The 60,948-nt window shown below is 36.7% G+C and overlaps 6 protein-coding genes, 1 long non-coding RNA gene and 1 pseudogene across 7 annotated transcripts; 4 read left to right on the top strand and 4 right to left on the bottom strand.

Annotated features, from left to right (window-relative positions):
• The first annotated feature begins 4,545 nt into the window (after nucleotides 1-4,545).
• Nucleotides 4,546-5,951, top strand: LOC114535948 (ATP-dependent DNA helicase RecQ-like). The gene is made up of 2 exons (XM_028557289.1): nucleotides 4,546-5,000; nucleotides 5,093-5,951. The coding sequence occupies exons 1-2, from the start codon at nucleotides 4,546-4,548 to the stop codon at nucleotides 5,949-5,951; spliced, it is 1,314 nt and encodes a 437-aa protein (XP_028413090.1).
• A 2,092-nt stretch (nucleotides 5,952-8,043) lies between these two features.
• Nucleotides 8,044-9,303, top strand: LOC114535949 (annotated as a pseudogene).
• Nucleotides 9,304-13,756: 4,453 nt separating this feature from the next.
• On the bottom strand, nucleotides 13,757-14,631 carry LOC114535950 (ATP-dependent RNA helicase glh-1-like). Its single transcript, XM_028557290.1, has 4 exons — nucleotides 14,431-14,631; nucleotides 14,298-14,318; nucleotides 14,148-14,201; nucleotides 13,757-13,890 (listed from the first exon to the last, which is right to left on the bottom strand). Exons 1-4 carry the CDS (start codon nucleotides 14,594-14,596, stop codon nucleotides 13,757-13,759), a joined length of 375 nt encoding a protein of 124 aa, XP_028413091.1. The 5' UTR covers nucleotides 14,597-14,631.
• A 773-nt stretch (nucleotides 14,632-15,404) lies between these two features.
• Nucleotides 15,405-15,695, bottom strand: LOC114535936. The gene is made up of 3 exons (XR_003688377.1): nucleotides 15,672-15,695; nucleotides 15,507-15,557; nucleotides 15,405-15,431 (listed from the first exon to the last, which is right to left on the bottom strand). It is a non-coding gene; the product is annotated as an uncharacterized LOC114535936 (long non-coding RNA).
• A 1,735-nt stretch (nucleotides 15,696-17,430) lies between these two features.
• On the bottom strand, nucleotides 17,431-18,345 carry LOC114535951 (ATP-dependent DNA helicase pfh1-like). The gene has a single exon (XM_028557291.1). It carries the CDS (start codon nucleotides 18,343-18,345, stop codon nucleotides 17,431-17,433), a length of 915 nt encoding a protein of 304 aa, XP_028413092.1.
• Nucleotides 18,346-36,507: 18,162 nt separating this feature from the next.
• Nucleotides 36,508-38,925, top strand: LOC114535952. Its single transcript, XM_028557292.1, has one exon. It carries the CDS (start codon nucleotides 36,508-36,510, stop codon nucleotides 38,923-38,925), a length of 2,418 nt encoding a protein of 805 aa, XP_028413093.1.
• An 11,804-nt stretch (nucleotides 38,926-50,729) lies between these two features.
• On the top strand, nucleotides 50,730-52,423 carry LOC114535940. Its single transcript, XM_028557282.1, has 4 exons — nucleotides 50,730-51,482; nucleotides 51,705-51,814; nucleotides 51,889-52,058; nucleotides 52,182-52,423. Exons 1-4 carry the CDS (start codon nucleotides 50,730-50,732, stop codon nucleotides 52,373-52,375), a joined length of 1,227 nt encoding a protein of 408 aa, XP_028413083.1. The 3' UTR covers nucleotides 52,376-52,423.
• Nucleotides 52,424-52,936: 513 nt separating this feature from the next.
• LOC114535953 (alpha-protein kinase vwkA-like) lies at nucleotides 52,937-54,208 on the bottom strand. Its single transcript, XM_028557293.1, has one exon. The coding sequence runs from the start codon at nucleotides 54,206-54,208 to the stop codon at nucleotides 52,937-52,939; it is 1,272 nt and encodes a 423-aa protein (XP_028413094.1).
• Between the last annotated feature and the right edge of the window lie 6,740 nt (nucleotides 54,209-60,948).

A 60,948-nucleotide genomic window follows, 5' to 3' on the forward strand; every position in this document is an offset into this window, starting at 1 on the left:
TGTAAAACTGACAAGGATGTTGCTCATAGTGACAATCATCCAGACCTTTCGGAAGGAGGATCTCCACGCACTAAAGCTTCAACTTTAGCTCTTTGCGAAGCGGGCCGAAAAAGAAGGTCAACCAATAGAAACACGGAGGCGACAGCCAGTCGTGAAAGAGGGAATCAGAAAAAACGGCGTCTCAGTAATCTTGAAGTGGGTGATTTAATTGTCGCCAACAACATCACCACCGTGCAACAGCTATTTGCTAAAGCTGATGCCAGAAAGCAGGAGGGCGAATGTGATCTCGCTAATTTCTTGTTCTCCCAAACGGAAAAATCCATTGCCGAGCTAATGAGCAAGTCGTGGTTGCTCAAGCAAGCATCTTCAGAAATACAGCGAGACAGAATCACAAGAATCGAAAAAGTTAGGAATGCAGCGGGAAATGCATGCGTTGATGGGTGCAACGGTAGTTGGCTTGAGTGTGCTAAAGAAGTGCTTGCGCTGAATGGAATAGAATTACCTGTTTTTGCCTCGTGCATATTTGAGCTTTTAGCTCGAGGTCGGGGGAAATTCAGAAATCTGATGATCTACGGCCCAACCAACTGCGCCAAAACGTTTATTTTGAAGCCTTTGAAGCGCATCTTTGACGACCGGCTGTTTGACAACCCTGCGAATGACAAGTACGCTTGGGTTGGTGCGGACAAGGCAGAGGTGATTCTCTTACAAGACTTTTGCTTCAGCAAAGAAGTCATCACATGGAAAGATCTCCTTCTCTTACTTGAAGGAGAGACAGTTAAGCTACCTGCTCCAAAGAATCATTTTGCCAGTGATGTTGTCATATATGTCCCTATTTTTGCAACGTCAAAAGCTCCTTTAGTGTATAAGGGCCTTAACGTGGGAAGACGAGCGTGAGACAGAGATGATGAACAGTCGTTGGAGAATGATCCGCTTCAAACATGCATTCGAGGAGAAAGATCAAAAGAAGGTGGAGCCTTGTGGAAGTTGTTTTGCTCAGCTTGTACTATTTGGAGAGAAGTGAGATCAACATTCGAAATAACTTGGTGCAATAATTTTGGCTCACTGAGGAAAAATTTAAACGGAAATATTAAAACAGTTGTGTTTGACTATATGATTATGTTATATACCGCGTGATAATGTGCTTTGCACGATCTGATCGAGTTACCAACGAGTTACCCACGAGTTACCCTAAAAATCAATATACATTTCACTATAATATAACGAGTTACCACGAGTTACCGCAAAAAAATTAGAAAACAATATTAATTTTTTTTTAATTTTTTAGCGGTAACTCGTGGTAACTCGTTCTATTATAGTGAAAAGTACATTGATTTTTAAGGTAACTCGTAGGTAACTCGTTGGTAACTCGTTCGTTATATAACACTTTATTACTAATAAAGTTTATATAGCAATATAGATTACATCGATATCGACATCAGTTTAAATTCCGTAGGAGATTAGACATTACAATTGTCAGAAAATTTAATATTTAATACGTTGTCCTTTTGACTTTATCACCATGTCAATTCGTTTGTCCATGGACTCAATTGTCCTGTCAATAATGTCTGGCGAATAGTTCAATAAGGTTGCTTTAACCCTTGCACAAAACTCTGAATATGTCTCTTTCGTGATTCGTTTGCTCAAAGCATCATCTTGCAATTGCCTTTTAACATTATGAAAAACGTTTTCAATGGGATTCAAGTCTGGACTTCGAGCAGGAATAGTGAACTTTCTCGCGCCAACAGCAGACATTGCTAGTTTAGCTTTTCGGCTGTTTTGGCTGGGATCCCCATCTTGCAAAAAGAGCTTGCCTTTCTTGTTGCAGCTGTTTTCAAACAGAGTCGAAAATTGTTCTCTGACAAAATCTGCAAACTTTTTACCGTTCAAGTGTCCTTCGTATTGTTCAGCTAGAATAACTCCTTTACTATGCGCTATCGCAACAAAAAAATTTGCCGTTCTCCCCCCACTGCCTTCGTGGGATCCTTTTGACGTTTGGTTATGGCTAAGGCCATCTGAGGGTTTTCGCCAGGCCATCGTCCTTGGTGCCAACGATTGATCGTGAGGGTTATATTTGTGAGTGAAACCAACTCCGTCCAAATAAAACGACACGTCTTTAGTCCACACATTTGGATTCAATCTTTTGCGAACTTGCTTTGCAAACTTGAGCCTAATTGTCAAATCCTTTCTGCTAAGCACACCCTTCTTACGCGAATGAGTGTATTTAAATCCATTGGCTCTAAGGACGCGTCTAACTGTCTCATCTGACACATCTGTTGGTATGCCAGCAAAGACTTTGAGTCGTTTTGTTGTGAAATACCCATAATCTCTTCGTAGTATCTCGACTTGTCGCAATATGTTGCGTTTGTCTCGTTTTGTTAGTTTCTGAGGGCGGCCTTTGTTTTGTTTTCTTTTGTCGATAACAGAGTCCCCGATTTTTCGCTTCATGTGCCTGCAAATAGTAGCCTTGGAATACTTGTTATAATCTTTCGTATTTGCTATCTCTTTCCACGTTTTCTTTCCATCTTGGTGAAGATAGCGCCAGTGAAGTGAAACGATAAGTGGAACTCGTTGACGCTTGCTTACGGGCTTCATTTTCGTACTTTCCCTTTCCCCCAAATTATCACTTTTGCTACACAGGTAGTGGAAACCAACATTGGGTCAATGGATCCTTTCACGATTTGCTTTGACACCTTTGCAAAGTCATGTGGCCATGCCACCATAACTTCTTTTTGTTTGTTCCAGCCAACATTTTTTAATGTACTAGCATCTTCATGACGAAACCAGAATGTTTCGCCAATCTCACAAGACTTTTCATCAATAAATTCTAACAATGCATACTTTATTTTGAAGAAAAATCACTCCAAATGCTGCCGATAAAGGTGAGATATGATATTTGAACTTTGAAACCAAATTAGCATGAGCAACGCTCACTGCATCCTAGCTCTGTTGCTCTCCACAAAGGCCCTGGGATTTGCTGTTGATCTTCATCAGAATTCCTACAAAGAGATTTGGTTGCATAGAATAGAATCAGGCTAAAATATTAAGAAAACATTGTGAGCACAAAGAATGCAAATGCATGTATTGATGAGACAGAAATTTTTGAAATTTTTGAATGAAAAATTAGAAATTTTTCACTAACCAAGACTAATAATTCTAACATAACATTAAAAGGAACAAAAAGATGCTATTCGTCATATTAATAATGGAAGAGATGTAATTGCCATTCTACCCACGGGGTTTGGGAAATCTCTAATATACCATAATACCAACTTTTGCCATGTTAATTCGACTTCATTAAAGGGAAAGAAGCAATGTTTCTGCCGTATGGCCAGAAACAATTGTTATCGTAATTTCCCCATTAAACACTCTATGGTCGATCAAATCAAGAAGGTAACAACTGTTACAGATGTAAAGGCAGGTGTTTTAAGCCATGATGACGATGTGATTTGATTACATAATCTGTGGCAGCCAGAAGACACCTGAAAAGATAAATAATGTGATTGATTTATCATCATCATCCAGGGTTGATAATTCAAATTGCTTTGAGAAATTAAATTGCACTTACAATGTTGTTTGTACACAATTAAGATCAGGCAGAGGTTTTATTCAGGGTTGCCAGGTCTTTTGGGACAGAAAAGGCCAAACCGAATATGAAAATAAGCCAAAAAGAGCCAAACTCTAAATTATGATGAGGGGATTGGGGAGAAGTCTATCATACCGTTCCGTTTTGACTTCCAATTTACACCCAAAATGCTGTTATATTATTTATGAAACTTTATGAAACTACAAATTTACCAGTTTTTGACTTTGTCTTTAACTTAATTTTATTATAATGGCCCAGTACATATAGTTTCGTCTACTTGTTATTCAAGTGACTCAACAGTCTCAACTTTGACATCTTTGTCATTCAAAGAATTGGTTGCTTTCTTATATATATCCTTTGTAAAAAGTTCCAGCATTCGTTTAGATGGCTTCAGGTCTTTGCAGCACATTTCTCTAAAATACAGATGAGTACGGATTCTGACGATCGCTTCAAGCATGGAAGGGCTCATCTTGTTGGGGCATTTTGTCTTGATTCCCGTAACATAAGAGAACATGCGCTCTACCACAGCATTGCTTGTTGGTGCATTGGTAGGTTAGTCAAAGAAGCACGCCCAACTTGGTTTAGAATATTGGAAGGATGCAGATGAGATAAGCCTTTTAAAACGCAACCTCGTTCCCAGGCTCTTTACTCGTGGGGGGGAGTAAAGACCCTGGCTGGAGCTGGTCATGTGGCACCCCGATCAAAATTCATCCGGTGGGGGGTATTGTGAATGATGCATTTCCTGTAGAGCCTGTTCGCGGGTTTGTGTAAAAATTTCCAGCTTTTGAGTGGCATGAGTGCGTTGTTGAAATGTATCGGATTACTGATCTCCAACTCTTCAACAAAGACAAGTTGTCATGTTGGACCACATAGCTTTTCTTTCGTGTTTGCAGTTTGCGATTTCTAATAGTATTTACGGCAATAACAACTTGAAACCAAAGCAAGTAATATGTTTAGAATATATGTATTTAAAGCGCGATGTTATTTGCGTTCTTCCTACTGGCTATGGAAAATCTTTAGTGTTTCAACTGCTACCTGGTTTGATGTTCGCCAAAGAAAAACTGCGAGATGTTTGTCTTCGAGATATTGATATTTCTGTGGCAGCGACTATAATCATCGTTGTGTCACCGCTTAATGCGTTTATAAGCAACCAGATCTCCCGCCTTGGCTCAACTGGTATAAGAGCATCAGTACTTGGCATTAAAGTTAACCAGGAAGAAAGCGAACATGACCCCCTCGAATGTGATCTACAACATGGCGAGGATAATAAACTACGAGCGGGTTTTTATCACATTGTATTTGCACATCCTGAATCTTTTGTTTCATGTAAATATGGGCGTGAATTGCTCAAGAGCCAGACATACCAAGACAAAATTTGTGCTATTGTAATTGATGAGGCTCACTGCATACTGGAATGGTAGGTTTGTGCATATTTATAGTTTATCAAAAAAGAAAATAATTAAGTATGTATCATGGCATTAATTGCTTCTATTCGATAATATGTTATAGGGGGAGAGAGTTCAGAACTGACTACAGCAAACTGGGAGTTCTGTGTGCAATTTTTCCAGATGTTCCTGTACTTGCAATGACTGCAACTGCAAACAATGAAGATAGGAACTGTATAAAAGAGTCACTGGGATTGAAGGACTGCAAAAATGTCATTGGTAATCCAGACAGAAAGAATGTTTTCTACAAGAAAATTTTCAGGCATGGAAATGATATGGAGTCTTGTGAAGGTATCTTGCAGCCAATTGCCAAAAAGCTATTAAAGGAGAAGACTAATCATCCCATTACAGTAATTTACCTTCCATTAAAGTTGTGTGGATTTGCCTACAAACTTTTCGAACATGTTTTGGGGAGTAGGCAATATTACCCAGAGGGTTCCTTGAAAATACCTGAAAATAGGCTATTTGCCCAGTTTCATGCCTCCCAAACAAAGATTATGAAAGAACAAATCCTTAATCAGGTCTGCTCTGCTGAAAGCACTGTACGTGTAATTTTTGCAACAATTGCTATGGGTATGGGGGTGGATATACCATCTATACGGCATGTCATCCACATCAGTCCACCATGCAGCATTAAGGCATATTTCCAGGAGACCGGAAGAGCTGGAAGGGATGGAAAGCATGCACAAGCTCTGTTGTATTACAACAACCATGATAGTGCGAGGAACAGAGTGGGAATGACAGATGAAATAAGGCAATTTTGCAAAAGTGAGAGTTGTTTAAGAATTCAGATGCTACATGCACTTGACTTTGACAATTCATATCCTATTGAGCCAGTTCATCTTTGCTGCAACATGTGTGCCAAGAAATGTTCATGTGAAGAATTTCACTTTAGTGCTAGCCTAGTTGGCCAAAAACTTTAAAAATGGACAAACACATACAATTTGATAGAAGTAACTGTGCTTATTCATGTAACATTAGAGAATGAGTGACACAAGTCTGATATTTTACATTACGATTATTTACATTCTAAGTACTTGTGTAATATAAGAGAAAACATACTCCGAAAATAAACATCTTGTGAACTCAAGATATGAGCTGTTAAAAAACAGGATACTATATTCAAGGTGATATTTTGACTCTATTTCAAAGTCATTGTCAGGTTTGACAATTACTTTGAAATAGAGTTGAAAATTGTGTCTTGTTTTTTTAACAGCTCATATCTTGAGTTTACAAGATGTTTTTTTTCGGAGTATGTTTTCTCTTATATTTTGCAAAATTGTCTGCTGGAAAAGGTTTTTGTGCTTGTGTAAATAGAGTATATTAATTACTACATATGTACAATTAGTGCATGTCTAGTATTTAAGATGTAGAGTGTATTAAATGAAATTCTGTGGCAAGAGAGCCTGATCTATATAAGGGTTGAAAGAATTTCAGAAAATTCAAACAAAAGCAAGTCTAGACAAGTGCTTTCTAGTTTTGCAAATTTTGAGCATAATCAAAGTGCAAGAATCAAGCTGCCTTACATTGAACTCCACTTAGAATATTCTTTGTAGATATATCTCTCTAGCACATTTGATTATTGTCTCTCAAAACTTGTAACAATTTAATATTATTTTTATTAATATTATCTATATTGTAACAATTTAATTAAATAATGACAGGTCACACTATGCTCCACAAGCTGTCTGTCCTAAACAGGCCAAAATGTTTGCAACTTTTCAAATAATTTCTGAATCAGTGATATCAGAATCGGAGTCTGCATCAATTTCCTGAGGAAATTGCTTCAAAATGTTATTTTTATGTCTATTTACCCACTCCTCAAATTTTTCTTCATCAAATGAAGCGGTTGGGTCATGTGAAATGTCCTTAAAGGATTCAAATTGTCTTCCATTGACTTGTTTGAATGGTCTCAAGCTTCTTAGGTCAGCAATGATTGTACTTTCATCTTGCATTGATGATTTGTGGGTGTGTGAGGAGGCCTTGCGTGGTTTTCTGATCTGCTTGTTGAATGCTTCCACAATTTTCCTAGTTCCTCCTGAAGCCTTACTGGAACGGTGTATTGCCTTGTCCGTTTTGTTAGCCCCCATTGACTTTACCATAGACTTCATGTCCTTATTTCTGTTCTCCTGGAACAAATCAATTTCTACATTCTTTCCCTCTCCACCACTCCAATTCACAGTTGCTGCCCATGTGCATTGGTGTGCTTCAGCTGGTGACAATAGGATTTCCCTTTGCATAATTGATACCAACATCTCAATAGCATATTCATTGAAACCAGTTGCTGAGAAGAAATGATGCAACAACTGCTTATGCAAGGATGACAAATGTTGCCCATTTCCTGTTGCAACAGCATCTTTGATATCTGCCAATATCATATATGATTTGATCATATTGACTGAATAGTGGCAAACACCATCACTTCCAAATGGACTATCTTCATTGTGATCATCACCATCCTCACCATCATCATCATCATAATCATTGACAAAAATGTACTGGTCAAGAAACTTGTCTAGCACATTTACCATATACTCTTTCTTCTGCAAAGGAGTTACTGTGAATGCCATGTTTGGAGCATTCTTGGTTGGTCTTTGGCTTGGATCATCTACCTGAAAAAACTCAGATAAAGCTTCCACAACATAACATCGCCCAACACTTAGAAAAAGCTGTTCGCAGTCTTCAAAATGTTTGACATCCAGTGTTACATTCCGACGGTTCAATTTCTCTCTAAAGTACCTTAATGTACCCTTCTCTCTTCCAGAATTTTTGTAGAGTCGATGGAAAATAGTCTATACCAAGAAAAATGTATGTAAAGATTAATGTTAAACACAATAAATTGGAATCATCTGTAGGGCCCCAGTCATTTCCTTAATAAGGGAGATTGTTATACATGCAGTAACAATCCACTTAATAAGAACAGCTTGGGGACTAGTTTATCACTGACAATGCTAAACATTTAAAAATCCTTTAGATACACTCGGCCTTTTCACCAAGCGAAGTGTTATTTCAAACATGGCCAAACAAACTTTTGAAAATGAAGAAAATGACAACCCATCATGGATTGATGTTTTTAACAGAGTTAATCAGTTACTGCAGATGATTAACGAAAAAGTCGACGATGGAAGGATATCCTTTCATGAGGCTTCTTTAATTTTCAACAAGCTTGAGACAGCTTTATCAATGGTTGTGAATCTTACCACATTGGATATCGATTTAACAGAGAACACTAGACTTGTACTACTGCAGCTTTCCCAGTGTTTGACAGAACTACACAACTACTGGGCAACTAGAATAGCCAATATAAGATGAGCGACAGACACTCTGCCCAATTTAAGAATTGAAAATGTCAGCATGTCAAGTGATCCAGGTAGATCATCTCTTTCTATACCAAAGGAAATTCTTGAAGACCTAAGGAATTCTGGGTACTAATGGACTGAAATTTCGAAAATTTTACTAGTATCGAGATGGACTGTACACCGTAAGGTATGGGAATATAATTTGCAACACCTTGACAGATTTTCTGACATATCTGATGATGAACTAGACCAGCTAATCATGGGCTATATATCGAGACATGGCAATACCACAGGTGAATCCTACCTTATTGGCTACATTAGATCTCAAGGTATTCGTGTTCAGAGAGACAGGGTACATTCTTCCCAAACGCGTGGTGATCCTGAAAATACTGCCCTTCGTTTGGCATGCGTAATTACTAGGAGAGTTTATACTGTCCTAGGACCAAATGCTCTCTGGCATATAGATGGTAATCATGCTTTGATTCGATGGAAGTTTGTGGTGCATGGGTGCATAGATGGTTTTTCCAGGCGGATAATTTACCTTCTATGTGCAGACAACAACCAGTCCGACACTGTTGTGCATGCTTTTGCCGCAGCAACTGACGAATTTGGTTATCCATCCCAAGTTAGAGAGGATCACGGAGGGGAAAATGTTCAAGTAGCGAGGTTAATGGAAAGAGAGACAGGTGAAGGGAGAGGAAGTTTTATTGCTGGGCCATCGACCAGAAATCAAAGAATAGAAAAATTATGGAGGGAGGTATTCTGTTGCTGTTTATATTTATTTTATTGCATATTCTATGCCATGGAGGAAACTGGTGTCCTTGATTTGGACAATAATGTCGATCTATTTCTACTGCATTATGTATATTTACCGCGAATTAATCATTCTCTTCAAGAGTTCGCAGCAGCCTTTAACAATTGCCCCATGAGAACTGAGAACAATTGGAGTCCAGAAGAAATTTGGGCAAATAGTTAACCTGCACCGTAGAACGAGAACGAACGAGTAGCCTCATTAACTGAACGAGAGTACGGTTCACAATCGTTCAAATAGATGGTTTCTATTGGCTAAAACAAGTTTATTATCATATTTGTTTGTAAACTTTAAGCCATAGCATGCATATTTTGGTCAGGTAATTTTGTGTTGTGATATCGTCTATATTATACGGTTACAACAAGGGGCATGCAACAAGATGACGATGATTGATGAACTGTAATGGTAACATCCCAAACTGAGGAATAACTAAGTTGAATAATATTATATATAGAACCCTGAGTATTTTACCGAAGTCGTCGATTCGTAAACTCAATTGAATTTTATAGTTACAGGTCGTGTTAAGTAGCCTCAATGCAATTATTACAACAATTCTTAAGCATTTCTTCATGTGTTTTAAGACATTTGCATATACGTGTATTTATATCAAATTCCAGGTGGATTTGCAATTGTGCGAACTACGAATGAGCTGTTTGAAAAAGCATGGCAGACGACGTAGAGGTTTTAAACATAGTGCTATTAAATTTGCACAACGCCGTTCAGGCAATATATTCAATGGAAGGAAGAGCAGACAAGCGAGATCGAAGCGACTGACGACAATTATTTGACTACGTTAGTCGCCTGTATAATGCAACTATATGATTTGTCTGCTATAATAGCAACGTGCACTCAAGCTATTTTACCAACAGCTCGTATTGAACAGATTCTTTCTCCAGATTTTTTCGGTTCAAACTTCCCTGGAAGGGATTTCTATAGTGAATTGAAAGGTGTGAACACTTGTTCTGAACTACGGGCAATAGCGTAGAATAATTTAGACGCATCGTTCAAAAAATGATCAAATTCGTCGTTATTTGTAGTAGCCTATAGAATGTACCTATAGAAATCAAATGCCTTTACTAAATAGTTCTTTGCTCTCTTACAATGAAATCAAGAAGCCTTCGTCTCACTGCACGCCGATTTCCAACATTTGCATATAGGTTCTGAACGTTATCAGGAAGTTCGGCAAATCTATCATGCCTTGCAATATCGTTTGCAATGACGTCCCAAATGGGACCATTCTCCATATACCGCTCATGAATTAATCGTCTTTCAACCTCACCTATGCGTCTTACTTGTCTTGCATTCATTTTTAAAAAAGTTAAAGAAATCCGGCCGCGAGCGATTTCAAAAAGATTGTCTCTTGCACAATGCAGCAAATAATTTAACTATCGTAATATAGCAGTTACTGCTGATTTGCATTTAAGTTTACTGTGGCTATGGAACTTATTATGATCCTGGGATTTGAATATACGTTTTAACTGGCATGTTATGGAAATTACAATAATATCACAAAGTCGAGTTAAACTTAACGCTAAATAGTTTCTATCACATGAAATTCATTTCTGTTATGATCACCTATTAGGTTCAAATAAAAAATGTGATGAAATTACAATTCTTTAGGCGTTTTCATGCAGTTACAAGATGTGAGATTTTTACGTGCGCATGCATGTGTATTGCATATCCCCAAATATATATCTAATGGTAATACATGTATGTGTGTATCTTCTTTACGGCCTTAAGTTAAGACTATCTTCCTTGATTGAATTAGCCGAAATGTAGTTTTTCTATCAGCACAACGACAGAAAAAAATATACAAGCATTACAATACGGTTGAAAACATGTTTAGTACAAGCAAGCGACTTTTTGTCGTTCATTCGTTCGTCGCTTTCGTCCATTCGTACATGTTTAAATATGCAAACCAATCAGCTTTTCGTAATTTCAATGAAAACATTAGCATACTTGCATATTCGTTCGTTCTCGTTTTACGGTGCAGGTTAACTAATGGAATGATAAATCACTCTGTTAGACAGCTTTTAGAAAGGCATGAAATTGAAAACATTGAACTATATGGCGTTGACTGGAATGGTCCTATTCCGGCCGAAAATCAAAACACTGTGGAGGTAAAACCACTGAACTGCCCATTTCCAATTGAGTACCTTATCAACTTCAAGATCATGTTAATCCGCAACAAGAATCAAATAACTATGGTATAGAACTGTTTACACAAGCGAAAGACTTTCTGAATGAACTGTTCGAATAGCAAAATTGTTAATGTTAGTGTAATTTTTGCAGTTTAAGCTTCGCATTTTCCGGAAACAGCAAACGGCAGAGTCAAAAGTTTTCCTTTATCATTTTTGTTTCATATTTTCCTTCCTGATTGTGCCTAGGGTTTTCGGAAAACGGGTCCATTTGCTCTTTATTGCATGCCTTTGAGGTGAATTTTTTTTCTTTGTCTGGCGTTTGTCGTTACATATATATCGTAAACTTAAACACTCTAATATAATGTGAACATTTAGTCATCAACAACAGCTCATCAACAGCTAACAAAATTAGGCAAGCAGAATACAAAAATGTTTTCTAGATGCCACAGATGTAGGATTGCCTTATCGGATTATCTATGTTGAAATTTACAAAATTTCTATATTCACTATATCTCGTACTACAAACTAAGAAAAAAGGCATCTATAAAAAAAGGTAACAGAATGTAAACGACTTAAAATGGGATACACTACACTGTAAGCTATTGTGCAACATCCAGTATAGTATCATACTCGTAGGCAGCCGAGCAAACAATGTTGATTGGGTGTTACAAATCAACATTGTTTGCTGGGCTGCTATGGCAGAGTTCAATGCACTTATTTCTTTGGCAACAAGTATCTAAGTGAATTACATACACCCACTTATACAGTTTGTTTGAGTCAAACTGTCTACGACTTTCTATCCATTCAACTTCAAGACTGCATCATGGATGTTGCCAAAAACAGCAATTTAACATAACATTAAAGAAACTACTTTATACTGACAGTAATTAGAACTGGATACTTTAAAGGATAAGTTCAACAATATTCATGGAAGAGAAAACAATTTATCTTTCCTGGTGGTGGAAATTACACCTAACACTGCTGCTTTAAATAGCTCATAACTTTCTTTGCTGAACCTTGATGGAAAAACCAGCTTGAATAGGCAAGTGGATGCAAAAATACTTGCCGCATCTGGTGATACTTCTACGACAATATTTTCCGTTGGTGGGGGAAGAGCGTAAGAACAGCCCGTTGAAAATTTTATGAACTTATCAATATCTAAAAAAGATACCATTATAGTGATTATTGATATAAATATGTATTGTGAGTTGCTAATCTCTACTTGCGCTCTAGGGGGCTGTGTTCACATGAGCCCGGTCACAGAGATTGAAATGAGTAAATAACACGATTCTGGTAGTCCTGTAATCATCCTCACAATAGCCTGTGATTGTTCTGTTTCAAGAAGACTTTTCAATTCTTCAAAACCATTCCACACTTCGTTAAATCTTGTTAACCGGGCTCATGTGAACAACTCCTAATTGTTCCATGCAATCTTCTGTTGTCTATAGGTAATTGAAAATTTTTCATGTAATTATTTACCTTCTTCAGAGCATTCTTTCACAAATCTCTGTAACATGTTAAACACTGCCAAACAACTAGCTTCAATCCCAGTTTCTTTCAACTTTAATAATCCCTTTAAATTTTCTCGTGTTTTAGTCTTGGCACAGTGAACAGGATGCTGTAAAAACTTGTCTAGATAACGTGTGATAACATCAATTGCACCAAGAGTTTTTAGACCACTAACGAACTGCTTCAACATAGGGACATTTTTCACTACAGCGCAATGTGCAATTATTGCTTGGACAACAGAAAGTCTATTTTTATTCTACAAAAGAAAAATATAAAATATAGAATCTATTCATCCTGTTTAATCAGCACAGCATTCATTTATGTTTTGGCATGTAGAATTAGTAGAAAAATAATTAACACTACTAGAAATACATGCATGCAGTAACCCCTCGCCGGTTCTTAATGCGATAACATAATTTCCAAAAATCGGTGAAAAATAAATTTAATTCAAGAAATATATAAATACAAACTATGTTACAAATTTACAATAATACAAAATTTACAGAATAATAAAAATAACAATTTACATATAATTTAAAACAATTTAAAAATTTAATCAATAACAATAGCCCCGTTTACATTACAGTCAATTTATCGGCACGGCACGGCTAAAATTGGTACCCGTACCCAATTTTATTAGTGTTTAGGCTACGAAAGCAAAGGCCGATCACAGATGAAATGGGCACCCATTTTAGCCTCTCCCTGCCGTGCCATTAATAAATCGAGTGTAGTGTAAACGGGACTAATATAACGTAAACGTGAGAACAACACGAGGCTACGTTGACATACAGTGATTTCTGAGCAGCTAGTTGAAAACAATATTGTCTCGTCTTTAATGTACTGATAGCTCATTGTTTTTTTAAATCTTATTCAACATTTGTATACCGGGCAAGATGTTCAACGGGGAGATTTCAATTACACTGTATATCAACGTAGCCTAATCTGCACGTTTGAGAAGTTCAAGCAAATCAAGCATTGAACTTCTCAAACGTGCAGTTTGTAAACTGCATTGTGGGTTTTGCCCCAGTTTTTTGTGCCCCCTGTCGCTGGGGACACACGACTTTCGTGTGGCCTCTTCGGCCACATAACCAACAAACAGCCCCTATAAATAAAAAATGTTATTACATAGCTTTGAGTTAACTGTGAATTGGTGATAGAACTGCAGAATAATTACTCGGGTCACCAGTTGGAGAAAGAAATAGCCTAAAACATTATTGTCATGTATTGCGATGGGCAGCGTCTATACTACCATCTACTATCTAAGAATAGCCCTGAAGCCATGATTATATTGTTTGTGAACCAGTGACGTAACAACTGACTATACATTACGTGACAAATCATAAGGTACTGTATACATACGTGCGTCGCATGTCGCCGCTCGGTGGCCACGAAGGCCACATTTGTAACACCGCCCTATTATCAAGAAATGATATCAAGAAATAATTGGTTTGCAGGCTACCAAAAATCTTGAGTTAACTGCATGACCATTATCAATTAAACTTTACTAACCTCTCATTTGTCCATGCAACACTAAAAAGACAAAATGTCATATTGAGCATCCTGACAATGCAATATTTGTTGAGTAGCATCAAATGGGAAAAACCGGAAACAATTGTTGTGGATATAATGAATCATACAGTACCTCTGCCTCTTCCCCCGAACCGCCCAGGGCGTGGGTCATTATCTAAAATAAATAAATAAAACAAACTTGGTTGACATATTGCATAAATCCATGTAATGATAGGAGGCAACCTTTTTAATTTTAGAGTTTTAAATTGATGACAAAAAACTTGAACATGCATCATCATCACTTAATACATAAAATTAGTAATATAGAACAAAGTAGCTGATACATATATACTGTCAAGGTTTGCATTAACTTGCAAGGCTTGAGAGTTGAAAATATAAGTTAGTTCATTTCAATATATATTAAGATGCAATTGCTCTACTATACCTTTCTAATCATAAAATGTTAAACAATATAGGCAGTATATACAAAATTTCAAAGAACATATCATTTTTGTGCATATTCAATCAGGGCCTTTCTTGAGGTGCATGACCATTGTCAATTGAACTTTACTAACCTCTAACTTGTCCATGTAACACTAAAAAAACAAAATGTCATATTGAGCATCCTCATAATGCGATATTTTTTGAGTAGCATCCAATGACAAAAACTGGAAACAATTGTTGTGGATATAATGAATCATACAGTACCTCTGCCTCTTCCCCCGAACCGCCCAGGGCGTGGGTCATTATCTAAAATAAATAAATAAATAAAACAAACTTGGTTGACATATTGCATAAATCCATGTAATGATAGGAGGCAACCTTTTTAATTTTAGAGTTTTAAATTGTTGACAAAAAACTTGAGCATGCATCATCATCACTAATTAATACATAAACTAAATAATACTGAACAAAGTAGATGATATATACCATTAAAATTTGCATTAACTTGCAAGGCTTGAGAATTGAAAATATAAGTTAGTTCATTTCAATATATATCATCATGCAATTGCTTCACTATACATTTATAAATGTTAAACAATATAGGCAGTATGTACAAAATTTCAAAGAACATATCATTTTTGTGCATATTCAATAAGCACATACCAGGCCTTTCTTGAGGTGGAGGATTCACTAGATTAAATGAAAGTATTTCAGTTGTGCAGGGGAAAGTATGCATCAATAAGTCACATCAATCACAAAACTTACTGGGTTGCTCATCTGGCCCCTGGGCCAGGTCAGGGACTGCCTCAAGTATTTCTATAGTGAAAGAAAATTTGCATGTGTTATCCTTTTAGTGCTATGTGAAAAGACATACAAATTAACTAACTGTGACAAAAATAATATTTCAAATAGTTTTTTAATCATATTTACCATCATCATTATCAATATCAATGTCTAAAATCCAAAAAATAATTGTTAAATTAGATTTTTGAACATTGGAAATGATCAACGACATTTTAATCAGTTGCTAATTTGTACATTCAGAGTGAAAGATATATAAATATGTGCCTATATACATACCAAGTACGAGTTCATCCTCATTTATATTCTCCACTAAAGTAGTTGGTAAAGTAGATGTACATATTAATACAATAATTGCACTACCAACATCATGAAAAAAAGTGCTTTGTTGAAATAATTTTGCATCTTACTTCTTCGTCTCCTTTAGATCTTTAGAGTATATATAAATATGCCATCAACATAAAAAATATATTGAGCAAAAAAAGTATGTAAAAACAACAGCACCATATAGCGTACTCGAGGCAAGCTCAAAAATCATAATATTCAAATATTAGTTTTGAAAAAAATATATCTATTGTAATATAAACAAACTTACATGTTTTAGATTTTTTTCAAAACTTCTTTTAATCTAAAATATAAGAAAAAATATAATATTTTCATTATTTCCTAAAGGTAAAGCGCATCAGCTATCAGGTTGCAAAAATCGACAAATTTATAAATGCTTTAAAAAACGTTTTGGCAGTTTCTTCCAAAAATGTTTCTCCTCAAATTTGTAAATTAAAATGTCAACAAGCGAGAAGTGTAGTATAATTTATTGGGCGAACTTCGAAATGTTCAATATTTTATAAAGTTTTTTATTATGAATATGACTTACCGCAGTCCAAACAGTGACACAGAACAGGACGATATTTTCGCGCGCTTTTTGAAATTTATGCTATACGTGGATTTTGCGTGAACTCTTTTTCAGTCACCAGGTAAATCGCGTAAACGCCTACACGCACGAATTATAAAGTAAAGAGTTTTGAACAGTGAAACGGTTGATTGTTTATATTGTATCTTACCTGATTGATGTTCTAATGTTTTTTAGTAAAACGAACAAACTTTAATAATGTAAATATCTGTACATGTCAACAGCCACCCTCAAAAACATAATACGTGAGATTGTCTAGTAACAGGCAATGACACATGTTTACATGATAAATTGCCCTCCTCAAAAACACAATAGAGGAAATGTCTGTAACAATTTTTTAACAAATTCATTTCCAAAATTGTGTCTAGTAACAGGCAAGTCTTTCCTCGAAAGCACATTGGTGCCCAGTATCATTGAACAATATATATGTAACAACACAAACTTACAGCACAATCCATCCACAAGATTTTCAATGTTTATGCCTCTGCTCAGTCTTTTCTGCAAGCACACGAAGTCGTCGTTCTGCTTCTTGTCGCTTCTTCAAATTTTTATTCCTACCAATGACTTTCAGACGATCAAATGTCATAGGTTCAAACACAATATCATGAATTGATCTTACCCTGGATGTTGCCACAAATGTGCAGCCAGCAACTCTCTCCCCTTTACCTAAATCAACAACAGCCTTGGTTAGTGTCTGTCCTTGGGACTTGTGTATCGTCATTGCATACCTCAGCCGCAAGGGCAATTGTTGTCTTGACAAATACTTTCCATCCGCCATCCACTCAAACAGTCTTGGAGGCACAGGTATACACTTTGAACATTCTTGTAGAAATGCAGGGCCAGAATATGCCGGAAAATGAACCAGTACTGCAATCGGTAGATTTGGTGGACCCACATTCTCCGCAAACCAAAATTGCTCAATAGTTCCAAAAGAGCCATTGCAAAGACCAACTTCTGCCCAAAGGTTACATGTCAGCATCATTCTGCTTTGGTTGACAAAAAGAGAACAGCTTCCAAACCACCTACTTCATCAGAGGTTGCCGCACTTGCACCCCGACCAGAATGCCTTGCTTGAATTTTGACCAATGGTTGTCCAATCTCTAGCAACTTTTCATAATTATATTTTTTTTTATCAAAGTACAGCCGAATAGCATCACTAAATCGATCCATTGAAACGTTAGGCCTGGAGTGCTGTATTAATAGTCTCCAGTCCATCTCGGTAACTTGTCCATCTCTCAGTCTCATCAATAGCGATCTGAATGCAACTACTTCTGGGTCTTCACCAATCTGTCGCATGACCTGCTCTAAAATGACTACATGATCAAATGTCAAATACATACTGTGACCATGGTCACTGATTACGGATCCATTACCTGCAATGTACATTGGCCTATCGCCTACAGGAGGTAATTGGCCAAAATCCCCCATTAGGATAACTGACATGCCACCAAATGGGACATCCTCTTTCCCTGTACCTGCACGTAGTCTGTTGTCAAGCCATGAAAGCATCTTATGTCCAATCATTGACATTTCATCAATAATGAGAAACCTCTTACCTTCCAATCTGAGTTGCAATCTCTGTAAGGAATCACCCTGTAATTCTCTGTATTCCCGAATCGGAAGTTGAGCTGCGGAATGCAAAGTTTGACCACCAATACTGAATGCAGCAATTCCAGTGGTTGCTGTCACAATACATTGGTCTTGCAATACTTGCTTTAGGGCACTAATTAAATATGTCTTACCTGTGCCAGCAGTACCACTTACAATCATATGTAGCGGTTCACATTCATCATTAGCCATGGATGCAGTGATAATGTCAAATGCCAGTCGCTGTTTGTCATTCAAGGTCCCTGGGTCAACCACCACTTGTTGGTCACCTGTGTGATACTGCATACCTTGCTCCTCTGCATCCCTTCTCTGTTTAGAAATCCATCCAGGAGATTCTCTCAACAAATCCCTGGCACGCCTCTTGCTGCTTCGAACCAATCCACTGCTTCGTTATTTGCCATTTGATTTCCTGCATCCTCATAATGTTGGTTGAGTCTACATAACAACATCCAATCCTCAATTTGCTCTTCCTCATTAGGTTGATCCTGTTCGTCATCGCTTTCATCACTACTTTCATCAGTTCCATATGTTTCATCTGTCTGTGCAGCATGGACCATCTCTGTTTCAATAGAATACCCAAATACATTGTCTCTAGCAAAATCTGTCTCAAGAAATGAAGCATATGTGTTAATAAACATATCATCAGTTTCCTCCATATTGTCCCATGCATTTGATGACTTATCTTCCCATGGTTTAAACTTAATGAGTTGATACTTGCAGTATTTCCAAAGGTAGGCTGCCAGGATTGGCTGTAACCTTTGGAATGTCCTGACATATAAGGATTCACTCGTTTTGTCAACTCACCTCTGACTTTGTGAACTGAGATGCATACTGCATCAAATTCAACTGAGATCCCCTATACCTACTCTCCACTTTTGTCCGCTCTCCATTCTTGAAGAACGATTCTGAAGTACTTCCTCTTGTGGATTTTCTGCATCAGGATCACTTTTCTACTGTTTTCTAAGAACAGTAACAAAACTATACGTACAGCCTACCAAAGGCAAACTGAGTAATATGGCAGTCTCCTGAGCAGCCATGTCTCGATCACCAGCAACTTGGATCATTGCTTTTGATTGCAGAAGCACTTGGTCATCATTCTGTATGAGATACAGACAACTTCAGTATGTCAGAAGCAGATTTTGATCGTGGTTTCCCCTTTTGCTGCATACTTGGCCATATATCTTGCACATGCCTTTTCATCCACATTACCTGTAATCACATTGGCCCGCCTTCTCAAGCATGACCCTGTTGTGAATTCGCCTCTCATCATTTCTCTTGGTTTGCAACTCTGAGTGTACAGATTTATTTTTCTTACCTCGTACCTCATAATCAGCGCAGTTTCCTCTTGTAATGGTTTTGGGAACCAATCTGCACTCTGCAGGCAGGTCAACCCTCTTCTTTTTCAGGCAATACGCTGGACTGCATCTGGTGTGCCTCTCTACTGAATTTACTAACCTGTGATAATCAACATCATTATCAACTGATGTGGCTTTCACCGCAGGGTGTGGATTGGTACTGTCCAGTTCTCATCAGGCAGATCATCATTAACTGTGGTCACAAGCCAGTCAACATAACTTTAAAAGGGATAAAAAGTAACAAATTGGTTAATACCTAATTGTATATTTTTTCTTTGCTGTTTACACTCCCAATTCCTTAACAATAGGAATTACCAATTCCTGAAAATATACGGAATTTGTTTTGTTTTGTGAATGTATGTGGAAGTTGTTTTTTAGATTTGCAACATTGCAGCATTTGTATGTATGCTAACCACTGATGCTAACTGTTACAGTGGGTAAAGTCTGGAAAAAAGTCTTATAAATGTTCCACAGCACATTGGACACAATCTTTGCAATCTATATGCATGGTGAGTGTAATTTAAACTACCTTTACTTGATGATTTACTTACCTAATTAGCTTTCTCTCGCATCTTGACCCTCTCTGACATCTCTGGCAAGAGAATTCAAATCATCAGGGGACATTTCATTTTCTTTCTCTTTCTCAAGCACTGCTTTACATGCACGTTTACGTAATACCGAATATCTGGATCTTCTTTAATTTAGCACATCCATGAGCATGTTACTTCCTCTGGCCTGATTTCAAACCTATACCAACCATTCAGCATCCAGACACCTTGAGCCAATGTTTGATAAACTCCTGTAGCCTTTGCATGAAGAACCAATCTGTCAGGTGCGATTGTCTATCACTGCTTGTGCTCTCTCTGTTCTTGATGCACCCTCATTACTTTGCAACGTCTTTGCAAGTCTGGCCAATGGCTGTCAGCTGCACTAAAGGTAAAGAAAAGGTAGGGCAACCTTTTTGTTCAATCAGGGCCAAGAGTTCTTGCAGTCTCTGATACCAATACTGATTTGTTCCTTGAATTTTTGAAACATAACGTTGCAACGATTTACCATTTGATTTGCACCCATAGAGTTTACCATTGTTTTCAGCTCCTCCATAGTCATGTTTGCATCGCTGGATGTTGCCGCAAGTAAATGTTAGCTTGTGACAACAGCTGATGCCTCTGCTTCATATTCAACGCCCAGTATGGGAACCGGGGATGTGAGGCAAACCTCCATTCAAACTTACCATTGGCGCCTCTCTGCAAACTTCATCAGGTGTTTGAATGCCTCTGCCAAACTTACCTCATGCTGCCTGACTCTGTTTGTCGGGTCACCTCTCCATGGGAATAGTGTTGGAATGCCATGCTTGCCAACATCTGTTTTAAATTCATTAACAGCATTACCTTCTGTAGATGGCCAGTCCAAGGGTCAACCTCATTCACTGCATCTTGGATAGCTGCACCATCCTTTCTTTGTCTTTGACGCATAGGAATAAATGATGTACTGCATTTCCTAAACTAATTCTTCAACTGTTGCATTAGCACTCATTTCAGGTTCTTGTGGGGCCCCTCATTTTCTGCATGAACTAAAGTTCCTGGTCATCAATAACATACCTTAGCTCCTCAGGGATACCATTCTCTGGTAGACTTTGGATAACATCCCTGTCAATTTCAATGTCTTTGAAAAATGGATTGTTTGTTTTCAACCACAATATAGCTTCAAACACCTTGTGTCGACGAACTGTGAAATCTTTATGTGTCTGATCAGCACCACGTCTCCGCACAATCATAACAGGCAAGTCAGCCACTTGTGCAGGACCTATTCAAGAAACTTTGAATATCCTGTGTGGTAAGTTTAGTACGTGGCCTTTATAACCCCTTTGCCCACCATATTTCTGTAGACTTTGATAGGGCAAACCCTTGAAATCAGCATTTCCTCTACTTGTGTCAACTCTCAACTGCTCAGGAACAATACCTGGGTCCATGTCATTGCCAGCACTGAATTTTTCGGGACTTCTTGTCTCTTTGACAGCGGTAACAACAAGGGATCTGCTGCCAGTTTTGCCTTGTTGGCCAAGCCTCTTTACAAATTGTACACTGGCGATGCTCTAAATGCTCTTGATCTAAATGAAACTGTGCATCTCTTCTGAACAATACCTGCTCATGCATGGGTTGTCAACATTTGCCAGCCACCTTCATGTAATATTGGTCTGAACTTACTGGTGAGGACCTCATCTCTAGCTACTGTTATTGCATTTTCATGCCTTACCTCAGATTTTGTGGCGGTACCTGTTGCATTTCATTACTAACCTGTCTCCAAAGACTTACCGCTCGTTGTCTCATTCTTTCAAGTCTTTTTTGTCTTTTTCCCTTACTTTCATGTTGCCTTCTTTCTCTGGCATTAGCTCTATTATGTTCTCTTTGCATCTCCCGTTTCTCCTCAGTACTTTCGTCAGTTCTTCGTCTGTAAGCAGCTCTTCGCATCCTAAGACGACGTTCTTTTTGTGTTGGCGTTTCTTGCAGCATCTTTTGTCGCCTTTCAGCTCTTAGCTCATTACCTTTTTTTCCTGTACTTGTTTCAGCTCTTCTTTTATAGGCATCCTCTTCTTTGCCAGCCGATACTGTCTTTCCTCCGGTGTTTCACCAACTAACACAGCTCGTCTTTTTTCCCTCTGTCTTGCACGCCTATCCTCATACGTTTCTCCCTTCTTTTTCGTCTCCTGCTTTCTAATGCTGTTATTGTCCGACATTTCCATGGAAATTGTCTTTCAGTGTTGTTTTTTTTTCAAATATAAAGCAATTGTTCACAATACTGTAAAGGTTTTTGTAATTTGCTTTTGTGAAAGAAATTAAATTCAAATTATAATGACAGTTAATTTACTCACGTAATTTTGTTTAAAAAAATTTAGGCCTTAGCCAATCATAAGCTAGTTAGTTACCAGCTCAAACTCGTCTTAAACTCACGCATGCGCATAACTTACAAAAACGCCCAACGTCCATGACATAATGGCGGACAACTTTCATTTCGCATTTGCATTCCCGGGCGTAATTCCTAATCTCCGGGCGGAATTAGTACCCTCGCCCGGTGCTTCGCACCGGCTCGGGGATTAACTTTTAAAACTAAACATAATTGATTCACTAGCCTTTAAAATAACCAAAGTAAATTTTGTTGCAGTTGAACTAAATCGATCAAAACTTACTGTGACTTGACATTGCAATCCAGAGTTTGCAAGCAGACTTTGAAACTCAAGTGACTGGTTCATTATGTCTAAATCAGACTTTTTTGACATCATGATCTGTTGGTAGAAATACCAAATACTCTCTTTATTTCATTCAAATTTATGATTCAAGAGAAAAACCTAACACAACTGCCAGGCACAACCAGAGGGATGCCTTCAAACAGGGTATTTTGCCCCAGGCAAAAAATCAATGTTAGAAATATGTAGTCCTCTTTTCTAAGTTACACTGATAATAAGTTCTGCCCAGGTTGGTAGGTCAGGTAAAGCAATATATTAGGTTTAATATTGTAAAGAATGTAACCCCAAAATGAAGAAAATTACATTTTGCAGCTATTTTGCCCTTGGAATTGCAGTCTTAATGGGAATTTTCCCCCTGGCCCCAAATTTCTTCCTAGTACCCCTGATCACAGCCAAAGAAAGCATGTTAGAATAAGTAACTCCAAAATGTTCTGAAAAAATATAGCTCTGCAAAGTTCATAAAAGTAAATATTTGTGCACAAAAGTATATTTAAAGGGCTGGCTTAAAGCAAACTAAATTAGAGCATGTTTTTTCATGAACTATTATGCTATATGTTTTATTCACATTATATTAACTTTATTACAATATTTACCTGTTCAACATAAGACTTTATCTCATAATCATGAATGTCATGGATAGATGCATATGCAATGGCTTTATTGATATCTCCAGTAGCAACATAATATTGGGAAGGTGCGAGATAGGGAAATCCTGGCCCATTTTGACAAAGACTGTGTGCAATCATGGTGCCTGCTTTTTGGCATACCACACGTCAATGCAGTGTGGTTGTAGAGTGGACCTGTAGCTTATCAGAGGGGCCTTCAAAGATACGAATGAGGTTGTTGACAAATTCCTTAAAAACATCAGAATAAAACTCACGAAGGACACCACCAGTGTCTACAGCTGGTTGTTGTTTGTACTAGACAATGAATGGATGTGTAGGATCTAAACTTGGATGCTTATATACTTGAAGTGCATCAGATAGCAAGTCCTCTGGATCAATCTTTATTTTCCTTGTATCTTTGGTGATCTTGATGCTTAACAACTGAAATACACTCTTGTCTGGAACCTTTTCATCATCTATTCCATCACCTTGGACACTTTCACTTGTGGTGACTGTTTCTTACAAAGCAGTCACAAATTTTCACAAATTTCCTTCTTGCCTATTCCTGTTCCTTACTCCAACCAACAAATTTACAAAGATCACTGTATTTGAAAGAGGATCCAGCTACTGAAAATCATGTAACTTTTTTTAAACAAATTTGTTACACTTACATTTGTCCTAAACTAAACAATTTAATAAATTACAAATAATTAAAAAAAGAAAAGACCAATCTTTATTGGCCAAATTTATTATAAACAAACTTGTTGGATACACACACTTCAAAAACAAGTTTGTTGGGTTGTGTAAAAAACTGGTCAATAAGATGACTATGATACTTTCCATAATCTCAATGGATCAATAAAGGAAATTATTAGGTTATACCTCCAAATTCGGTTGTAGTATCTAGCCCTTTAATAAGCTGAACATCATCATCTAAACGATCAGCTATGGAAAGGTCTATATCTTCATGATTTTTTGGTAATACTTCTCTGATTTCTGACTCTGTTTTTTGTGGAAACATCATGCAAAGTTGAACTGTACTGCTACAATTTGATCTGGAAGAACCTGGAGAGCCAAGATCAGATCCATCTTTTTGAATATTGGACGAACCAAATCAGTTGACTGATTCAAACATACATAAAGTTTTCCTTGACCAGCAATCACTTTTACTCGTGAAAAATCCCAGAACTGGCCAGGGCTACACACTGGTGTTGAAACAGTTTTTCTCTAACTTTCAGAAGAAGTCAACTTCTGTAACATTTGGAAGTCTAACACTGATAACTTTGCATATTTTTTCTCTCATTAGTTGTTCATTGTCATGACATCCACAGTCCCGCTAAACAGAACATCATCTTTGCATATAGAGTAGTCTGGGACAATACCACCAGATTCCTGTGATTCTTCCTCAGCTAACTGAGAAACATGATTTAAACATATAAGTTTAAATGTCTTCTTCTCAGGTGTTTTTTTCTTTTGCTCTTTTGCATATGAATGGCTTACTCTACGGCACTTTGGAATCTGAGATGATATATTGGAGGATACAGAAATAGTGTTTGCTTGAAGCAAGTCACGAGCCCTGCGCACCACCCCAGTCACATTTTGTGTGTCTAAAGTAAAGTATTTAATTAAGGAAAAAGGTAATTCCTGCACAAGGTCTAGCCATTTAGCCTTCAAGGTAGGCAAGAATAATATTTAGAGGAATAATAACACCTCAAAATATATTCATGCATATATACCTAAGTGATAGGGGTTAAGCTGAATATACTGTGACATATCTTGGTTGGTATATTTAATATTTATACTCGTTTATAAACTATGAAACAATGGTCGTTGCTGTATTTATGTAGCAGTTTATAACAAAATGTTGTAGGTTTGATTTCTGTCAACTCATTCATACAAGCATTAATAAAATAGGCTGTTTGACTTTAAACGTTACTATAGTTTGTGTTGTTTAATACTCTTAAAACATAGCGATATTATATTATAAACAATACTGATATGGTACATACCTAGACGACTTTGACTCGTTACTCAACTATCTTATGTATTTGCCACAGGAAGATTGCTAGTCGATTGCAGTCCACCACTCACAGCCATAGGATTCCTTTTGGTGATAACCTCCTCTACAATTCTGCGTATTTCAGACTTTCTGTCCGTAGATTATAAATGTAAATTTATACTGCTCGTAAAAGAAACGTGAAAAAAACGGCAGAGCACATGCAGCCTCGCTCGCCTCGTTTCCAGGCGACAATGACTGTATATGGACTATGACTATGCTATGGTCAGTGAACTGCTATGGTAAATTGGGAACTATGGTCCATTAATTCTTTCGCTGTAGACCGCTGTTCCAAAGCTATTGAATATTTTCCGAGATTTTAATGAATATATTTTTTGCTGAGTTAAATATTTTGCAGCGTAATTTAGTGAAGATTTCGCCTGTCGCATTGAATATTTAATGCAGTTACACAATGTTACACAAAGGGGTATATTGAACATTTTTGCGATTATTGAATATTATATGAGTTTATTGAATATTGTAACAGTGTATTGCATATAAATTGCCTGTATTGAATTTTGCTACATTTCGGCAACCATATAGTACTATATTTTGTGATTGTCGGAAGTCAGCGAAGACAGCAGCAACAAAGTGAGAACAGTCAGAGCTTTGCTGTCATTGGTCAAAAATGACCTTTTTTAAATTGACTAATTGAGTCAAATTTAATCATAAAACAAAAAAGCTATATTTGATCTAAAAATACGAATATATATGATTTTTAACTCCATTTTTTAAAAAGAAGCCAAAATAAGCCAGAAAATAAATATAAGCCAAACAAAGTTTAAGCCATGCGCAAGAAAAATAAGCCAAAATCGAAAAGTTGGCAACCCTGGTTTTATTAATTAATCTTGTTTCAAACACATCCCGACTGAGGATTATAAGGAAGGATTGGGTGTTCAAAAGATCATCACTGAGGCATGTGCAAGTTGACAATTCATTGCAACTGCCTCCCTCAATTACGCTAGCCAGCTCATTAATCAACATACCTACCCATTGATTTGGATTACATAATCCCTGGCAGCCAGAAGACGCCTGAAAAGATAATGTGATTGGTTCATCATCATCATCCAGGGTTGATAATTCAAATTGCTTTGAGAAACTAAATGCACGTACAGCGTTGTTTGTACACAATTAAGATCAGACAGGGGTTTTATTATTTAATTTTGTTTCAAACACTTCACTGACTGAGGATAATAAGGGGGGGTTAGGCATTGAAAAGATCATCACTGAGGCATGTGCAAGTTGACAATTCATTGCAACTAATTTTTAAAATTAAACAAGACCTATCTGAAAGTTGAAGTTTGATTGTAATTCTAACAAATTACGTTAACATGAGAAGGGTTAACATGAGATGCGCACGCACTGCCGCGGATCACCTTTAATGACATTTTGTGTTCACTTGGAACAACATATGGGAGGGGCTGATAAAATATAAGGCTACTCTGGGCATGTTAACCCTTCTGTACTAATGTAATTTCTTAGAATTACAATCAAACTTAACTTACAGGTAAGTCTTGTTTAATTTTTAAATTCTACCAAATCACTAAGTACATCCAGGTATTACAAAGCAGTGTGAACACAAAACTAGAGCACACACAGAAAATAGGCATTAAATTCCAATGTAATCACAATTACGTTAACAATTGATCACACATTATTCAAACACAAACGATACTATTTCTCCAAAACAGCAAGACTCAACAACAACCGCTGTGGCAAGGATTACATCAACCGAAACTAAACTGGCAGCCTTGCTAGTGGCAGCAGACCTTGTGCTATGAGTAGAAAACTGTTTCGTATCAATACCAGCTTTCTCTAGTTGTAATTTTATCCACCGTCCAACAGTCGGTGTAGAAACAGCACGATAAGGCTTAATATACAACACAAGTAGTTTTGTAGAAGACCTTAGCTTCTCAGTCACACCAATATAATAATCTAATGTTTCATACACACACAGTTCCTGTTTAGTATACTTGTACAGACATAAATTGCCAAAAACTTTGCCAGGCCTGTCCTGCTTGATGTGCTCTGTAAGAGCAAACCGATAAGAGTCTGCCATCTTGTACATATACTGAGTCGAAATATCCAAAAATGTTAACGTTTGACACCTTTGTCCAGACGTTAAGGCCATCAGCAACACCAATTTCAGGGTTAGATCTTCAGTGACAATGTGTCCAGTGGCCAAAGGGAAGATAGACTGTCAAGAACAGGATCAACTGGCCAAACACAATGATACTTTGGAACAGGTTTAATCGTATTAAACACCTCTTTGAGATACCTGCACACTAACAAATGTCTGCCAACTGGAACATGACTTAGACTCTGCCCGGGACAGATTTGAAACTGCGGAACGAGCCATATGAGAGAAGAGTAACTCATACCTCCTTTGTACAGGGATTGTAGAAACAGCAAGAGACTCTTTACAGTTGGACGCAGGGGATCACACGACCCTTGAATACAAAACTGCACCCATCTGTTGATGTAACAGTTGTATTGCTTGTGAGTACTGCTCCTCCAGGAGTGCATGATGGTATCGACAATGTCCGGCGGAGTGTCTGAGTCTTGCAAGGATCTCCAGATAATTTGCATACCAGCAGCCGCAGCCGATCTTGGAGTGGATGAAGACTCTTCCAAGTTGGATGAACCAAAGTCTGGTGAGTCACATTCAGAACGCGTGGTATCTCCATCAGCAGACTGAGCAAAACAGTGAAGAAGGGTTGGGTGGTCCAAAACGGAACAATTAGAATTCCTGTCGCCTTGTCCTGTAAAATCTTCTCCAGACATCTGTAAACAAAGCAAAAAGGTGGAAAAGTGTAAAAGAAAATACTTGACCACCCAATAGAAAAGGCATCTTAGCCTTAGGGTCTGGCTTCCAAGAAGCATAGTCCTTAAGTTGGGCAATGAGCCTACTTGCAAAGAGATCTATAGTCGGTTTTTCAAACAAATTGACAATTATCCGAAAAATATGCATAGACAACATCCATTCTAAACTTAGGTTAAAAGACCTGGATAAATTATCAGCATCCATGTTGGCTGAACCAGCAATATGAGCTTCAGATAACCAAATCTCTTTGGCAATGGCCCAAATCCAAATCTTTTAGCAAGAGAATTACATTGCTCTGATCTACATCCACCCATTTGGTTGATATAAGCGGCCACAGTGGTGTTATCACACATAATACGAACATGGATATTAATTTGGTCATTTAACAAAGATAACAGAGCCAAGTGAATAGCTTGTAATTCTTAAAAATTAATATGTTTACCAGCTTCATTATGTGACCAAATACCTGAAGTGCCAACGCCATCTGACAACTTGGCACACCATCCTATACCTGAAGCATCAGTATACAGGATGACATCCGGGGGGGCATGATAAATACTTCTAGAGGCTAGTGGAATGTCATTTACCCATTAATTAACTTATTCTAGACTGTCGCCAGACAGTGACATTTACGCATCAAAATTACCTTGATGCAATCTAAAATTATAATCCTAGTCGGCCTGGATATAATGATAATGCAGTGGACACAACTCCACTTCAGAAAAGGATGAAACTAATGAGCCTATAAGTGATGCTACTTGGTGAGTTGTTGAAAATAACTCCACTAGACCCATCTTTTTTGGGTGTAATAAAGATAGGTGACAAAACCTCGTCAGACTCAGAAACTGACAACTTAATTATTCCCTTATGAAGAAATTTGTCAATTTCCCCATCAATGATTGTTTGTTCCGCCTCATTAAAAGTGAAATAAGGTCTAGTTGTACTTACTCCTGCAGCCGGTAAAGAATCAAATTCAATGTGACGATGAGTTACAGCATCCAAAACAAATGGATCTGAGGTAATTTCGGTCCAAACATGCAGACACTCCTGTAAACTGCCTATGTTGGGCGAGGCTGATTATCAATTACAGCCATAATAGTATCTTTGCTTACTTCACGAGAAGATGCTATTGTCCTTTGCTGGCTGGAGTCCTGGTGTTCTCTGGAGGCCAGGTTTGACCCCTGCCTACCCCTAAAAAAGGCCTTCCACCTCTAACTCTGCTAGAAGTCTGATTGAACCGGCCACAACCACAGAAACTCCTACTACTTGCGACCCTGTAAGGTTCAGAGCAGTAGTCTGAATAATGCTTGGGAGTGACTTTGTTGCTTTACTTATTCGATTTAGTAAGTGCCTCGACCTCCTTATTAAGGTCATCACCAAAAAGGTTGGTTGATACTGATATAGAGGGATTACACAAAGAACTATATTGTTTATTGAGATCAGAACGAATGAAGTCCCTGCGTCTTAGATTAAACTCCCTGTTAGCTGACAAAAGTAGAATAGTAGCATGTGCAAGGTTACGTCTTTTATCTCCATCAGAAGAATTGCACACCTCGAGAACTGCACAAAGGCCAGAAATCAACAAACCCAGGACCTTTTGCAAAGCAGAATCTGAATTCCATATCTCCTGGCGCATTTGTTGCCAAACTTGTTTGTTAACCTTAGGAGCAACCAAATGAGGGCAATTCTCAGGTCTAAGATACTTTGATTGCACTTCTGCAAGTTTTTCTTTTGGCAGTTTATCTTGCAATAGACCATTAACAATACCTGCCAATCCAGATGAAATAGGGACAGCTGTCCGCTCCGACACGGAAAATTCCTCTGCTAAATTTTGAAAAGCACCAACATCAGATTTACCATCTTGGCTAGCTAAGCTGTCTGCCTGAGTTTGGACAAAATTGTCAATTCGACTAGCAAGCCCAGGCTCTGAACATCAACAGAATGGGCATCCTCATTCTCAAGAGCAACCATCTCAAAATCAGAGTAAATTTTATCAATATTATCTTTTATTAACTTGAGCCAGAATATCATTCCTAGACTCTTCCAATAGGTCTTTAAACATGGCTTTCATTTGGGCAGTCGAATAATTTATATTCCCATATGTAGAAGCAGACTCGTCTGCCAAAATGTTATCGTCCATCACCTAAACAAATGGTGCAGGACTGTAAATATACTGAGGCACAATAATAACAAGTGCCAAACAACAGAAAGCGAAGACACATCTTACACTTTCAACACATGCTGTACAGGACACGTCCTGTAAACAATCCACTTGGCAATGTGACCCGTCACAAAACTGGGAAATTGAATATGTTTAAGCTTCAAAATATAGTAGATCTCGTCTACAAGAACCATAAAATGAAAAACAATACAAATAAGCTATACTTACCAAGAAATATCGATGATAAAAGCCAAAATATAAAAAAAATTGTCGAATGTCTTCGCAAACATTGTGAATCCAATGACGTTAAACAGTGCACTGATCCGCAGCGGTGCATGCACATCTCATGGTAACCTGGATGTACTTAGTGATTTGGTAGAACTGAAATTCATTCATACATACCTGACTCTTATGAAACCAGGGGTTGGTTCCTAGAAGATTGTAATGGTGCATCTAGGATTAATAATTAATTTTTCACAAGCAATATGACATTTGTGGTTGTTCACACATATAATGATAATTTAATCATACACAACACAGATGGGTAAACCCATTTTTCTCCATTCCATGACCCCCACTTATATAAAGTCAGTGATGGTCCACATCAGGGAGTGAACAACGGCATTATTAAATGGTGGTGCCGTAATTTGTACTTAAATTAGTGCATGTAAACTAGAAAAATGCAACATATAGACTAGTTTTGAAAATAAGGCAACCATTACGACCTATGATATCAGCTGGCTTTTGATTGGTCTTTTTAAGGCATACCGAGCGACGTGCTAGAAAGACCAATCAGAGTCTTTCTTCTCACATGCGCATGAGATATTTTGAAAATCTGTGCAGACAGGGGCAGATCTAGGAGTAATCACACCGATCATGCAACTCAGCTAAAAATTGCCACGAAAAGTGCTGGAATTAAATGGCAGTCCAGTTGCTAAACACTTGCAGTGTATTTGGGGTGATGTCAATAGGTGATGTTTAGCAGTCCAATTGTGAAGAGTTCAGTGACCAGGCCTTCAAGCAAGAGTGCTCAGAAAAGCGGTCTTATGCATGAATTTGGCTTGCTTTGTCATCAAATCCCAGTCATTGGCTTTCCCTCTTTTTGCGTGATCTATGGGGGTTCTGATCAGTGAAGCGATCAGGGGCTCAAAATTGGGCTATCGACGTCATCATAGCTTTGACAGCAATGAAAACTCGAATGATTATTAAACTTCAAAGAAAAATTTTATTAACAAAACTATTTATTAATCATGCCAGATTTTTACAACCCTGTGAGATGTGCTTTGGAGAAAAAAGATCTTAAAACTATTGAGGGCAATCTCAAGAAGCAAATGGATGCAACAGCAAAGCCTTTAACTGACCAATTATTAAACGGACTGAACAACACCAGCTTCAGCCTTGCAAAAAATTTTGCTGCAGAATCATACATCCCGATATCTGTTCGGAAGACAACAAAGAGGTTTTGTACGGCCTTAAGGTAAACATAACAATATTTTACAAAGATTTCGTGCATTTGTTTATTGTTGATTGTGTATTTTGTGTTATAACTGTCAAGCTGCACAAGCTATAAAGTTGAAATTTACACATTGCACATTGAAATTTACATAGGATTTTGCTTTCATTTGCATATAACTCTGGCGTATGCAGACGCATTGAGGAATCGTGGAGTGTAATAATAAATTCTGTGAACTTTGTGTATACCAATACCTTCTGTGAAATGTACAACCCAATGTATTAAGGCAAAGCTTAGAGCACTGAACTGTGCTATAATTTCACAAATAATTATTCAAAACACATACCAGTAAAGCATACAAGTGGCCACGTTTCCTGATTACATTTAAACAATAAACACTAGTTTATTATATAATATTTCTATAATTATATTGCCAATTATTCACACTTAATGGTTAATGAAAGTGGAACATGATGTTTTTGCTTTCGAGTCTATCAATTGCCAGATTAATATTTATTCATATTTACCTAAGTGACTGAGTAAGATGTAATAAAACTAAGTTTCATTCATGTTTTAGATCTGATACTACTGGAAACTGCTTGTATAGCTCTGTGTCCTTGGTAAAAATGGGTAACAATAGCCTAATGGAGCTATTGAGAATTTTGACCTCCATAGAGCTCTTCCTTAATGCTGATTTTTGTTCTCAGCACCCTTGTTTTTCTTCTGTTGTGGAAGAGCATGCTCAATACTTCAGCCAAAGTGTCATTGTCTGTTTCTAAGGAATGTTTAGATACTGGTTGTATGAAAGCTGATTTGGTTAGACAGGAAGGCATACTTAATTGCAGTGAGAAGAAATGGTCACCCTTTTTCTGTATAATGGGTCTTAATTGCTTCAGTTTTAAATAAGAATGCTTTCACCTATTATCCTGATTGTGGGGAACAAAGAAGTAAATTGCTATTTAATTGCATGATTCAACCACACTTAACTCCAAAGGAAGGTTTGGATGATCTTCATATTTTGTTTTGTTATAGAAGATGTAAGAAACGCCAAAATATTCAATCGAACTAGTGTATTTGGGGCACCCATGTAAATTTAATCAAGTATGGTTACTTGCAATATGTAAAGTATTGCTACTAAATTCACCAATTTCTACACCAGTGCAAAGGTTTGAAGGTGGGGTACTGGGCCACTGATGGCACCTAAAAACAATCTGCATGTGGTCTTATGTGAAAATGCCTTTCCATGTTTTCCAACATATTTTCACAAGATATATTTGTAGTATCATGCATTTCCTAGGCATGTTGATCAGCCCTGATATTGGGCGAAACAGTCACTTTCACATTGCATCTGCACCGCCCCTGACTAATGTGATGTCTGCCCCCCCCGAATTTCTTGACTGAAACTTTTTGACTAAAGTACGAAAACGATCCACCCCTGGGCCTGTAGACAATCTTTTTAAAACGCAACATACCAAATTTTATTAATGAAAAGAAGCTTGAATTTGTGCCGAGTAGTTAAATGGTCTCCTTCATTAACAGCACCTCAAACTATGGGAGTGGGCACGTTTTATACACCAGTTGAAAACATGAGAAATGATATATTTTATATATACCTGTCTCTGCCAATTCCTTCACAATTCAATATGTATCAGCTGTGCACTCGATGCAGGATAATTGGGATTTATTTTGTTCTGATAATTCTGATACAACTGAACTGAAACATGAAATGAATATATTTCAAAGATGACTATAGATTAGACCAAGCGCATGCGCAATTGTTTCGCATGCTTCGCACAGTTCTGAACTATATATATATATATTTGCAGATTTTGCAAACGAGCCGAGCATGTTGCAAGCGTTCTCCCAGATAAAGGCGATGTCTGCAAAAGACCTGTCCGAAATGACAGCCGACAACTGGATGCACAGTGCAACACGGTATTTTTCATCCAAGGTGATCAGAAACATCCATTGCCAGCGTCGTACAACACATCTGAGGTGTTCGTAAATTATGGCAGGTTGCGACAATACTGGCTTCCCTTGCTCTTGGACAACGAACACAATAAGAAACTTCCAGCGGAGATGGTAGGGATCGCTAAATGGCTGGTGCACAGTGAAGAATGTAACTGGTCAGTGGAACATCATAAGTCCAATTTTGTTAACTTCTTAACAGGAGTGGAGCACTTGACTGATTAGAGAAAACATATGCATGCTTGAGCTGAGTCGCTAAAGTTGCACATTTTGTTCTGTTGAGAATTTATTGACGTTTGCAATTGGGTTCCCTTGAAACATAAATTGTTATGCGTTTGCCATTTTGTTTGAAATGAGTCGTAAATTGAGCCATGTTTCATTCAAAACTTCAAATCAAAAAACACAAGAAAACTACTGAGATCATATATAGTTGGTTATACACAACAGATCAAGAGGAGCTTTAATGATATGCACATTGTACATAGTATGTACAACTAATGTATTTACATGGTATGTACAGTCTAATGTATTTTGAACAAATTGCAACCATTTCCTAAAATATTTGTGCATTTATATAGAACCCATCATTGTAACTTAGTTTAATTTCAAATAAGTTGGAATTTTTCATTTTGTTGTTTGAAAGCCATTTGCTGGACTTCACTTAGTAATTAGTAATCATCTTCAAATTAATTTACATGTACATATTTTAAATAGTGACACTCTTCAGGAACACTCTACAGATTATAACGTATTATAACGTAATTATGCAAGTAAGCATTGAATTATTAAAACATATTATAACAAATGTAAATGTGATGTTGCTACTCTGAGTCACCAACCCGGCAAGCTGAAACATTAGCTTGACCATGGTTGGAATAGAATCTGCAACCTTTGGTTTGCTAGTCCAATGCTCTTCCAACTGAGCTACAAGGTCAAGACAGTTCGAGTGGTTGATATTTCGGAACTGAGTCTAGTCTCTTCCATATCTGTATGTCTTAAATTGATGGTGATAATGCGAGGACTCAGGTGTGTATATTAAATGTATATGTGATGCTGCTACTCTGAGTCACCAACTGGGCAAGCTGAGAAATGAGCTTGACCACGGTGGGGATTAAACCTGCGAGCTTTGGTTTGCTAGTCCAATGCTCTTCCAACTGAGCTACAAGGTCAAGACGGTTTAATCGGTTGATATTTCGGAACTGAGTCTAGTCCCTTCCATATCTGTATGTCTCAGAGTAGCAACATCACATATACATTTAATATACACACCTGAGTACTCGCATTATCACAATCAATTTAAGACATACAGATATGGAAGGGACTAGACTCAGTTCCAAAATATCAACCACTCGAATTGTCTTGACCTTGTAGCTCAGTTGGAAGAGCATTGGACTAGCAAACCAAAGGTCGCAGGTTCAATTTCCACCGTGGTCAAGCTAATTTTTCAGCTTGCCCGATTGGTGACTCAGAGTAGCAACGTCACATATGTCGTCACAGCATGTCGTCAGAAGCATCACTGAGTAACTTGTTGCCTGACTGGCTGCTGGAAATAGATCGGCCTTTGTACTCATTTTATTTTTAAGGTGGTCCAATACAAAATACAAAAAACCCGATTTATCTTGTTTTGTTAATTCAGGGAAGGAATATTGTTCCTGGATATTTTTTCAAAGAAAAATAGGCGAAGAATGTGAGAATTGAATGAAAAAAATTTCCCCTAGGGGTTCTGTGATGATCTGTATTGCATAATGGGAGAATTAAGTTTCACCAGGGGCGTGCTGGCCAGGGTAGAGACAATGGGAACTCGTTGTGGGCCCCTGGCATAATGGGCCCTTTAGACTATAAATTGAAATTTGAAAAAGTGTTAAATACACAACAATTTGTAAAAGCAACCTTTATAGAAGAGTTGTATATTAGCTAAATCATGATGTCCTAGGCCTGTATTATTAAGAGCTATTTTATTTGCATATCAAGTACGTGGCCAAAGTTTGCGTCTCGTTACAGAATCGCGTCACCGTGTAAGGTTACTTGAAGTACTAGTATTCCTGCAACCTTTGCGTTGACCTAAACATGTATAGGCGCACCAAACAACAAATATGAATTATTGAATTATCTGAATATTTTGTGCAAAATAATACTCCTGATATAATGTCAATATGAAGTCAGGAGCTCAAAAAAGGAAGGAAAGGGAGAAATTACTTCTGGCTTTAGATGCAAAGAAGTCAAAGAAAATAACTTCATTCACGAATACGATTGCTTCGGCATCCGCATATGCAGTACAAGCAGCCACAGCCACAGGTAAGGATTGGAAATCGACTTATATTCTTTTTTCTTAATATATCTTCTTATACTATTTTAAGATTTAATTTTTTACTAAATTTCTTCTTATATCTTCTTAAATCATTTTATATTTCTATAGCTTTATATAAGAAGAATTAGAATTGATGTGATATTGAGATGTAATATTTTTGTTTGAATATTCATGTTGAAAATTTTCTTGTAATGCCTTAAATAGTTAAATCTTCTTATAATAGAGTAATAAACATAATAATTAAGATTTTTTCTGAAATATTCTTCTTATATCCACATTTTCCCACAGATAAAACTGTGGCAGTGCCAGTGGCCATGTCTACTGATGTCCAACCTTCTACAACTTCAGCAATACCAACTATGACAAATTCAGGAACAGTTGTCATTGTCACTGTCTCTTCTAGTACTGCACAACAGACACAGACTTCTGCCTTAAACTTCAAGAAGTGCCAGTATGAATAGTAGTACTAGTAGTACATGAGTTTACCTTCCTCATCTAGTAAATATTTTGATAATAGACTTGGAAGTTTGACAGAATCAATTGTAGAAAATATAGTCAATGAAAATGACCCTCTGAAATTCACTCAACTGTCACATCCGACCATTCAACAAAAAAAGTCATTTATTCAGCTTGGGCTAGCTCAGCCAAAGTTTCCTACACCACATATTGTGGAGAAATATTATTTTGAAATGAAGGTTGTGGGTGGAGTGACAATAGAACAAAAACGATCATGGTTGAGCTATTCTAAAGAACTTGATAAAATATTTTGTACAACTTGTCTAGTCTTTGCTAAAAAGGATGATAGTAATGTACTCCGTGATGGTTACAATAAGTGGGTTAATGTTAGCAACCGAATAAAAGAACATCCAATGCAAAAGAACCATATTGCTGCTTGTGAGACATTATTAGCTGTGATGTGTGATAAAACAATATATTCACAAATTTCTAAGCAATGTGCAGAACAAGTACAGCAGTTCAAAAGAGAAGCTGAAGTTCTACATGAGTATTTGCACAGAATCATTGACTGTTTGCGATATATGTGTTCAGAGTCAATACCTCATCGAGGAAGTGATGAGAACAATTTCTATCTATTAGCTGATAAAAATGAAGCTTTTCAACCTGGTGCTGGGAAATTCCTAAATTTGGTGAATTTGTTAGGAATATATGATAAAACTGTGTCCACAAAATTGCATCAAGTTAGAGAGCATTATCAACACAGACCTGGAGAAGGTCCAAAAGGGAGAGGAAGTAAAATATCACTTCTGTCAAATAATACACAAGACAAGCTTGTCAAAACAATGGGTAATCTGGTAAAGAAAAAAATTGTTGAATGTGTAAATGATGCAGTATTCTATAGTATATCTGCTGATGGAACCACTGATATTTCATTATGTGAACAAATGGCCATAACTCTGCGTTTTGCTCAAGGAATGGAGGTAAAAGAACATCTTATTGATCTGGTTCAATGTGAAGTAACCACGGGAGAAGCAATCACTGAGGAAATTAAATGTTCTCTAGAACGAAACAATATTCCATTGGGACAATGCGTTGGGAGTTCTTTTGATGGAGCATCAAATATGCAGGGAAAGCATAAAGGAGTTGCCACTCGTATTCAAGAACTTGCACCAATGTCAATTAATGTGTATTGTGGTGCACATGGATCAAATTTAGTAATGAAAGCTTGCTGTCACTCTTCTGTTGCTGCTGTGAATATATATGGGACAGATGCAAAACCAGGTGAACTGCAGAAACTTCGTTCATTTCTGTATGGCAATGCTCGAAAACGTAACCAAATATTTCAAGAAAACAAAAAGAAGTGCACAAATAGCAAACTTCGCTCCCTTGAGCTGGCAGGCACACATACAATCAGATTTCTATCACTTCATGATGCTACAGATAGAGTTCTGAAACTCTACAGAGTTGTTTTGGATACACTGCTACAAATTTATGAGAACACTGATGAATTTGATGCAACAGTGCGATCTGAAGCTGAAGGCCTCCTCAACAAATTTGACTCATTTGATACACTTGCAACGCTGCTACTTTTTGACGACCTGTTTGAAATTCTGGCACCACTCAACTTATCTCTTCAGACTAGAAGTATTGACTTGCTAGTTGCAATATCTATTGTGGACAATGCAAGTAAAAAACTGCAGCTATTGAGAGATTCAGCCGCACAAGATATGATAGCCAAAGCAGAGAAGTTGGCAAGAGAGTTGAAACTTTCATCAATGGAATTTGAAGTCCAACGAGTACGTAGGAAGAAAAGGCAGACACTGGATGAGGGCGTAGATGAAAGATCTACCTCAGCAAAAGATAACTGGAAAGTAGAAGTATTTTACACAGCTATAGACTCAGCCATCAATGTCCTACAGGAGAAATTCCAAAGTCAACGCAGTGTGCTGGCATCAATGTCATTGTTTCAGCCTCAAAGATTCAAGGAAATGGTAGCTACTGATAAGCAGCTTTTGAAGCAGAATATAGAGCCATTAATGAAAAAATATCAAATGGACTCCGAGATTATATTGAAAGAGCTGCTTCATTTTTCAAGCATTTGCCTTAGTTATGAAGCTGATATTTTGGACCCAATACAAGCAAGTTTCATTAATACATACAAATTCCTGAAGTCCAAGAACTTGGATTCTGTTTTTCCCGAATTAACAACAGTATATCATATTCTGAGCACTATCCCAAGCAGTTCTTCCGAATGTGAAAGGGTATTCAGTAAAATGAAGATAATAAAGAGCAGACTGGCAAGCAGATTAACACATGAAAATTTGAACCAGAGGATTCAACTAGCAACAGAGTATGAACTAATGTGGAAGTTGAACAAGGAAGATATCATTAAAGAATATGCCGACAGTAATGAGATGAAGCGACTTTTGTTTCCCTAGTACTTGCTTGATTATAATATAATGGTTGATTTTCATCAATTTCATTTAACAAAGTAACAATACATCATAATTTGCTTAATTTATCAAATAATGCACGTCAAGTGCCCAATAGAACACATCATCATACAGTATAATAAAGTGGAGACAGTTTGTCTAGTTTGTTTTTGTTTCGCAGGATCGCGCCCTTGGGCCCCTAAAGTGTTACTCATTCGTTGTTCTTCTTGAAGACCCAGCACGCCCCTGAGTTTCACATTTAAAAAACCTAAACGAAAACCAGCCTAATACGATGGAAACAATATAACATAAAAAAGGTAGACAGTTTGACAGCCTTTGTGCCGGCTTTTCTAATACCAAAGGTCTGATATTATTATGATTATAATAAAAATAATGGAAAACTTTAAATAACAAATAAAGTGTTACATTTTTACCTTCTACTGGTCAGTTTCATATCTTTTAATTTAAACTTGCAGGAATGCAGAGGGGGAGTAATAATTGAACGATTTCTAATTGTTCGCAAATGATTTAAACAGAAAAGTGCAAGTGGTACTACTCTAAAATCTGCAAGTTAGTGAGCATTCTGTCATGCATCATGTTAATCGGCATCATGGAAGTGAGCCCCCACTCTTGTTTTCTTTCTTTTCCCCCACTTCCCCCAGTTCAATATTTTGATATCCCCACAAGTAAAATCCCCCTTTTTAGAGACATTTTAGAGACAAAAAATACAGATTGTTTTAGTTCAAGATAATGTATTATAGTAGCACTTTCATATTATGTTTAATGATATGAAGTGATAATATATCCATGCATATGTTGACGTCAAAAAAAGTTAGGTTCGTGATTAATTAATTAATCAAAACAATTGCTCAAGATGCGAACAAGAACTTATTGCAGTGAAGAACTGAGAAATTGTGTCCTTCTGCAAAAGAATTCACAAAACAACAAATTAGAGACAAATACAAATCGATAACTAGAAAAGAAAAACGTGAAGCCAATAAAATGTAGAAAAACTATTCAGTACACATCATAGATATAGTAATGACCGAAGGCACTCTTATTTAAAATGTGGTATGCTACTTTATATTTTATAGCATGTTTTGAGCCGGAATAAACCTTACCGTTAGGTAGGTTTTTGATAGTATATTTGAAAAACAAAATCGATTTAAAAATAAATTACTTCACTAAAGCGCATTTCAAGTTTTATGTATTGCTGTCAGCCCCAGATGGGACACACAAACCTAACCGTACCGGATTTATTACCTTCTTTTGATCCTGTCAAAGGCACAGTTACAGATTACATGCATTCTGTTTGTGAAGGGGTCATGAAGCATAGATGGGTCTATGGGTAGATACAAAGCACCATGGGGAAAGACTTACTACAGCACTTCTTTCTCTTTGTTTATGGAATTTATACACTCTTAGGTGACTCAATCTCTAGTAGTGAAATTGATCTTTCTGAGGTTTGCCTAACAAAGTGTGTAATTGAAATGGAGGAGTTGCATGGCCTGTCAAATTGCAAATATACTGTTCACTGTTTGACTCACCTGGCACATTGTGTCAAGGACTGCAGTCCACTGTGGGCTAATTCTGCAATCACCTTTGAATCACACAATCATGTGCTCATGAATTTGTTTAATAATGGGACACAATGTCTACCACAGCAAATAATGGATACATTTTTGCTCAAAGCCAAGGTTTAATCTTTGACTAGGAGTGGTGCTGATAGTGATTCTTGTGCCTCTGTGAAGGAAGTACTTTCTAGGCTGACTGATGATGTTAGGTGTAGGCATCAGAATGCTCATGATGGTTTAACTCCATTAGGTTCTAAAAAATGTGTTACTTTAAAAGCACATATGATAATGGCCCTGATAAGAAAGGAATTAGATTCCATTTCAAGACGATACCATATTTTCAAAGAATAATGATTTCTGTCAAGGATTTGGGAACTGAAAATTATAGGATGTCTAATGAACTAGAGAAATGGAAAGAAAGCTGCAAGAATCTCAAAGAAGAGAATTGTATTCTGAAATGTTGAATGCACTAAATGAGAAAGATAAAGAGATCAGAAATCTTTACAATGTGAACAAGAAGCTTCTTGATTATCTGGTAATCTAGTAAAGGATCTAGGCAGTGTTGCTAAAAAATCAAGGACACTCAATACTTTCATGTCATGAGCTAAAATTGCACTGTGGTTTATGATGTCATTTGGTATTGAATTCTTCAATTCAATTATGGAAGAACAGACTGGAATGTTTATGTCGATAATAATACGAACAACAAAGTCTTTATATCAATAACAATACAAACAATTCAAAGGATGGTAGCAAGGGTTTTGGCAGTTTATCTGATTGTGACAAAGAAAAAATAGAACAAGTTTTGTTCCTTTTGGACAAATTTTGTTTTGGAGATGCATTTTACTCTTTAAGTATAGAACCTCAAATATTCTTTGAATACTATTCCCATCATTGTACAACTAACTATTGTCGACCTCTAATTGTTTTCTGTATTAGGCTCTAAGTAAAACACAGTGGTTGTTCCGACATGCTCGTCCACATGTCTGGGTGTTTTCTTAGTGTGATGGCGTTGGTTGAAATCTGCTTCCGTGTCAATTCCCAGCTTTTTAGGGAAGATTACAAATGCTTCAATTTGATCATCCATTATTTTGTTAAAACTTCTGTATTATTTTAAGGTTCCTTCAACAAGGCCAGTTGCATCCAAAATATTAAGTTCAACTGATTGTAGCTGCACCACAAGACTTGTGTTTTATATGCAATGTTCTTCATAAACATTAGTGCAATAACGAAGTCAAGTGAAAGCATATTTTTTCTTAAACCAAATGCTTGCATTTTGGTTTTTCTGTCTGCTTTGTTGGCAATCCCAAGTAAGACATTGATAATCACTTCAAATAATGTACAGACAGCTTGGATACTTTCCGCTCTTGCACTTCAGTGTGTCTTGGAAAGGTTTCTGAGCATGAGGCAGTTCTCAATTTCGTCTTTTAGCAGTTGGAATTGCTTTGTGCTGGGTGTAAAAAACACATAAAGTGCCTGTAGTATCTCAAACATTTCCCGAACAACGACGCCTGCGTTACAACTATGCTCTATCATGGTGTTGCAGGGATGTGCTTGGCATGGTATATAAGTCGGATGTTAAGTTTATCAAGTTGGATATCAATATGGTCCTCTGCAGAAAGTGACAGTATGCAGCAAGAGATGCTTTAGGACTTTGGAAAAAGAGAAGTGCTGGGCAAGTTTTCCTGGCTTGGTTTTGCACTTTTCATATTGTGCCATTTCCTAACACCTGTACTTTCTAGCTGGGGTCTGATTTCTCCTTTGAAGGTGTGCTATCAAATAATGAGCATACGAAAAAGAAAACAGCATCTTTATCTTGACAGTATTCTAAATGTGGGTACTCATCATACCATCGCAATAAAAAATTCTGTTTTTTCAGTGTTTATATCTGGGTTGGTTGGAAAACATGAAAATCTTGGCTAAAAGGACCAAGTTCCACCAGGTACCCTGGTTGATTTTCGTTATGGACCACACTATGTAGAGCTGGATCATGCTGCACAGAAATTTGAGCTGGGTTAGAATTGTTAACTTTGGGCTTTGTTTGCAGGATATCCTGGAGTACAGGTTCGGATTTGTCAAGAAATCTTCCACAGTTTTCTTGTAACATTTTGGTGGTGTTGTTAGCCTCTTCAATCAATTGTTCTATATTAGGAATATCTGACTTTTTAGCATCATTTACTAGAGTTTGACACTCACTTGGCAATGAAAGCCAAGGTTGCAACAGATTCGATCCAGTTATTCCAATCTGATTTCTGGTTGATTTCGGATTGTGCATTTGCATTGCCATAATTTAAAGAATCATTAGGAGATGTAGCAGAATCTGTAGTTTCAGGAAGGTGAAATAGAATCTGGAAAACTAAAAGGAATAACAGGGAGTTGATAGTTGTGGTAAAGGAAGGTGAATCCCAAATTATAGTAAAGGTAGTGGTAATCTCCAAGATCAGAAATACAGCACAAATCGCTTTTTTTCGAAGTAGTATCAGCAACTGCTGAGATGGTATCTTCATTGTTTATATTGGCAGACACCCATGGATTTCTCAAAGAGAATTTTTTGGGATTGACGACCTTGGCTCTTGATTCCGATTGTATATCTCTGGGTGGATTGTATCAACTCCTTATTCCTAGCATTCAACAGGAGCTACAAAGCAAGTTAATTTAAGTATAAACTTTGCTATTCCCATGAAACATTTTAACATAAACATTTTAATCCAGAACCAGATACTAAATTTTTACCTAGTTAGTTACCATGAGTTGCAATAAACAAGTTTTTTCATTCTCAATGTTGAAGTTGAACTGTGGTGCAGGGGCATTCTGCTTTTAAAAATATTAAACTATAAAATCTATAAAAAGCTATATGTCCACACTAAGGTTAAACAAATAGAACTAAAAAAAATAAGTCAGTAACTCGAGTCGGGAGTTAAAACTCAATATAAACATGTTGTACTATGATTAGCAGGTGATTGTGATATTTGGCTAATCGGCTTCAATATACGGCTTACAGTATAAATTATTTGTATTTGATGTATGCTTTCTACCTTTATTCTATATTATTCATTACATTCTAAATTAAATTTTAAAAACATGAGGATCTTGCAACTTATCACAATATTCCTTTTGCCCGCAATTATTGAGTTTTGCCACTTCAAATGACAATTTAAAAACATGGGTTTCACATTTTAGCCTCCCGACTCGAATTCTAAATTACGACTCTGCTGACACACTGAGTTATTTAATCAAACTAATATGGTTTGGGGCATAATATTAGACAACAATTTGTACAAACAATATTTCAAAATATCGCAAAACTAAAGTTATTGTCTTAATGCCTACATACGGCTAAGTTTCTTTGACACTTTAACAATTTCCTGAATGCCGATTTTGTGTGACTTGCCTAACAATATCAGAGTGATTTGCCGACTAGGGTGAAGCACCCCCCAACACAAATCCTCACCATTCATAATGGCCCTGAATATATATGCCATAGCTGTAAAAGGTTTAATTTTGATAGCCTTTCATAGCCAATTATGTCTTTAGAAAACGATCTATCAAGCTCATTAATAAAATAAAATGCATCCTTCTTCATACAGAAAACACAGATCTTATAAACAACTGTACTTTAGATTCGTATCTGTTTAAAACATTTCAAAGCTTTATATAGAGTATAAATAATTTCTTTTTCACTTTTTAATCTTAAAGAGCAACCCTTGTTTTTATAAACGTTTCCCAATGATTTTCACTGGATCTGTTATTATTTTCCCATTTTATTTGGTGTAATTTTTAAAAACAGTTTTAGGAAAATGTTTGCAAATTTGCAGTTAAATTGCTGACATTATTATTGCAATTAGTAATGCGTGTATCTAAGGGCCATTCGTTTTTCACTGAAACAAAAATCGAATTGCGATCATAAAATTTCGTTTTTTCTTTTTGATGTTTGAAAAAAACGGAAATAGAATTGAATTCCGTTTTCTTCGTCTGAAAAATGGAACCAAATAAAGATTTTCCTTCGTTACTTTCAAACTATTTTCTAAACATGGGAAAACGGATTTTCAAACTGAATTTCAATTTCCATCAAATGGCTAATTAGAAGTTTTCTCATGCCAACACCCCCCCTGGATTTTTCGCGCCTTTTTGTTATTTTCGTGCATTTTCTGTTGGTACGACATACTGGATATCAACACGATGCGAGATATGGAAGATGAAAACTTTAATTTTTCCTTCGGTGAAGGCGATGAAAGAAAAGATCGAAAATTAAAAAAGAGTCAAGTTAACATAGAAAGGTTAGCCTGTATGTTTGGGATAAGTGGATTGGATAAATGACCTGTTTTCGTTTGTGATTTTTAGTCCAAAATTTTCGAAGTTCACAAACTGAATGGTTATGTTGTACTTTGCAGTTGGAACTAACAGGAATACACATTGTTGACAAATTTTCGGGCAACACAGAGTGGCCAAACAAGGAAGGTCGGTTTGACTTAAATGATTTTCGAAAGGAATCCTTTGTAAAAAGTCGAAAAGGAAGAGCTAGTGCGTCAACTTCATTTGGAGGATTGCACTCGCTGCAGTCTCCTTCAAGCTCATTTGATTGAAGTTCTAATTTCAGTGGATATTCTCCTATGTTCAGGTAAGTAAAAAAAAAAGTTCAATTTACGTTAGGACAGAGAGGACTCCTCAGTTAATTCATGTTTTATTCACAATCATCATCCATTTCGAATATTAGCCTTGGGCGGCTAATCGTGTTAAAGTATAAGGTAGCGGATTAGACTAGTCGAAGTCAATGTAATGTTTTAGCAGTATGCAGTGTCAGTGGCATATTGAAGTGTAAAGTAAAAGTTTAAAGTGTGAACAAAAATATTTGAGTCTTTCCTAACTTTTTCAAAGCCTCGCTTGCAGCTTTTATCGGAAATATAAGTCGCGCGTCTCACTTTAATGGATCCACTCGCAGCAGCTGTTCAATTTTATTTTCTCGCAGCTACGCGTAGAGAATTTGATACATGTTTTTCAACCTGGGAAGTCAAGCGGCCTTTTTCTTCAATTTCCTTCCGTAGATCTGTTGTGCCTTCCAAAAAAAAAGAGTTACAGCTACTGTCTGAAAGTTACACTGGCTAAGAAGAATGGGAATAAAGTGACAAATCAAACAAGGCAGACCTATGTTACCATAAATGATGTTACAGCGACTGTCCCGTACAAAACTACCCAATGCAGGGAAGAGTTTAGAACAACACACTAATTCTTGTGTCTTCTAATTGTTTACCCAATGAAGATAGTGATGCAATGTCATTTCTCACTTCCCATATATTCAACAAACCAGGTCACAAAGGTTTGTTAGCAACATACATAATTCATTCTCAGACAACCGTCTCTGTTTCGCAAAATTTCAACGAAAATACACTTTTAATTCGCATGATTTAAGCATTTTTAAGTTGAACTAAGTATTATTTGTCTTTGATGATGTCATGGCAGGATTGGCATTTTGGAAGGCAAATTCAAGAAAAACATTTGCTGTACCACAAACAGTAAAGAATGAGCGTGGTATTATATGTGTAGATGATGATCTTTATGATTCAGATGACCCTGAAACAATTACTTTTGGTGAGAAATCAGGTAATATTGCATCAACCTGATAACATGCAATGTTATTCGATGTATAATAATAGATGTATATTCATAACAAAAAGTATGGTTTTGATAACCTTTGCTAGGTGAGACTAGTAAGAATATGAAAAGCAACATAAAACCTGCTGTGATGGATGCTGTCAATAAAGTACTACCAAAAGCAATGCAAACATTGCAAGAAAATTTTGAAAAAGCTTTGAAAAGTCATGTGAGCAATAAAGCATTTGTTGAGAAAGCACTGCAAAATTCATTTTTGAAAGAAATAACAGATTGTTTCCAGTGCATAATTTGTAAAGATACATCAACATCACCTATTATAGTTTCCAGTTGTTGTGAGTCAGTCATTGGTTGTTTTGAATGTGTAAAGACATGGACAGACACTGGAAAAACAACATGCCCAAAGTGCAGAGAGGATGGCTTCAACACTGCCACAATTTCTTTTAATAGTTTTGATGATTTTATCAAAAAGTTGCATTGAATATCATACAGTATATACAGCAATAGCAATAGACACAAGACTGTTAAACGCTTTCGGTTTGAGATTATTGATTGATATCATCTAGACATTAATTGTTGAGTTCAGTGGCATAGCCAGAACGATAATTGGGGGGGCCCATATTCATATATTCGTGATACTACAGTCTGTCATCATGAATATATGAATATGGGCCCCCCCAATTATCAATGCTGGCTACCCCACTGGTTGAGTTATGTTCAAGTGCATCATGATAGCATTGCAAAAAATGTGTATTATCATGGTTAACTAGTGTTACCCCAGTTAATATGATTAAATTGTTCCTCTCTTTCATTTTGTAAATGTGGATTTGTGACTAATGGATCTTGGCCAAATGCAAGAAAATGTGTTATCCTTCCACCATCATTTTCATACCTTGGAACCGCCTCCTCGCATGTTGGAGTCATGTTAAACGGCACTTTTGCCACTCTATTGTTGTTGTTTCTCAGATCAATTGGCCTTCGAACTCCTGTGATAATAAGAAATTATAAAGGGAACATTGTAAAAAAAGTTTGAGATATGAAAAAAAAGTGAAAAAAGAAAAACAAAGTGAAAATTAAAGAAAATAAAAATTGAAGAGAAGCTTTCTCAAAGTTAACAATTAAAGCTAGTGCAAATAAACTCTGATGATGTCATAAAATAAACTGGCAATTAAGGTTTTCATTATGAAGATATGAATTAAACTAAATAATTGAAATTGATCATTAATTAAAGTAAATGAGAAAAAATTGTGCCAATTAAGAGAAGGATATTACCTGGTATAGCGTGATGATTCCATGATTGAACTGCTTTCTCCATTCCCACAAAAGCTACTTTCAAACTGACTGATGAAACAGAATGTTTGACATTCTCAAGTTCCATGTCAATTAAATTTCTTTCCTCCATTTGAGGCAAAGCTGATTTAATCGGGTAATTAACTCTTGCATTTACTTCCACCCAGAATCTTTCAATCACAAGATTCTATAAAATATAAAAATAAATGGTATGGTCCTGACAATTCTACACAGGCAGAGTTTTTCATTAGCTTAATTTTTAAGTTGATAGACATTAAGGGTAAGGTACTTGTGTCTCATTACTCGGAAAACCTAGGATGCAATAGCCACCCCCCTGAGTTATTGGTATGAACTATCTTCTACTATTTGGTTTTATAATGCATACCTTTTTTGATTCTGTTTGACGATGGGGATCTCTACCTTGATTTGTTCTGAACTCAGCCAACATTTCTTGGACATACAGTAAGAGGACAAACTCCATTCCATGATCAACTCTGATCTGATCGAATAATCCTTAATTTAGTATGATATTCCTGTAAATGACATTCAACATTATAAAAGGAAATATCACCTATAGCCAGGGATGGATCAAGTGTGGTTTTATAATATTCCAGAAAACAGTAGCATGGGGATATTAGAATGTATGTTTGTTCATAAAAATATGAAGGACAATGAGGTGTAACTTTGATTGTTAGAGCCAGATTCTTGTAATTTGGCAACAATTCCATGTATAATTTTTTAAATTTCAATTAATACCGAAATTTGCACCCCCAGTCACCCTTGCTTAAAGCTCATTGATATACTTCAATATTTTCACGTTTCTCATGTGATTTTCATGTGACTCATAATTCAATAAAAATTAAATACCTGAACATGTCATAAATCACGACATTGTTTTTTACTGGCATACATGAAAATGCAGTAATAAACCTGGAATATCCATCAATTGCACAAACATGTGTGACACCAAACATAGCTATTTTTTCATTCTGGTCTAAGTGCAACTTATGGCCAAAATATTCTGCGATGTATGGATGTGGATTTGTAAGTCTTTCGGTTCGTGCGTTACGCTGTTGCTGGTATAATTGTGAAACCCTAGCCAAGGAATTTCGAACACGTTGCTCAAAGGCAAGTGAAAATCCACATTTGCTATCCAAATAACCCTTCATCATCTTCCGCCCATAAACTGGACCAAACTGCAAAAAAATAATGAACAGATATAGAAAAGCTACTTTAAAATGAAACGAGAGGGAACCAACATTTTGGATGACTATTAAGTTGTAGAATATGCTTATTATGTATTGATATTATGTATTGCTTGAGCAACACTTTTTTCTGTATATGTTTCTCAAATAGATGAAAAAGTACCTCGGAAACAGCATTTTTTACAGCATCATCAAGATGTTCGTCAGAAATAATGCCTCTCTTTCTAATTCCATTTTCCTTGCAAAAGCGTTTTATACTTCGAACAGAAAAACCTCTTTGTTCCGGATACGCTGCTATAAGGGCATCTGACAAATCTTCTAATGTTTTTTTCTCTATGAGATAAGAAGCTTCTTATAAATTGTTCGTGTTCTTCTAAAGCCGCCATATTGGAAATTTCTGGTTTGTGACGGGGGGTGCGTATTGAAGAGCATCAGCCATTTGATGGAAATTGAAATTCAGTTTGAGGATCCGTTTTCCCATGTTTACAAAATAGTTTGAAAGTAACGAAGGAAAATCTTTATTTGGTTCCATTTTTCAGACGAAGAAAAAGGAATTCAATTCTATTTCCGTTTTTTTCAAACATCAAAAAGAAAAAACGAAATTTTATGATCGCAATTCGATTTTTGTTTCAGTGAAAAACGAATGGCCCTTAGATACACGCATTATTAGTACCCTTGCATGGTATATTATGTTTTGAGTATATTTAGTGTTTACTTCTCGAAAGCATATACAGCACTCCCTACATACTAAGTTACATGTAGTTATGTGATCAATGTTAGGTAATGAGATAATTTATTGGTTATTGATTGATTTCCACTTAATATCCTATTTGCAAATATTACATCCCCCTTTCCCTAAGTCTAGATCAGACCAATCCTTTAAATGAACTTGAATATAATTGAGAAATTTGCTCCTTATTTACTGCCAGAGATCTCACAGCCCAAGTCTTGTGTGTTGTTGATTTGAATGCTCCTTTAGATTGTCAACCTTATGGGATTCTGTAAGGCTTAACCCTTTTCGGTGCACATTTTGAAAATCAATGCAAAAAATTTTTTTGTGCGAAACTTAGCTTAAATATAATAAATAACCTCCACAAATGAGAAAAAATATATGTTAAGGTGGGGAAGTAATTTTTTTTATTTGTTGCCATATGGCAACACTACCCGATAACGGTTATATTTTCAAGAAAAATCCTGATGATGAAATATTAAGTTTGGGTGTCAAAATCTTTGACTTTTAGTGCATTTTAGTGATTTTACAGGTCTCAGTGCACACTTGTTTGTTTTTAGGTATGAAAATTTTAGTAGGCCAGGGGGAGAGGGCACTGAAGGGATGGAGAGGGGGCTAAAATAATTGAATATTAACATGGAGCCAGTATCCAGAATATTGTAATATTGAACAATTTATTTACAGTAAACACTCATTTCTCAAAACGTTTCTAAGTATAGTGATAAAAAGATACAGTAGTGAATAATCTTAATGGAAGTTGTCTTTATACTAAAACTAGCTACTGTTTATAATGTAAGATTACCCTAATACAGTTCAACCAATGTAGAAGTCTTTGAAACAGTTCTTTGTTCCAGTAAGACATAAGCAAACATTGCACTTGGTACAATATGTCCGACTGTAACCTTTTTTGCAGTGTCTACACCTGTTCTTTTCTTCCCTGCATTCTGGCCAGTAATGGGCATTATCAGAACGTATGTTTTGTAAAGGAAGTGGTGTATCAGGTTTTCTTCCTCTTTTCTCTGGTTTTGCAAAATCTTCAATGGGGGTCTTCTATGGTGGCCCAGAGCTGCCATAGGTGATTTTACTTTTTAACACAATTTTAAAAAATATAATTTATTTAAAAAAAAATTGTTTTAAAATTAAAACAAATTGAAAACATTTTCAAACAAAACTAAAACAGGAAAAAAAATAAAAGCCAATCAATTTAAATACTTGACTGGCCCACAGCTGCCATAAGATTTTTTTTTAAAAAAAAATCAAAAATTGGCCCACAGATGCCATAAGATTTTTTTTTAAAAAAATCAAAAATTGGCCCACAGCTGCCATAGACCAGCATGCGCTGTGCAGGGATTAACACATTTATAAACAAAATTACACCAAGTACGAACGAGACAAACAGGCAATATGGCGGCCAGAATACGGAACGATAATTGGAAAGACGATGAAACATTGAAGGAAGATCTTGAAAAATATGCTCGAAGTAATCTTACACGAAAGGAGATATTGGATTTCATGAACCGTGACCATGGCGAATACGCATGGAGTTTGAGGACGCTCGATCGACGTTTGGCTTTTTTTGATATTCGACGCATAGACAAAAACGTTACAGTTGAAGAGATAAGAGCAGCAGTAGAGAACGAAGTTAACGGTCCTGGTAAACTCTTGGGGTACAGAGCGATGTACAACAAAATAAGACAGGATTATAATTTAAAGGTTCCACGCAATTTAGTGCATGCAGTCATGTTTGATGTTGACCCCGATGGCCTTGAAGCGCGTAACCCAAATGCACGATGGGAGAGAAGACCTAAAGGCAACTACACGACAAAAGGTACAAATTTTGTTCACTCCATGGATGGCCACGACAAATTAATGGGGTATCAGAATAGTACTTTCCCCCTAGCCATTTACGGTGCAATTGATACTGCGAGTAGAAAAATCCTATGGTTACGAATTTGGGATAGTAACTCCGACCCAAAGAGAATTGGACGGTGGTATTTAGAGTACCTTTATGAGAAGAAAAGGATTGCCACCATGATAAGGATTGATAAGGGCACAGAGACTGGAATAATGGCAACTATTCACTCGTTCCTTAGACAGCACCATGGTGACATGGCCCCTTATGATACAGTGCTTTATGGGCCTTCCACATCAAACCAGGTAATGTTTCTTTATATTTGAACAAAATATCCAAAGCCCTGGTCAAAGGAAATGCTGACAACAAGTGAGACATGTAAATGAGAATGTTTTATAACACACAGTTGCATTATGGAAGCAGTTTAACCTCTTTGAAAAATTCATCAATTTCCACATAAAATATTGTTTGTTTAACTTCTTATCTAGGACTCTTTACATAACAATAATATTTTACACCTAATGTAGATTGAGCGATGGTGGAAGGAACTGCATGAACGTATGGAGAAATATTTCAAGGTGCAACTGTCAATGTTGAAGAATGATGGTGACTATGATCCAGATAATGAGCTTCACAGGTAGGTAGTGACAACAACCTAGCTAATATATGCTAAGGAAAAAGTCCTCAAAATAACTTCCTTTTTGGTTTCAGAAAACTGCTGTCATTTATTTTAATCCCTGTTGTGCAACGTGAACTTGATGATTTCAAAAAAATTGTGTGGAATAGTCATAGAATCCGACACCAGAAAGACACCTTGCTACCTGATGGGATCCCTGATCACATCCATGCTTTTCCACAAGAGTATGGGCTAGAAGAATGTGGTAAATATTAATCATATTATTTCCAACTACAAATTATTTTCATTATATATGATTGTACCTTTTCAATAATACCATTGATCAATGGTTCAGATATCCATAACATGAATTTATATTTTGATGCAGGTTTTCATGTAACAGAGGACCAATTAGCTGAAGTGGCTCAACATTCTGGAGTATTAGATCTCGAAAATGATTTCCTCTCACCAGAAATGCGACAGCAGTGTGAGACAATCATACCATATCCAGAGAAAATTGAATCATCAGATTGTGCAAAAGCATTCTTATATCTGAAAAGACGTTACTCTGAAGAGAGTTAATTAACACATCTGATGTGACATAAACAAAGAATAAAATCTAAAATTTGTTAAGGGCAAGGATCAGAGACAAGATGAAATTATACAAACCACAAGTTTATTTTAGTTAAAGTGAAATATTCTGTTTTTAACATTAAATCAACTGAACAAACTCAGCATATGTAAACAATTTTTGACCTAATTATATATAGAAAACCCCACAAGTTTAACTATCAATTCAAGTTAATTATCCATCCTCTACAATATATAACTTCTTATTTGTGAACTAGCTTTTTCTGAGACATAACTTTTTCTGAGATTTTTCTTTTTTTGAGATTTTTCTTTAAGCATTCTGTATTAGAACATTATTAAAACATTTTGTTTAAATGCATATTACATAGTGGGGTATTCTATAGTTATTCCACTTTCTTTGAACAAAATATGAATATAGCTTTCACCCAGAAAACTATTTACACAACTGCTGATATTCTTAGTACAAAAGTTTAAAATATTGTCAGGTCTTAACTATAACAGCAACCAAGATAAGTTAAAAAGATTTGTTCAACTGTAGTGTTCAAGACGTGTTTAAAGTTCTGTTAGACCAGCAGATTTACAGTACTTATTACAACTATGATCATTCACAAAGTTTGTAATTGCAATCTTTGATAAGTTACCACTGCAAAATAGCATCTCACAATCCTGATCAAATAGATCAGATGTTGCTATTTCTGGATCATAAAGGGTGTGGTCAGATCCTTGTATGTCGAGAATAATTAATTTCCTGTCAGACTTCTGATAGGAAAAATGAGCCAGGCAGCCTGCTTTTTGGCTAACATCAGACTCCTCAACACATGAAATGCCATCATTGTTTATGTACTTCATAAAGTCTCCACTGACATATTCTTCAACACTGACATACTGGTTGTCATCTGTTACACCAAAAAATACCTTATTGTACTTAAGAGGAGTTTTATACACACTTGATTCCATTGTTTTCTCAAGCTGAATGGCAAAATTTCGTGCCAGCATGTGCATTTGAACTGTTTTCTTAGTGTGGGACTCCAAGCTCTGGTTAGCTTCTTCAATATCTTTCTCTGCTTTAGGTAGGTAGTATTTGACAACCCACTTAGAGTAGACAAATTGGGGGTGGGTGGTTGTTGCTTTACGTGCCTCACGGAATGCCCCAATTCCTAGTGGCTCTTCTTCAACAACAAATTCAACAGTAGTGGGAACTACGTTCCAAGCCATTAATTCAATGTTAAAGGAATGTAATGTGATCACAGTTGTGCTTTTCTTGTCAAGAACTTTGCCCATCTTTAACATTTCTAATACTGAAAGACTTTTAGGAAAACACTGGCTTTTGACAGGCGATGGATTCTTTTTAAGCTGTGCATATGACATTGATTTTGCTGCATCTTTAGCGACGCGTACTTTCCTCGGTTGATTGACCTCGGCAGGTTGGGTATCTTGTATGTCATTGTATACTTCCTCTTCATCGCATTTGATGAAGCGAACATGGACGAGCTTGGAGACATTCGGCACTTGGTCCATTGTTTTGCAAGAAGGCCCTTGCTCGCCTGCCAGGACGTCACAGCGAAGATCCCCTGATATATTGAAATGTTTTTCACACGCTAACTTGATGTTATCCAGGCTCATGTCTTCTTCGGGATCAAAGGGCACAAATTCACGTGGTCCAATTCTACTAAACTTTTGAGCTTTACCAGAAACCTCTGCGCTTAGTCTCTGGACAATCAGCTCGGATTTCTTTAATCGTTTAGTATCTTTCGTCGTTTTGTTTTGCCGTTTTCGCTTCATTTCATCTTTAAATGCATGCCATGCGTTGTCCTTAGCAGCCATTTTGGCCAGTGAATGTGTTATAATTTTGGTGTAATTTTGTTTATAAATGTGTTAATCCCTGCGCAGCGCATGCTGGTCTATGGCAGCTGTGGGCCAATTTTTGATTTAAAAAAAAATCTTATGGCAGCTGTGGGCCAATTTTTGATTTTTCCAAAAAAAATCTTATGGCAGCTGTGGGCCAATTTTTGATTTTTTTTTAAAAAAAAATCTTATGGCAGCTGTGGGCCAGTCAAGTATTTAAATTGATTGGCTTTTATTTTTTTTCCTGTTTTATTTTGTTTGAAAATGTTTTCAATTTGTTTTAATTTTTAAACAATTTTTTTTAAAATAAATTATATTTTTTAAAATTGTGTTAAAAAGTAAAATCAACTATGGCAGCTCTGGGCCACCATAGTCTTCCTACCTTTCTCTTTAGGGTTGATTTTCCGCACTTGATGAGACTTTCAGCAATTTCAAGAGCAAAATCTAACAGTGAATGCCATTTATGTTTTGGCACCTTCCTGAGCTCACAGTGGCAACAATATAAGAGTCAAGCATTGACTTTTGCAATATCGACACAATGGAAGAGAACTTTGAGGTACCAACGTCTTGACTTTATCTTGGTGCAGTATAATGCAATCAGCATGTCAGCCAAATCAACACCTCCCATAACATCATTGTACCGACATATCATCCAGCTGATCTGAGATCATGACGTCATAAAGCGTCTCGACAAAACTGAGTTATCATGTGCCAGGTGTTATTTCTCCTTATTCTTCCAACTAATAGTATAAAGGGTGAAAAATTTGAATTGTAAATGCAGTTGGGAAAAAAATAAACATGTTTTTACATAAATATAATAAAATTACTTGATATTTTCGAGTGTCAAAGTCATATGAAATAAAGGAAATGATAATTCAGTTTTGTCGAAGATCTGGCTTCTTATTGGTTAATTTTTATACCCAGATCAGCTGAATATCTGGGCATTGAACATCCACATACTTCTTCAGTTTCCCATCCCAATATTTTAGCAGTACATGTGGCCTTTTACACCAGCAAAAGTAGATGCAACTTGTACACACTTGTTGTCTTGCCATCGAATAATATGAAGCTGGGAGGAACTGTATTTGGTTTGATATCACTGTATTTGGTTTTGGCAGGGATTATTTGCTCATCGATTGAATGACACTCTTCTGGCTCAACCTTAAAACAGTTTTGGCGAATTCCCTCTACAACTGGGAGGACTTTATACAAGCGGTAATCTTTGTTAGCTGGATTATTCCTCTTTGAGTTGTCATTCACATGTAGAAATTGTCACACTTTTTGTACCTTTTTAATGGCATACCATTGGTTCATAATGTGTTCTACTGTTGCAATAAAGTTCATATCTTGGCATTTTGATGAGGCCCATCTTTATTTGGATGCCCAGTAGCATTTCCACTTCATCTTTTGTAGTGCCCACACTGTTACCTTTGCTCTTACACTGTAAAAATTTGTCTGCTCAACAATATTGTTAGTTATACTGTCATCCCAGAACTGTTTAAAATAGCAAAGGGGTGTCAGTTCATCAACACTGTCAGGTAGTGCGAAACCTGCACCAGCAAACAATATGTGTGCTAACTCCGGTTCTTTCTTCTTCCATTTGAAAATGTGTTCTTTAGGAGGATCTTCATTGACTGTAGCTTCCTCATCTTCAATATTTGTGCTGTTATCTTCTTCAGCTGTGTTGCTTTGGCAAATATTTACTAAAGATGTTTCATCAGTGTAATTATCATCATCATCAAGGTCTGACAACTCCGAATCAGAACCTGGCTCCAATACATATTGAACTGCTTCCTCTATTGTTAATCTTGTTCTTGTCCACTTCTCCACCTCCATAATGTATTACCTCCAGAAAAAAGTTACCTTATTTTGATACATTTAAAAGAATTCTCTTGATTGATGTCTTAATCTTATCGATAAAAAGTGCAACCAAAGCATCATGAGTCATTTCATGCATAGTATTTGACTATTTTATTGAAAAGAGAAAGCCAAGATGTATAAAATTATTTAGCTGGTAATGTATAGAGCATGTTTGTTGACAGAAAAGAATCAACACTCATTAGAGTGTTTGATAATTTGCATTATATTGAAGTTTGCGATGCAAATTATAATATTCACAACTATTTATAGCATATTATGTTTGTTATGATTAGCACCTACTTCCTTCGACCTACTACTCCTAAGACCTACTTTGTCCACCTGCTGCAAGAACCACTAAATATCAAAGTTCATTTAGGATAAATGGTGTAAGAACATGGAATACTCTTCCAAATAATCTTAGAAGTGAACAGAATTTTCTAACTTTTAAGAGACGTCTTAAAAATTACTTAAAAGGACTTTAATTATTAACTTATTCATTTAATCTATATCGTTAAGTATTTGTCTGGATGTAGTATTGTTCTTGTATTGTGTAAGAGTTTGTAATTATCATAGACACAGGGCTCCTTTTAAACCAGCTTTTGCTGAATAGGACATCCCTGTTTAAATATTATTAAACACAAACACAAGCTTTATTTGTTTATCAAGTCATAATCTTGGAGCTGTTGAGTGTTTAACGATTTCAAGATCGAAACTCGATCACGCAGTTAGATACTCTAGATGAAACTGGACAGGTTCATATTGTGTGAACTTCCAACAAGAAAATTTCATTTGGGAACCAGCATCCAATGATGAATCTGGTAGGGCCTCAACTCTCAGCACTTTGCCAGAAGAAGAAAAAAACAAAATTGAGAAAATCCTGTTTCTTCTTGACAAGTTCTGTGTGGGAGATAATTTCATCATGAGTTATCAATGATGGTTGATGGACTTCCAAGGTCATATCTGGTGAAGCAATCGCACCAAGTTTTAAACAACAATTGTCACCTAGAAGGATTGAAGGGCAAGTTTCCTAGAGCCAGAGTCAGCTCTGTGAAAAATCTACTAGCAGATCATGTTTCAGACTATATAAACAAAATCCTGGTTTTTGTGCTGAGACTGATTCAATTCAAATTAAAATCAGCGGTGATAGAGCAAAAATGACCAATAATTCTAATTTTATTTTATTATCATTTGCCATGTTGGAAAGTGGTGAGAGTGTTATGTCAGCTAAGGAAATAACGATTGGAATTGTAAACGGGAAGGAGGATTACAACACAATAAAGGATTCTTTTGGGATATAATCAATGAAATAAATAAACTTGTTTTTGTTGGAAAAGTAAATGTAGATGGTAAAAGATAGACCTTGAATTCTTCTTGGGTGGGGACTGTAAATTTATCCTACTGATGCTAGGACTGAAAGGTGCAACATCAAATTATGCCTGTGCTTGGTGAAAATTACATAAAGGAGAGGTGGAGAATAGATCAGCATTACACTCAATTTAATAAACCTGAGGCTTCTAGGAAGAAATGCATGCTGTGTGCACAAAGTCAAAAGAGAACTATTATTGTAATCATGCACCATTGTTTAACATTGATCTCGACCATGCTGTACCAGATGAACTGCACTTACTACTTCATGTGACAGATATTCTCACTGAAAACTTGGTGCAGGAGTGTATTCATTGGGACAAAGAGGAAGAGATTGACTGTCCAAAAGGTTCAGTTCATGGAGTTCACCTGGAGAAGCTAATCCAAACAGTTAGATCTTGTGGTGCGTCTTTTGATGTGTGGAAAAAGAGGGATACTGATGGGAAATGAAGTGGCTAGCTTGCTGGGGTTACCTCAAAAGACAGCCGGGATTTTGCGCCCAGAGACTGTTGAAGGAATTATAACAATATGGAAACGTTTTGAATAGGTATATAAAGTAATAACTAACAGGAGCCCAGATGAAAATCCAACAGAATTATGGATAATGGCTATGGACTGGGTAAAATGTTTTCTATCAATGAATGGTAAGAGGGAGGGCTATGAGAGAAAAAGGATAACCCCCTATATGCACATCATGGTACAGCACTTCATAAGGTTTTTAGAGCTTTATGGGTCAGTGAAAATTTTTACAGGACAGGGGGTGGAAAACAATAGTGATGTTGCTCAGAATATAGTTGTGCAAAAGTCAAACAAATGGGACACCGCATGCCATGTACTTCAACATGAGAAAGACAATAGGAACTGCAGGATTGTGAAAAAAACCTAGAGGTTACACTCTAAGTAATGAATTGTATTGGGGAAGTGGGGTCAGTGAAAGCAGGCAAAAAAGAAAACGAGTAAGAGCTAATCAGCAAGTAAATCAGGATGCTAACCTATCTAACAGCCAGTCAATTGTGCATGTGCCCAGTACCATTCAGTTACTACCCATTGTTGAGAACTTAATATAAGGTTTATATAATGAACCACATGTCACATGACTGTTGTCACATGTGCCTTTGTGCACCTTGTGTTCTTGTTTTTTTTGTGATATCTATATGTTTTTGTATAGCGTTATCAATCATGAATAAATACGGTTAAATGTTCGACTTAGACCTCAATTTCCTAACAGGTCATGGGCCCAGGATTTTTAGGTCCACTTCGAAAAGTCGATTGTATGTTTATTTGAATCGTATAGTGATTATTTGAAGAAAAATATAATGGCTTCGTCGTCGGATACTTTGACAAATGCGTTGAGGTTTGCGAAGTTGAATGGCTCGAATTACAGAGTGTGGGCGTTCAACATGCGGCTATACTTGGAGAGCTTGGACCTTTTCGAACATGTGTATGGTACAGCTGAATCTCCTGGAGAAGAGGCTAGCCCTGAAACGCAAAGAACCTTCAACTTGGGAGCAAAAAAGGCTTGGATGTATATTTGTTTGGGAATTGAACCGGAACAGCAAATACACGTGAGAGAAACTACAACTGCTAAAGGTGCCTGGGATGCTTTACGAAATCAATTCACCAGAGAATCACTGTTGCAAAAGGTGAGATTGCGTCAACAATACTATTGTTGTCGTTTCCGTGCTGGAGAGAATATGTTGGAGCATATTGGTCACCTCAGATCATTGCATGATCAATTGAAGGAAATGGGAATTGATGTAAATGATAAGGAGTTGGCGATGACATTATTGGCAAGTTTACCTGAAGAATATAAGCCATTAATAACCGCACTAGACGCTGTTGGTGATGGAGAACTGTCGTATGAGAAAGTTAAGAACATGCTTCTGAATGAAGTCGATCGAAGCAATGATGCAAGGAAAACTGATGAGGATGCGTTTTCTGCAAGTCGAGGGAAGTATAACAAAAGAAGAATACGACACGGAAGTGGAAACACCACAAATCAAAATAATGATAGAGCATTTCGAGGAAAATGTCACAACTGCCAAGAGAGAGGACATTTTGCAAGGGATTGTCCAAAGAAAAATCATAGAAATGAGTTAAATGGGGCAACTGGAAAAGGATTTAAAAGTAAAGGAGCAGCTCGTTGCGCTGAAGAACAAAATCTGGAAGACAGTATCAATGATGAAGCACTACCAGTTTACACACCTAATATAATTGATAAGTCCGATTGGATAATAGATTCTGGAGCCACCCAGCACATGACATTTCAGAAAGCTCGCTTGTCGGAATATGTGGAGTTTAAACAGCCTTGCGTGGTGAATCTAGGTGATCATCGATCAATATTGGCTTATGGCAAAGGAATATATCGTGTTTCAGCGGATGTTGATGGTCATGTGCAACAATTTTCTCTTCATGATGTATTATATCTACCTGACCTTGAAAAGAACTTAATGTCGGTATGAGCAATGGTAAGAATGGGCACCACAGTGATGTTTGAGAATAGTATGTGCAAGGTTACCCGTAACTCAAAGTTGTTAGCTGTCGGTGAAATGAAAGGGAAGCTTTACGTATTGAAGATGATTCAGAATGAACATTTGAATGTTGCAAAAAAGGGATCAAATGTGGAAATGTGGCACTATCGTTTTGGACATCTAGGAATGGACAATGTCACTAAGCTAATGAATGATAAAATTGTTGATGGAATGGACAGTGTAATTGATGAAAGAAATTCAGTTTGTGAAGCATGCATTATGGGAAAACAACACCGGTGTCCATACCCCAAAGGAGTCGCTGAATGCTCTTCTGAACCGTTTGAATTAATTCATAGTGACGTATGCGGACCCATGTAAGTAAATTCGCTTGGAAATTCCTGATATTATGTAACATTCATCGATGATTGTACCAGATACACAACCGTGTATTTCCTGAAAACGAAAGATGAAGTATTGGAGAAATTCAAAGAATTCCACAGTTTCGCTACAAATCTCGTTGGCAAACCAATCAAAACTTTGCGTACAGACAATGGGGGTGAATATTGCAACAAAGCATTTGATGCATACTTGAAAGAGAACGGAATCACCCACCAATTAACAGTACTATATAATCCTGCTCAGAATGGCATTGCTGAATGAATGAATCAAACAGTAGTTGAATCAGCTCGAGCAATGTTACTCCATTCGAACATGTCAAATGAATTTTGGGCGGAGGCAGTATACAGTTGTTTACTTAAGAAATCGAAGTCCAACTACCGCGCTGAATGGAATTACTCCTTACGAATGTTTGTTTAACCAAAAACCAGATGTTGCAAACCTTAGAGTTTTTAGATGCATTTTGTATGTTCATGTTCCTGAGAACCAGCGTAGAAAGCTTGATGCAAAGTCAAGAAAGATGATATTTGTCGGATATCCTAATAATACCAAGGGTTATAAACTGTATGATCCAGTTTCTCGTAAATTCGTTCGTAGCCGAGATGTAGTATTCCTGGAAAGAAAGTT

This window comes from Dendronephthya gigantea, unplaced genomic scaffold, assembly GCF_004324835.1.
Source record: "Dendronephthya gigantea isolate DGI-Jeju-01 unplaced genomic scaffold, DenGig_1.0 000128F, whole genome shotgun sequence".
Lineage (NCBI taxonomy): Eukaryota > Metazoa > Cnidaria > Anthozoa > Malacalcyonacea > Nephtheidae > Dendronephthya > Dendronephthya gigantea.

Bases quoted from the DNA above. Each gene is read 5' to 3' on its own strand.
- LOC114535953 (XM_028557293.1), bottom strand. From the start codon at position 54,208: ATGGCTGCTAAGGACAACGCATGGCATGCATTTAAAGATGAAATGAAG.
- LOC114535948 (XM_028557289.1), top strand. From the start codon at position 4,546: ATGTATTTAAAGCGCGATGTTATTTGCGTTCTTCCTACTGGCTATGGA. The intron at 5,001-5,092 runs GTAGGTTTGTGC...AATATGTTATAG, and splicing joins GCTCACTGCATACTGGAATG to GGGGAGAGAGTTCAGAACTG.
- LOC114535940 (XM_028557282.1), top strand. From the start codon at position 50,730: ATGGCGGCCAGAATACGGAACGATAATTGGAAAGACGATGAAACATTG. The intron at 51,815-51,888 runs GTAGGTAGTGAC...TTTTGGTTTCAG, and splicing joins CCAGATAATGAGCTTCACAG to AAAACTGCTGTCATTTATTT. The intron at 52,059-52,181 runs GTAAATATTAAT...ATTTTGATGCAG, and splicing joins GTATGGGCTAGAAGAATGTG to GTTTTCATGTAACAGAGGAC.
- LOC114535950 (XM_028557290.1), bottom strand. From the start codon at position 14,596: ATGATGATGCATGTTCAAGTTTTTTGTCATCAATTTAAAACTCTAAAA. The intron at 14,319-14,430 runs GTACTGTATGAT...TTGTCTTTTTAG, and splicing joins GTTCGGGGGAAGAGGCAGAG to TGTTGCATGGACAAATGAGA. The intron at 14,202-14,297 runs GTTAGTAAAGTT...TCTTGATAATAG, and splicing joins GTTGCATGGACAAATGAGAG to GGCGGTGTTACAAATGTGGC.
- LOC114535951 (XM_028557291.1), bottom strand. From the start codon at position 18,345: ATGCAGTATCACACAGGTGACCAACAAGTGGTGGTTGACCCAGGGACC.
- LOC114535952 (XM_028557292.1), top strand. From the start codon at position 36,508: ATGAGTTTACCTTCCTCATCTAGTAAATATTTTGATAATAGACTTGGA.